The sequence below is a fragment of the Amblyomma maculatum genome, chromosome 5 (genome assembly GCF_055883805.1).
Source record: "Amblyomma maculatum isolate TAMU_Amacu chromosome 5, ASM5588380v1, whole genome shotgun sequence".
In the NCBI taxonomy this organism is placed as follows: domain Eukaryota; kingdom Metazoa; phylum Arthropoda; class Arachnida; order Ixodida; family Ixodidae; genus Amblyomma; species Amblyomma maculatum.
Genome location: NC_139348.1, coordinates 8,199,915 through 8,272,003, shown reverse-complemented (window position 1 = coordinate 8,272,003; position 72,089 = coordinate 8,199,915). Strand labels below are relative to the sequence as shown.

General features: G+C 47.5%; 1 protein-coding gene, 1 long non-coding RNA gene and 1 pseudogene across 2 annotated transcripts; 1 reads left to right on the top strand and 2 right to left on the bottom strand.

Moving 5' to 3' along the window:
- Window positions 1-32,773: 32,773 nt before the first annotated feature.
- LOC146187724 (uncharacterized) lies at window positions 32,774-37,112 on the bottom strand (annotated as a pseudogene).
- Window positions 37,113-38,472: 1,360 nt separating this feature from the next.
- On the top strand, window positions 38,473-41,957 carry LOC146187723 (uncharacterized). The gene is made up of 2 exons (XM_084603440.1): window positions 38,473-40,428; window positions 41,872-41,957. The coding sequence occupies exons 1-2, from the start codon at window positions 38,697-38,699 to the stop codon at window positions 41,955-41,957; spliced, it is 1,818 nt and encodes a 605-aa protein (XP_084459566.1). The 5' UTR covers window positions 38,473-38,696.
- Window positions 41,958-47,486: 5,529 nt separating this feature from the next.
- Window positions 47,487-63,756, bottom strand: LOC146187722 (uncharacterized). The gene is made up of 4 exons (XR_014707143.1): window positions 63,729-63,756; window positions 60,621-60,743; window positions 56,448-56,544; window positions 47,487-47,529 (listed from the first exon to the last, which is right to left on the bottom strand). It is a non-coding gene; the product is annotated as an uncharacterized LOC146187722 (long non-coding RNA).
- Window positions 63,757-72,089: the final 8,333 nt, after the last annotated feature.

The following is a 72,089-nucleotide window of genomic DNA, read 5'->3' as shown; positions in this document are numbered from 1 at the left end:
ACGCAGAACTATGGTTGCTGTGCAGCCACTATATATTGTCACGCTAATGACGACGATGAAGGATGGTGATGGTGTGGCAGAAGAGGAAGAAGAAGCGTTGGTTTCTGGGCGCTAGTAGTCTTCATCTTGTTCCGCTACATCAGCACTGTAAATAAACACCCCTTCTTATTTCATCGTAACAACCTGATGGAAGGTGCTCCGTACGATCCCCTCGATCCCTACCTACAGCGCTGCAAGACCAACTGGAGCTTCGACGTAGTCGCCGCATCGCTGGACTGCCACCGCTCACGACCATTATGGACCACACCGACACAAACCATGCAAGCCGCGACGCTGCAAGCCAGGCTGGCGGCATGCCTGCCCACTCTAACCCAATTCCGTCCCAGCCTTACCGGGAACCGCGACCTTTTGCCGGAGAAGAAGGTGAGGACGTTGAGAAGTGGCTACTTCATTATCAACGAGTTAGTCGGTACAACCGGTGGGACCCTCTTACCATGCTAACAAACGTCGTTTTCTTTCTCACTCACACGGCTATGATCTGGTTTGAGAATAACGAGGATAACTTAACGACTTGGGAACGGTTCGCCACCGAGTTAAAACTGCGTTTTGGCGACTCTGTTCCCAGCAAAAAGCGGGCTGAGCAGACCCTTGCACAAAGAGCTCAATTGCCCGATGAAACTTGTACGACTTACACAGAAGAGATCCTCAAGTTATGCAAATGTGTCAATTCCAACATGCCCGAGGAAGACAGAGTCGGTCACATTTTGAAGGGTATCGCGGCGGACGTGTACAACTTCTTAATCGCCAAAGACAGCCTTGACACTGTCTCCGATGTCATTAGACACATCCGCGCGTTTCAAGCTTTTAAAACACGTCGTATTGCGCCAAAATTTGGGCGGCTGGCCAACGTGCCTACCGAGGCCAGTCTTGATGACCATGCCCAACTAGATCTTCCGTCAACTATCCGGCAAATCGTGCGCGAAGAACTTCTACGGGTGAACACGCTTGCCCTGCATGAATCTGCTGAGGTTTCTGTCCAGAGGGCCTCTGGACGGCCGGCTTCACCACCACAAGGGATTCAAGTGCAGCATTTCTCTCAAGCTCCTGAAATTGCAGCTTCTATTGACTACCCGCCAATGCATTTTGCCAACCCGACTGCGTCGATGCTTGAAGCCCCAAGGTATGATGTCACCTCAAGTGCACCTAGATATTCTATTCGATATACAAGGATTCCTGTGCAGTGTGAGCATTCAGCCAGACCTACGATGCGCCCTGCTGTGCCTGGCTCGTATCCACAACAGCATTTTATACCTTCCCCACCGATATGCTACCGCTGCGGCGTCGAAGGTCACATCGCCAGATACTGCCGCAGTAGGTTCCCACCTCACTATAACCGTCCGGCGCTTCCAACAGTACCCAACAATCGGCAATGCAGTCCCGTTTTTCAACAATCAAATACTCAGCGTAGGTATTACCGCAACATCCATAACGAGAATCTCCGCGACCACTCCCCTGCATCTGATAGAAGTGTTACTCCTCCACCCGCCTTCCGTGCGCGTCGTTCTCCATCAGCGCGGTGGCGCTCCGTGTCGCCTCAGCAGGAAAACTAACCAGCGCGACCGATGGGGGTGAGGCCGCTGGAAATGTGCTGTGTGCCAACATCCCTCCAACTGCAATGCTCAAAAACAAAATTCGTGTGTTCATTGATGGTGTGTGTACATTAGCTTTGGTAGATACGGGTGCGACTGTGTCTGTGATGAGTAATCAGTTTAGGCGCTTGTTAGGACGCAAAGTGATGTTTGAATATGACCGTGCTTCAACGTTTTGTGGTGTGAGGGGAGAGGCGTTGCGACCACTGGGTGTGTGTAGTGCGCAAGTGTCTGTGGGTGGTGCAAGTCTTCAAGCCGAATTCGTAGCCTTACCCCACTCTGCGCATGACATCATTTTAGGAATGGACTTCTTGAAGTTTTGTGGCGCTACCATGGACTGCCGAAGTCAAGAGGTTCATTTTGATGGCTCGCATCTGCCGACACTTTTTGAAAGTGGCCGTGATGAAGAAACAGTTTTTAGTATTACGGAAGACACCGTAGTTCCACCCTTGTCTGCCATGTTCCTCCCCGTATCCGTTCCACTTCTTGAGAAGGTTTCATTCCAGGCCGTGGTGCACCCAGTTCACTCAGCATGCCTGAAGAAAAATGTAATTATCCCTCACTGTATGATCTCCGTGCATCACGGTAGTGCCTCGTTACGGACCATCAATCCATCGTCCGAGCCCGCAGTTTTACCAACGGGATTGAAGCTTGCCTCCTGTGGACCCGATGCGCCCCACGTCGTTTCTTTGGTCACAGATGCTACGAGTGCCACCGTACCTCTGCCTGCTGATAAAACTTCGATCTTCCGCATGATAAGCGCCGATCTCAGCTCACCTCAACGCCGTACTCTTGTGGATATTCTTCTACCTTTTTCGCCTATGTTTGACTTTTCTCAAACAGATGGACCAACCTCTCGCCCTGCACATCGGACCCATCATAGCATCGACACTGGTTCGACTCGTCCCATTCGTCAAAAGCCATATCGCGTGTCCCCATCCTTGCGCAAAGTCATTCATGAGCAAGTGGAGGACATGCTACGGAAGAAGGTGATACAAGAGCCATCTAGCCCCTGGGCTGCCCCTGTTATTCTTGTACGTAAGAAAGACGGTTCGTGACAATTCTGCGTCGATTATCGGCGTCTAAATTCTGTTACGAAAAAGGATGTCTATCCTCTTCCTCGCATAGACGATGCCCTCGACTGCCTCTCTTGTGCGTCCTATTTTTCTTGTCTTGATCTCAGATCTGGCTACTGGCAAATTCCAATGGACCCTGCGGATAAGAAAAAAACAGCCTTTGTAACGCCAGATGGCCTTTATGAGTTTAATGTTATGCCATTCGGGCTGTGTAATGCGCCAGCCACATTTGAACGCTTTATGGACACAGTTTTCCGCGGCTTAAAATGGGACATTTGTCTTTGCTATCTGGACAATGTCGTCATATTTGGGAAATCCTTCCAAGAACACAATGATCGTCTAGTACGTGTCTTGAATTGTCTGCACAACGCCGCCCTAATTCTGAACTCTAAAAAGTGCCGCTTTGGAGAGCGCCAAGCGCTGGTGCTAGGACACCTTGTCAATGGTGATGGTATAATGCCGGATCCCCAGAAAACTGCCGCTGTTGAGTCTTTTAACCCCCCGCAGACAGTGAAGGAGTTGCGCAGTTTTCTAGGGTTGTGTTCCTATTTTAGACGCTTTATACATCGCTTTGCTGACGTTGCTTACCCATTGACGTGCCTTCTCAACAAAACTTCACTTTTGACTGGACATCAGACTGCGACGCGTCATTCCATCAACTGAAGTTTCTTTTAATATCGGAACCCATCCTATGTCACTTCGATCATGCTGCAGTGACAGAAGTTCAGACGGACGCTAGTGGAATCGGTCTCGGGGCAGTCCTTGTCCAACGGCAACGGCACGATAACGAGAGCATGTTATCGCGTACGCAAGTCGTACCCTGAGCAAGCCGGAGCAAAACTACACAGTCACCGAACAGGAATGTCTGACTGTAGTTTTCGCTGTGCAGCGTTTCCGTTCATATTTGTACGGACGTTCGTTTGCTATCGTAACTGACCATCATTCACTCTGTTGGCTGCGGAACCTTCGAGACCCATATGGTCGCCTCGCACGCTGGGCCCTCCGGTTACAGGAATGACTTTGCCGTGGTGTACAAAAGCGGGAGGCGTCATGCAGACGCAGATTGTCTTTCTAGGATGCCAATGGCCACGACTGGACCTGAAAGCGACGATTTCGACAATTATATATCGACCCTCGAGCCAGCGTTCCCCGACACGAATGTTTTCAAAACGGAACAGCAAAATGATAGCAGTCTGCAGCCTCTCTTTGCCCAAGCCAACGTACCTACAAGCCGTTTTTGTGTGCATGATGGCCTCCTATGAAAAGAGTTATTCGCCTGTCGACCAGCGATACCTACTCGTAGTTCCCAAGACGTTGTGCACAGACGTATTGCGTGTTATGCATGATCCAACTTCTGAGCATTTGGGATCGGTTCGAACACTCCACCGTGCTCAAGAAAGATTTTACTGGCCCAGAATGCGCTCGACGATGGAACAATACGTTGCCAGTTGCAAGCAATGTCAGCACCACAAACGTCGAACTGCAACTCCGTCTGGCTTGCTGCACCCTGTGAAGACCCCGACAGCTCCGTTTGATCAAGTAGGAATTGACCTCGTAGGTCCGTTTCCGAAATCCGTGGAGGGAAATCGCTGGATTGTAATCTGCGTGGACTATCTCACACGCTACTGTGAAACCGCCGCTCTTCCATCTGCTACGGCGCATCAGGTGTCGCTTTTCTTGCTGCACTCAGTCATCGTACGACACGGGCCGCCACGAATTGTCATCCCTGATCGGGGCCGACAATTCACTGCTGATGTTGTTGAAGAACTCATGCGTTTATGCGCCGTAACTTTCCGACACTCGACGCCATACCATCCCCAGACAAATGGCTTGACTGAACGCGTCAAAAGAACGCTTATCAACATGCTAGCCATACTGCCCTTCATCACATATGCGTTTAATACCGCCACGCATGAGACGACTGGGTAGAGTACATTTTTTCTGCTCTATCCCAGACCGCCACGCTACTCTCTGGATACTATCCTGCCCTTCACAAGCCGTGAAGACCACTGCCTGGCTGAGACCCTCTGTCTCGCCGAAGAAGCTCGGAAAATCGCCCGATTACGGTCTGGTGCTTCACAAGAGCATTCTAAAGTACGATACGATGCCAGTCACCGGCGGGTCACGTTTTCTGTAGGTGATTTAGTCTGGCTATGGCGTCCAATTCGGCGCCGTGGCCTACATCAAAAACTCTTGGCCCACTATGACGGCCCATATGTGGTTGTCAAACGCATTAGTGATTTAACTTATGGAATAGCCCGCCTGACAGCATCGGGTCGTCGGTCTGCCAAAACCGAACTATGCTATGTTGCCCGCTTGAAGCCGTGTCAGCCTCGCACGACTCACGAACACGCCCAGAGGGCTTCGTCTGAGTAAGGGGAAAATGTCACGCTAATGACGACGATGAAGGATGGTGATGCTGTGGCAGAAGAGGAAGAAGAAGCGTTGCTTTCTGGGCGCTAGTAGGCTTCATCTTGTTCCGCTACATCAGCACTGTAAATAAACACCCCTTCTTATTTAATCGTAACAATATTGTTACGGCGCGCGCCGAGGAGCGCTGCTCCAGAAAAAGAAGAGGCGCGGGACGAGCGCGAGACGAGCGCGCGGCGCCAGCGCGAGGGTTAGAGAACAAAAGAAGAGCGCCGGGTCAAGTGGTGTTTGCCTGGTGTCCTCCGTTCTTCTGTGTGTATCTCTAGGCAAGCACAGCGTCCCACAACATTTTGGTGTCAAAAGATGGATCATGCCGCTCACCCGCTCCCAAAGTCAAGGACCCGACGTGCCAGATGACAGGACTCTGCCACCAGGTGATGGCGCCGACGACGCAGCGGCTGGCGCAGCTAGACCTAGACGCTCGGAGGGGCTCGGTCCTTCGCAGCAGCTGAATGGCGGTATTGAGCGCCTCCTGGATAGGGTTACTGGCGTATGCCCAGGCTGTGGAGATGGAAGCTCTCTGGCGCGGCTTCCGTCGCCTTATGCCAGCCGAGCTGAACACAGGTCATGAATCTTTAGGCGTCACCGCCACCGCTACCTCCAGGCCTGCCGTCGCTGGGCCTGCTTCCGTAGCCGCCAATAACGTGCTCGGCGCGGGTACATCATTGGACGTAGTGGAATTACCCACGTTTGACGGCACTATCTCGTGGGATGCTTACCGCATCCAACTGGAAGGTATTGCGACGGCGAGAGGCTGGGACGAGCAAATGAAGGCATGGATGCTCGTCTCCAAACTGAGAGGCCGCGCAACTGAGCTGCTGCAGAACGTGCTGCCCGACCACCTGGGCTCTTGCACCGTCCTGGTGGGCCTCCTATCCGGCCACTACAGTGCTTCAGGTCAGCCCCGTGCGCTGTACCACCGCCTGCGAGCCCGCCGTCAAGAGCCCGGGGAGACATACCAGGACCTCACCGCCGCCATTGAGCGCCTGGCTCTGCAGTCGCTGCCGGGGGCACCTCAGAACGTCGTGGCCCTGGTCGGCACCGAGGCGTTTGTCGATGCCATCCGACTCCCTGAGGTGCAGCGCTTGGTCCGTTTTTGGCGTCTTGAGTCCGTCCGCGCCGCCATGGCGCTCGCCATCGAGGCAGAATTGACTTTGTTGGCCAAGCGGGGGTCGCCACCATCTGCCGCGCGCACCGTCTCGGTGCAGAATCCTCAACTGGCAGTCCTTACTGTAGCCTCTAACCGACGCGGGCGTAACGACACCCGCACGACCTGCTTCCGCTGCGGCCTGAGGGGGCACTACGCGAGGGACTGTGCTAGCCTTCCGACGTCGGAAAACGATTTGGCGGAACTCAGGGGGCACCGTTCCGCCAAATAAAGTCCGTCCCCACACTTCTTTGTTCTCCTTGTCCCCTCCTTTCGTCGGCTTCCATAACAACTAAAGCTCCCTACGTACTCGTCGACGTCGCTCTGCTTGACCGGCACGTAGAGGCCTTGGTCGACACCGGAGCGGCTGTCAATGTGCTGGACAAACCGGCTTCTTCCAGCCGCCAAAACCCGGCTCTTAGCTTTTAACGGCGCCCCGGTGGAGCAAGTCGGACGTGTCATCGTCAATCTGATAGTGCTCGGAAAAACCCTCTCCACTGAGTGTGTTGTAACAGACAGCGCTATTTGGCCAGTGGTCCACGGGTGTGGGTGGTGCCAGCAAGCCGGAGTCGTCCTTAATTTTACCACAACAGACCCACGGGCGAGCCGAACTCTGCGTGGGCCGGGTTGGCTTAGCCGGATTTCCAGTCTCGGTGTCGCCCTGCGGCAGTCCCTGGTGTCGGCGACCAAGCGTGCCTCAGAATATGTGCGTTACCTCGCAACGAAGTGGCTACGTCGAGTCAAGCCGATCGACGTCACTACCGTGATTCTAGCGTCCGCCGTGACTCTGCCACCGGGTGCGGCAATGTGGGTGAATGCCAAGCTTGACAGTGCGATCACAGCGAACGTGCTTTTCGAACCCATCCGGTGTTCAGCTCCAGCCCGTGAGATGACCTCCCTTCGAAGCCTTCTGCCTGTGCTCAAAGGAGAGGCCCACGTATTTATGCTTAACATCAGCCGCGCACCTCTCGTGCTGACTCCTGGCACTCAATTGGGTACAGCCTCAATCCTAAACTCCAGATCACCAGTTGCGTCTCTGCAACCTGAAGCACCGCCTCAGCACCCTCCAGCGCCGGCGGTCCTACCATGGGAAACATTTAACTTTAGCCCCACCCTCACCGACGCGGAGCTTGCCTCTTTCAGGGCCTTGCTGCTCGAACATCGCAGTTGCTTTGCTCTAAGCGCCGGTGAACTCGGGTGCACTTCCTGGGCCCAACACCGGCTCAACACCGAAAACCGCGGGCCCATTCATCACCAACCTCGCCGTGTAGCGCCAGCCGAACGGAGAGTCATCCAGCAGCACGTATGCGACATGCTTGACCAGGGAATCACTGCCCCATCTTGTAACCCTTGGTCCTCCCCTGTAGTCCTTGTGCGCAAGAAGGATCCGCTTCTGCGTTGATTATCGCAACTTAAATGCTATTACTCACCTCGACGTGTACCCTCTTCCCCGCCTCGACAATGCACTTGATCGCCTGAAGGGGGCCCGTTATTTTTCCACCCTAGATCTGCTCTCGGGCTACTGGCAGGTGCCTGTGTTTTCGTCGGGAGTCACGAAAGACGGCTTTCGTGACTCACGACGGCATTTACCAGTTCAACCATATGCCCTTCGGTCTCTCGAATGCTCCAGCTACCTTTCAGCGCCTCATGGACCGCGTCTTAGTCAATATGAAGTGGACTGTGGCGTTGGTCTACCTGGACGACGTAATTGTCTACGCGGATACATTTGAAGAACACCAAACGCGACTCAAACTCGTCCTCGAAGCCCTTACCTCTGCTGGGCTTTACTTAAAACCAAAGAAATGTTTATTCGGTTTTTCAGAGGTGACATACTTGGGTCACGTTGTGAGCCGGCATGGCATTCGTCCCGACCCTGAAAAACAAAGCGCTTAGGGCTTACGAAGCTCCCACCACCGCCAAGGAGCTCAAACGTTTCCTTAGATTTGCTTCGTATTTCCGTCGTTTCATTCCGGACTTTGCCAAGCGAAGCGCTCCGTTGACCGCCCGGCTGAAGAAGAATGCAGCGTGGAGTTGGACGCCGGTCCAACAGCTCGCGTTCCTTGACGTCGCCGGGTCTATCGAAACTGCGCCGGGCCTATCGAATTAAAAATAATCTCTTGTGTCATGTGAGGCGGCTCCGTGGTCGACCACGCGTATGGTTACCAGTGGTGCCAGCAACACTGCGGTCGCAAGTCTTGCGCGGCCTACACAACGCTCCCACAGCTGGTTACCTTGGTCGCGGCAAGACCTACGCACGAGTGTCGGAGCGCTTTTGGTGGCCTACTATGTCCAGAGACGTCAAGGAACACGTTGCGTCCTGCCAGACGTGCCAATACCGGAAATCGTCCACACGAATAACCAAGCCACCCCCGCAGGTTTTTCGCCGCCGAGTTCACCTTTCGAACTGGTTGGACTGCACCATTTGGGCCCATTCCCGAAGACGCCGGCCGGAAACAGGTATATTCTGGTTGCGATCGACTACTTTTCCAAGTAGGTCGAAGCACTGCCCGTTCCAGGCACCTCTTCCGCTCATGCCGTTTTGTTTGTCGAACAGCATCTCGTTCTTCGGCATGGTGTGCCCCGACGCCTCATCACGGACCGTGGGAGCTGCTTTATATCCCATGAATTTGAGCGAGCCCTCCGCTCCTTCGGCATTGCGCATTCCACTACATCCGTCAATCATCCCCAGTGCAATGGCCTCGTGGAGCGTGTTAACCGCACCCTCACGGATATACTCGCCTCCTAAGCGGCTCCGTCCCAAAGAAACTGGGATCATTTTGTTTCTGCGGCAGCTTTTGCACTCAACACTGCGAGGCAAGAAACAATGCATGTCATGCCGTTCTCAATCGTCTATGTCAGAACACCCTCCATCCCTCTCGACTCGCAGTTGGGCCTTCCCCATCAGACTGCGTCACCAACTGACTCCGCCCAACGACTTCGTTACGCCCTCCTTGACGTTCAACGCAACCTTCCCACGGCTCGTGCGCGTGTGCAAGTGGCCAATGCGGCAGCACCACCACTTCCCTCCTTCCGGTCCGGTGACTTGGTCCTCGTTCGCCGCAACATCCGCGCGACTGGCCGTACCACGAAGCTCAAGCCCCAATACCGCGGCCCTTACCGTGTCGTTGAATGGCTCGGCCCCGTGACATACCGCCTCGAAGACCTCCCCGAGCATCGACCATGCGGTGTGCACCACATTTTCCCGGAGCATGTGTCAAGCATGAAGCGATATGTCAACGGCGCCAGCATTGACTCCGACTTAGATACCGGGTCATCACCACTACTGTCGTCGCCTGCTGCCTCATTGCCTTCCCCACGAAATGCCGCCCCACATGTGGAGCGCCTGCAGCAGCTCACCTAATGCAGCAGGTTGCCTAATGTTAAACCTATTCCACTACGGAACATTCCCAGATATTTCGTGCCTACAGTGCGAACTCATTTTGGTATGTCTGTGAGGTCATATTATATCCCATGTATATTCAATGAGCTGCCTGATGACGTTTTTAACTTGAACACTCGCAGGCAGTTGCGGGGTGCTATTGCCGAGCTTGAGCAGCTCTAGTTCATGCTGGTTTCGTCCACAAAAAAAAATAATTCTGTGATTTGGTAACAGAGGTTGTTGCTGCTGCCGGACGGCGCCCTACAAGCCCAATAGCGGCTTTGGCGCGTCCGCGTCCTGTATTGTTTCATTGAAGTGAATAAAGTATTATTATTATTATTATTATTATTATTATTATTATTATTATTATTATTATTATTATTATTATTATTATTATTATTATTATTATTATTATTATTATTATTATTATTATTATTATCATTATTATGAAGGGTGGATGACGAGTAAAGAACTTCGGCAACGACTGTCGATAAGAAGGCCGTCCCGCGATCACTTAGGAGCACCCGAGGAGCGCCATGATGCAATACAATTGATCGCAAAAAGAAATTTGCTACTTCTTGAGCGGAACCGGTCGGTACAGATGCTGTCTCAGCGTAGCGTGTAAGGTGGTCGACAGCTGTTATAATCCAATGGTTACCCCCATCGGAGAGAGGTAGGGGACCATATAAGTCTATGCCGACTACGTCGAATGGCGTGGCGGGACAGGGAACAGGCTGTAGAAGGCCAGCGGGCGAAGACGTCGGCCGTTTGCGACGTTGGCACAGAGGGAAGGATGCGACGTATTTGGCAACGCAGGAAGATAGGCCAGGCCAAAAGAATCGTTTTTTCACGCGGTCGTAGGTTTTGTCAACACCAAGGTGACCTGCAGTAGCGTCATCGTGGAGAGCCGCCAGTATACGTGGGCGAAGCACACGCGGCACGACTGGGATCCAGCGAGTTCCATCAGGGCAGTACACGAAGCGGAGTAGGATGCCATCTTCGAGCTTAAAATTGCGAAGTTGTCGGCGAAGCCGAGCATTGGGTGGGTCCGAAGCGCCAATAAGGCGGTCGATGATGGGACAGCAGTAGGCATCGGCTTAGTGAGTTAACTTTATTAATTGCTCGGAGATCTTTTTCTTCGCCTCTTCAACCGAGGCTGACGAGCGGTTGGCGCCCCCAGTCCAGGGCACCACTGGCTTTCGCCAGTTTGCGAGCTCTTGTGACCAGGTAGAGCTGAGCCTCCGGGTCAGAGCTGGCCAGCAAAGCCTCCCACTGTCTTTCATTTGGGTTTTCAATTTTTTGCAGTTGATGTGAGCTGCATTCCCATGTTATGTGGTACAGGGTAGGGGTCTTCCCGCACCACGGGCACTCGTCTCTGAATGTCGTGGGATGCATCATGTGTAATATGTGTAAATTAATGAAGGTGCCCGTCTGTAGCCGCCTCAGATCTATGGCCTCCTCGTTGCTGAGCTTTTTATGCGGCTCCGGATATACTTTCCGCAAGCCTCTGTAGTGTTGTAGTATTGTGGTGTAGTCAGGGTCAAGCGGAATCAGTTCCTCTGTCCCGAGACTGTTGGGCGCACGGTAGGTTGCATGTCCTCGTGCTACCCTGTCTGCGTACAAATTCCCCGTGATCCCTGCATGCCCCGGAATCCACACTAGTGTTTGAGTGTATTGTTTTGTTGGCTCGCTTGTGGAAGAAAGGATTTGGTGCGCTACCTTAGATAATTTACCCCGTTGAAAATTTCTGCATGCGGATTGAGAGTCTGACAGTATCGTCAGACTCTCTCCCGTTTCTCTTCCTTGCCTAATGGCCAGTGCGATAGCCACTTCTTCTGCCTCCGTGACTGTACAGTTTTGGATCGAGGCACTAACTACCTCCCGGCCTTCGCAGTCTGTGACCGTGGCTATCGCCCTCTTTGCGTTGGTTTCGTATAAGGCTGCGTCGGTGAACCTTGACGTGTCTTGTTGGCCGAATGTTTTTTCATAATACTCTGCCCTTGCCTGCCTTCTTCCCGGGTGTAGGCGGGGGTCCATGTTTCTTGATATGGGCCGAACTCGGTACCAATCTCTGACTTCCCGCGATACCTCTCTTGTCTTGTTATAAGCCTGTAGGTGTGTGCTATATTCCAGTCTTTCCAACACCCGTCTTCCCGTCCTCGTTTGTAGAAGTCTGTTTAGCTGTGACTTGATTTGGGCTTCTGCTAATTCTTGTATTGTATTGTGCAGACCCAGAGCTGCTAGTTTGTGGTTCGGTGTATTCTTGGGGAGCTTGAGTGCGGTCTTGATAGCCATTTTGATGATGGCGTCCGCTCTGTCTTCCTCTCCTTTGGTCATATTGAAGTAGGGTAGAGCATACGCTACTCTGCTAATAACGAGGCTCCGGACCAGTTTAAGTGTGTCGGGCTCCTCCATCCCCATCTTTTTGCTGGTCACCCGTGCTATCATTCGGGCGACCTGCTGGGTCGAGGTCTTGAGCAGATTAAGTGTGTGTTGACACCTTTGATCCGATTGGAGCCACATCCCCAGGATCCTCACGGTTGTCTTTTCGGGTACTGTCTCCCCTTGCAGCCGGATCTCGAGCTTGTGGCCTTGATCTGTGGGAGCAGAGCGGTTGCCCTTCTCTCGCCAGAATCTGATCACTTCTGATTTTCTTGATGAGCACTCCAAGCCCCTTTGCTTTAGATATTCTTCGATGACAGATGCTGCTTCTTGCAATTTCGCTTCCTTCTCCCCGAGTGATCCTGTGGTCGTCCAGATGGTGACGTCATCAGCATACATAGCGTGCTGTATGCCCTCTACCTTCTCGAGGCGCCTGGCCAGGCCAATCATTGCCACGTTGAACAGCGTGGGCGAAATGACTGCTCCTTGAGGTGTCCCTTTGTTGGGCGGGGAGGTCTCTGTTTCTATATTGCCAATATTGATTTCGGCCGTCCGGTTACTCAGAAAGCTCCTAACGTACTCGTAGACTCTGGTTCCACAATTCGTGCCTGCCAGACCATCTAAGATCGCCTTGTGACTAACATTATCAAATGCACCTTTAATGTCCATTGCCAAAACTACGTGTTCTGCCGAGCGTGGGATACCTGTCACGACCTCTTCTTTGATCTGCAGGAGAACGTCCTGGGCTGATAGCTTTTCTCTGAAGCCAAACATGGTGTCCGGCATCTGAGCGCTATCCTCTAAGTAATTTTTCAGTCTATTATTGACAACCCTCTCGAAAATCTTTCCCAGGCACGAAGTTAAAGAAATGGGCCGCAAATTCTCTATTGCCAATTTTTTCCCGGGTTTCTGGATCATGATGACCACCGAGTGTTTCCACTGCGCTGGCACCGTTCCTGCTTCTCAATGCTTGTTCATGAAATGCGCCAGTGCCTTGATATTGCTGTTGCTCATGTTCCGAATTCTGCCATTAGTGATCTTGTCGTCACCAGCCGCTGTGTTTCGAGTGGCACTTGCTATTGCCGTCCGGACTTCTTCCTCCGTGATCGGCTCGTCCAATTTCGGATTTGGGTCTCCTTTGTAATCTTCTGCGTATGGATATGGATCCTCTAGGTCTACTCCGTAGCATTTGTCGTGGACGGCCTTGATCACATCTTCCTTCGTGCCTGGGAATGTGTGTAGCAACCGCTCCAGCGACTTCTGCCCCTCTCGCTTGGTTTTGGTGGGGTCCATGATGGCTTTTAGAATTCGCCATGTCTTGGAAGTGCTGAGTGTCCCCTGCAGAGAGTCGCAGAATTTGCCCCAGTTGGCTCTAGTCAGTTGTTCAGCGTACTCCGCCGCCTTCTTTGTGATCTCCACGATTTTCATCCTAAGCTTTCGATTGCGCCTCTGTTTCTTCCATCTTCTTAACAGTCCCCTCCTCGCTTCCCACAGGTGGAGTAGATGGGCGTCTATTTCTGGTGTCTCATTTGTGCGTGTCAGTTCTTGCGTAAATATCTGCTTGTTTTTCCGCAGCGCCCCGCACCAGCTATCAAGATCCTCAATCTCGCCTTGGTCCTCCTCCTGCGCTTCTCTGAACTTGTGCCAGTTGGTAATCCTGGCTGCGCCAACCTGACGCCTGATCTTGTAGGTGTGGATGATCGTGCTCACTATATAGTGATCACTGCCCAGATCGTTAAGCGTGTTTATCCACTCAACATCGCCACAGTTCTTGACCATCGTAAGGTCCGGGGTAGTGTCCTTGCTCACACTGTTGCCCGTTCTCGTGGGCACTCCCGGGTCCGTTACCAGTGTTAATTCATGTCTGTCTATTAGCTCTCTAATAATGCGGCCTCTCTTGTCCTATCGCGCGTATCCCCAGGCCAGGTCTTTTGCATTAGTCGCCTAATATAATTAGCTGATTTCCTCTTACAAAGTTTAATGTTTCTCCGAGAAACCTGTCGAAGTCGATCTTTCGTTGGGAGGGGGGGTTGTATACATTTAGGATAAAAGTGCCCTGTTTTTTGTCACTCTTTTGGACCACCTCCACAAGGATATGGGGTGTTTCAATCCCTTTAAATTGGTCATGCCGAATTGTTGTAATGGTCTTCTCCACCATTGTCGCCACCTTCCAGCTCTCGTCATCGGCAGCAAAGACCTCGTACCCGCTAATTGAAGGGGAACTGCCAACAACCTCCTGTAGGGCTATCACAGCCGGTGGTTCCGCTTGTGAGGCCAGCAGCTGTGACAGCATCCCTTTCTTGCGTCTGATGCTTCTACAATTCCACTGCCAAATCTCTAGGCGGTCTTGCTTCGCCTTCTGGTGTCTAGTCATGATCGGTCTCAGATTGCAAGCTGGTCAGTCCGGGCCTCTGATATGGCTTCTCAGCCCTTTCTCTTACTGTGGTGGCTGTTTGCTTCCTAATCAGTTTGGTCATCTCGATTTGCATCGCCTGAAACTTGCTCTATATAGCCTGTGACTTGTTCCATGGCTTTCTTTGTGATTTGCTCAATAATGTGTGGGAGCAGCTGTGCTAGCTTTTCCTCTACTATTCTTCCTACGTCTTCGGCGGTCAAAGGGGGTGTCTGATTTACCGATGGTGTGGATTTTTCGAACTTGTTTTGTGTAATGTTAATTTGGTTCTGCATCTGATCTAATCGTTGCTTAATCATTGCGTTCTCCTTTCTTATTCCTTTTAGCTCGGCTAGAATTTCTGTTCTTTCCTCATCTAGCTGTTTTTGGGAGGGCAATGCTGGCCAGCTCACCTGATCAAGGTCTTTTTTCTTCTCTTCTTTCTTCTTCTCCAGGCGCCTGGCTTGCTTTTCTTCGCTGGCTTCTTGGGTTCCGCGTTGGCCTCCGACCTGGACTGGGACCTGGACCGCTCACGCGATGTTTCCTCCTCCCCGTCCGAACTGAACCACCTCTGATGCTTCTTCATGATGTCACTCGTTTCTGGGCGGCTCTGACGTGACTTTGGATGTCCCTTTGTCTTCTTTGTGATCTCCTTGAGCTTGCTTCGGCAGCCGGTGGCTCCAGTCTCATGTGCTCCTCCACAGAGAGCGCATTGGGGTTCGCACTCGTGACTTTCCTCCGGATCTTGCTTGTTGCATTTTCTGCATGCCCTGATAGACGGGTTCGGGCATACGTCTGTTCGGTGTCCTGGCTTTCGGCAGGTGTAGCAAAATTGCCTCGTTGGCTTGTACGGATCGCATGGGATCTCTCCCCCATAGTAGTACACCCACTTCGGTACGATTGGCCCCTCAAAGACAATGAGGGCCGACTTGGACTTGCCCATTGCTCTGGCCGCGATAATTTTCACGCCCTGGGTCCTGACGAACAGGTTCTCCATTAATTCCTTCTCCGTTGCCCCGGGGTTGATGCCGTGGGCCACCCCTTTGAGGTACTCTTCCGGTGTAGTCATAAAAGCGTTGACCGGATGGTCTTTTCCCTCGAAATTCAAGCTTCGGATGCTCATCATGCGCTCCGCCATCTGTATGTCTGGGGTGCTGGTGACGATGATGTTGGATCCCGGTCGGAGGCGGACCAACAAGTCTTTCAGACGAAAATTCTGTGGATCTCCGCAGGCTTGCGCTATAGCCTTGGCTGCTTGGGGTGTTGTCAAGTTCTTCACCACCAGACCCTGATGGGGTCTGAAGATCACCCTATAGCGTCATTCATCGGCAGTGGTTTCGCGCGAATGAGTCGCCACTCCGCCTTTAAAACGGTTCGAATTTCGCGCTCCCTCCTCCGCGCCGGGCCGGCGTCCTCTCGGAACAGGCGCGTCAGCTACGTCGTGACGTTGGCTAGAATCTTGCACGGTGGTGCTGCCTCCGCGGCCTCCCCGGCTGCTCTCCGCGCCGCTCGCCATCTTGGATTCATGTACCGCCGCAGCGGCCATCTTGGCCGGTGGCGCCGTCGTCGCCGTCTCGCCCACTTGAGTGTTTGCTGTCGTATTCTCGGTAATCTTGGCCTGACGCTCCCGTTTTTTCGCTTTTTTCTGCCATAGTCTCGAAACTACGGTTGTCCACTCGCCTTGAAAGGTGTTGTCCGTGGTATTCGTATCGATGGTCTCGATGGTGTTGGCAGCCGGCGTTCCGCCTGTTTCCCCGTCGGGTGGAGGCAGGTTCGGGCACGGTATGGTGTCCATCGATAGATCTTGGCCTTGGGTGCCGTTCATTCTCGAGCGAAATGTTGGCCCGGGTGGACCTCCTTTGTCTAGATCCTCGCCCCCGCGGTGGCTGCCGCCAGCCGCAGGGCGCTCTCGGTCCCACTCGCTCCTCCGCTGCCGCGCTAAGCCTAACGCCGGCGTAGTCGATGGAAGTGCTGCAATAATGGGAAAATCGGTGGTCCGCTCACCAAAAAAATGGTACTGTCAGACTCCTGTCATCTTCCGATCTACGATTGATAATTTGAAGGTGGTCTGGTGGAAGTTGGCACCGCAATAGGCTCTTTTGTCGGGAGCCGAAGTGGACGCGTCCGCCCTGTCCGGCGTCAGTCCTTCTGCACCAGGCATCGGCTCATTGCTGTGAGCGGAGAGCGTGTTTGTTCTCAGAGTCGTCAAATGAAACTGTTGTGATATACGTCGGAGAAAGAGATGGTCGGCTGTGGTCATAGGTGCAAATGCACTGGGAAGAAAAACAGCAAGCCGATTCCGAAAGTGGACCGCGAGAAAGAGCGTCGGCGTCTTGGTGTTGGCGGCCCGATTTATAAGTGACGTCGAAATTTTATTCTTGCAGGCGTAGAGTCCAACGGCCAAGTCGGCCTGTCAAATTTTTGAGCGAAGACAACCAGCAAAGAGCATGGTGATCGGTCACAACTGTGAAGTGTCAACCGTATACGTAAGGGCGAAACTTTTGGACAGCCCAGACGACGGCAAGGCACTCCTGCTCGGTAATGGTATAGTTTTTCTCAGCTGGAGTCATAGTCCGACTGGCGAAGGCAATCACTTTCTCACGCGAAGTTGCATCGCGCTGCAGAAGTACAGCGACAAGACCGAGACCACTGGCATCAGTGTGCAGGATGGTTGGAGCGCTGTCACTGAGATGGCCAAGAACAGAGTTTGATGTGAATGCGTGCTTCAGGTTATTAAAAGCGGCTTCGCACTGTTCAGTCCACACGAAAGGGCTGCGTGCTTTAAGTAGTTCATGAAGGGGAGCAGCAATACTAGCAAAATGTCTTATATAAAACGCCGGAAATAAGACGCCAGGCCGAGAAAACTGCACAATTCTGTTATCCGTTGTGCACGAGCAAAGTTCAAGACCGCAAGGATTTTTTCAGGGTCTGGACGAATGCCGTCATGGCTGACTAGATGTCCCAATATTTTAATTTCCTTCTGTGCAAAGTGGCACTTCTTGGCGTTGAGCTGAAGGCCCGCTGAAGCGAGACACGTGAGGACCTCATTCGGGCGCGTGAGATGGTCGTTAAAAGTTGACGAAAAGATGACAATGTCATCCACGTAACACAAACAGGTTCTCATTTTAGGCCACGAAGCACAGTATCGACCATTCTTTCAAATGTCGCTGGTGCGTTACAAAGTCCGAAAGGCATAACATTAAATTCGTATAGGCCATCGGGAGTTGCGAAAGCGGTTTTTTCTTTATCGCCCTCGTACATAGGTATTTGCCAATAACCTGAGCGGAAGTCCAAAGTCGAGAAATATTCGGAGACTTGGAGAGAGTCAAGGGCGTCATCAATTCTTGGCATTGGGTATACATCTTTGCGGGTAATTTTGTTGACTGCGCGGTAATCAACACAAAAACGTACCGAGCCGTCCCTTTTTTTAACTAACACTACTGGGGAGGACCATGGGCTTGTTGAGGCACGAATAATATTGCAATGGAGCATATCATTCACATTTTCTTCAATTATTTTCGTTCAGAGAGGGAAACCCGATAAGGCCGTCGGCGAACGATAGAGTTACCTTCAGTAATGATGCGATGGTGCGCAACACTAGTCCGTCCCAGTGGTGGGGAAGTGGCATCAAAAATGGCTTGGTGGTGTCGAAGCAATGTCAGCAGTTCTTGGCGTTGGTTCGGCGTAAGGTTAGGATTAATAGTCTTTGTGAGAACAGAAAGAGACACGTCTGGCGAAACACGGTGCTGAGGTAGAGGGGCGGTGAGCACCATCAAGGACAAAGGTTGAACATCCACCATACAGGGGAGAGAAATTCCTTTTGGGAGCACGAGGGATTCACGTGAAGTGTTAGTGGCCACTACTGCAGCTGAGCCGTTGGAGAACCTCACAAGACTAGACGGGAAGGCGATACCGCGTGCAAGATGACGATAAGATGGTGCGATGAGTACGTCCCCGTCAGTGATGTGGTCAGAAACAACGGTAAGCAGTTTTTCGCACTGAGGAGGCAAAACAGTATCAGCGGCGGCAACGAGGGGATGATGTCGTTCAGAAATTTCAGATGAAAAATCGCTGTCTGTCATATGAATAACACGGTCGCCACAAGAAATTAACGCCGAAGCGGTTGACAAAAAAATCCCATCCAAAAATCATCAGATGCGCACATGGAGAGAGCACAGCAAACTGCACATGATGGCGGACGCTGTCAATAACTACTCGTACGGTGCACTTTGCTAAAGGGCGCAAAGGGACGTCATTGGCTCCACGAAGTTCAGGCCCATCATATGGTGTCGTCACTTTTGGTAAACGGTAGCACAAATCAGCTTGAATGACAGAAATTGCAGCTCCTGTATCAATCAATGCTTCGACCGGTAATCCTTCAGCGAAAACAGAAATCACATTATACGGACGATCTGGAGCACTTTTGGTAAGTTCGCAGAGTGCAGTTTGACCTCCGGAAACTGCAACGCTTAGTTTTCCGGATGGCGGACAGGGAGAGTGGTTGCGGGTCGGAGAGGGGAAAGTGAGCGGCGGTATGGGGATAGGGACCGGCGTCGGGATGCATGGGTTCCACGAGGCTCAGACGAGGATTCTGGAGGCGGGGATGATCTTCGAAGTGGGCTTGGAATAAACCGGCGTTAATAATATGGCGTTGAAGGCATGTCACTTTCGAAGGTATCGCAACTACGGCGCTCGTCCTGGAGGCGGCGACGACAGAAGCGGGATATATGTCCTCTAATGCCAGAGTAGTAGCAAACTGGTCGGGAGGGGCGCCAAGGTGCGTAATAGGATGGCGAATGTTGAGCCGTCGCTATTGCATTGACGTCATTGTAGGTTGGTACCGGTCGGGGCGGGGAAATCAAAGGAGGAGGGGATGCTGCGACGTGCGCGTAAGTCGGTACTGGGCGGGGTCCGGAGGGTCAGATGCCATAGGTTGGGTGATTGTTGCCAGCTCTTCTTTGATGATGCTGTGGAGACCGGCGTCATTAGATGTTGCGGAAGAGTGGTCGCACCCGTGTCGACAGACAGGCTTGAGGGCCTGGAGCTCCTCGCGGATGATGGCTCGAATAAGTGCCCGCAGATCTAGATCAGCATAGGTCGGACCAGTTGCGTTGGCGGGCTGCAATCGGAAGGACTGTAGCTGGTCGATGCGTTGGCAGGTCGTAATAATGGAATCAATAATTGAAGGATTCTGAGCAACTAGGATGTTATACGCCATAGAATTGATTCCTTTCAAGACGTGGTGAACTCGTTCAGGTTCCGCAATGGTGGGAATAACACGCCGGCAGAGTGCAAGTATGGCCTGTATGTAAGACGCATATGACTCATCTGGACCTTGAAGGCATGAAGTGAGCTTTGTCTTCGCGATCTTAGTCCGAACTGCCGGGTCGGCGAAGTACTGTCGGAACTGCTGTTTGAAGGTGGGCCAGTTAGTTGTGTGGGGCTCGCGGTTGATGAACCAATTCCTGGCGACCTCAATAAGGTAGAAAGAGACGTTGAGAAATTTCAGAGCATCGTCCCACCGGTTGTAGGCACTGCAGCGTTCATAGGTGTCAAGCCAGTCATCGACGTCTTCATCGGGACGACCAGCGAACAGCGGCGGGTCGCGCTGTCGTGTGGGCACAGTCGGAGGGGGTGGTGCAGCCGAGGTAGAGGGTCCGGCCTGTTCGTGGGTACTGTCGGTAGACATAGCGATGCTGGCAGTTGCTAAACGGCGACCGGAACGTAGCTCCTGCGAGAGGCAGGGCCCAAGGCAGCGAGGTGATCAAGTTTCACCTCCACCACCTGTAAAAGAAGGCTAGGTCGAGACAGCGAGGTCGTGACGGAAAGGACAGCCTAGCCTTGTCTAGCGTTTTAATCCGATCACGAACCCAGGCGCACGCCGGAGCCGGCGCCGCGGGACGATGATGATGGTATGTACAAATGAAAGAAGATCATGGCATGTACAAATGAAAGAAGGTCCACAGAAGGCTCACAATATGAGCATAACGACGAAGGAAGGAATGTTATCTGGTCCTCCAGCCGATTTTTCTTTCAGATTTTGTACTTGTGACAAGACACCTTCAAACGTTGCAAAGTCTGGATGGTAAAAACATGTTGGCTGTGTAATTCCTGGGAGAGAGCACAGAGTTGAAGTAACAGTTCATAACATCAGCAACTTTGATTAGTTCTGTAGCAATTTCAGAATTTTTTAAAGTTCCATCAATGCCTGCGCTTTCAGTGCCAAGATATCGCCAAAACCGATCTGGATTTGCTTTCATAAAATTTGGCAGCGTTGTGCAGAAGTACTTTTTCCGAGAGGATGTTAGCTCAATCGAGACCTCAGCTTGCAGTTCGTGGATTATTTCAAAGTTTCTAGATTTCCGCTTTTTCGCCCGCTTTAACCTGCGCTTTAAGTGGATAACGCTTCATTTATTCCATGAATGTTTTCGCTTAGGTTCAGATTTTCGCTCCGGAATAAATTCGTCCATGCAGTGTTTGACTAACAATGACCATAATGACATTGCATCCGTATCTGGAAGACTATCAGTCAATTTCCAAAGCTCGTCAAAGATAGATCAGCGTGGGAAAAGTCTTTTACAATTGTATTCTCTTTCTTCAGGCACTCGACAAGTAAACAAGACAACAAGTTAGTGATTAATATCATTGCTCACAAATATGAGATCTAAAATTGAATTTTCAGTAACGCGGCTGTTCTACAGTACGACCTGGCGCAAGTCGCATCTAATCATTATATCAGCTGTCAAGTAAGTGAAGCTCTGGTTTATTTCTCTAAATAATAAATGGCAGATTAAAATCGCCTGCCATTATTAAATCTTGGTGTTTCAGTTCAGACATATAATCGTAGAACTACACAAGGAACTGAGGAGAGGCAGAAAGGGACCGGTATACCGCACACACTACAATTGCCCCAACAGTCGACCTTCAAAAACAAACATTCGTGAGCATGAATTTGCGGAAGGAGACTTGCAGCAAATGTGTTCTTCATGGATGAAATATAGGAGCATCCCCTTTGAAACGGGGTGGTAGCAGTAGCTATCATGCTCATTTTTCTCCACATATCTTAATTATTGATTTAGAATTGTTAACTAAACCATTATTCTATTTCCTAAATTTTTTGTTTCTACATTACTAACATTATGTCACTTCTCTGCTTTTAAGCCACCAATCTTCCAGTCGTTTTTTGCTAGTTTCCACCGCCGGTTTATTCACCCGGCCACTGTTATCTCTAAACCCCAGAGCTTCAGGAAGAGTGATTGCGCCTGCACCAACTTCCGGATGGGTACTATTACATTCGAGTATAATATGGGCAATTGTTTCACTGGAGTTTCCACATACAGCACATACGTCATCTCCATTGTTAAATATCTTTTTGTAGCTGCGTGTTCTAAGGCACCCTGATCTAGCTTCAAAAAGTAGGGCACTGCCTCTTGAGTTATCAAAGAAATCTTCCTTCCTGATCTGCATTTTCCACTTTCGGTGTAATTCAACATTCTGTTTCTTTTTCCATCGAATTTATCCAATTTTTACCTTCTGTGTTTTTCACCTGTTGCTTAATGCTCTTTATTTCTCCGTCCTTGTGACTAGCATACTTACTAGTTAGTTTCCTAGTTCTTTTCCTCCATTGTAAGTCAACGCTTTTTAGGTACAGGTATTTAAATACCTTAGCTGCCCATCTGTTACTGTCCAATTTCCTCAGGCGTTCGTCATATAATATTTTACTCCGAGCTTCCCGTACTTCGAAAGATGCCCAGCCCATATCTCCCTGTACCGCCTCGTTTGTAATTTTGCCGTGGGCACCTAGTGCTAATCGTCCAACGGATCTCCGATTTGTTTCTAATGTCGACTGTACCTCTGATTTTAGGCACAAAACCGCATTTCCGAAAGTAAGTCCGGGCACCATAATTCCTTTCCAAATACCCCTCAATACCTCATCCCTATTGTATCCCCACAATGCCTTATGCTTCATTATCCCGGCATTCCTTCGCCCTTTGGCCTTAAGTGATTGCTCATGCTTTCCAATGTATACCAATCCTTCGTTTACCCATACCCCCAAATATTTATATTCTGCTACTCTAGGTATTTCAAGGCCTTGAATTTTAAGAATCTGATCAGTTGAGCCGTTGAAAATCATCAGACCCGACTTAACTGCGCTGAAACTGAAGCCTAGAGCGTCCCCTTCGTCTCCGCAATACTTAACTAGAGTTTGCAATTCTTCCAGACTCTCAGCTAGCAGCACAATATCGTCTGCATACATCAAACCGGGAAGGCGCTGCTCTACCGCCTTTCCACCTAATCTGTATGACAGGTTAAAACCTAGGTTACTGTCTTGTATCCTCCGTTCCAGGTTTATCATATAAAGCATGAACAGCACCGGTGATAGAGGACAGCCTTGTCTTAATCCTTTGCATACTTTGACATCCTCCGTACGTCTTATCCCTTCCCACGTAATTTCTACTTTGTTATCCCGGTATATTTCCAGTAGGAACTCTATTATCTCATAACCGATACCTTCTTCTTTTAATATGTTCCACAGGAGTTCCCTGCTTACGTTGTCGTACGCCCCGTTTATGTCCAGGAAGGCCAAATACAAAGGTCTATTTTCCACTCTAGATATTTCGATGCATTGGGTAAGCGTCGATGCATCGTTCAGCCCTCTCGCGGCGTATCTCCGCTGGCGGTTCTCTCGTTTTTTGCGCGTGTACATTGACGAAAAATTTGTTACGAGCGTGTCACGTCGCCTTTCATTTTTAGCTGGTTTTCCAGCAAAGACTGACCGCAAGGTGTGTCCGAAATGTTTCAGAATTTAAGTGTTGTGTTTACTACTAAAGATGAGTGTTGATGTTCTTGCTGCGTTCACATAATACGTTCCGTTCTACTTATAATTTCCGCATTGTGCTCTTGTAGATAGTTTTCTTTGCTTGTGAAACAGCTACTCGTCAAGACTACCTCGTGTAGGCGGTAGTCTTTGAGTGCCTAACGGTAACTCGTGAAGCCGGCAGTCAACGTTACGAGCGTATGCTCGAGTGGTCAAAGGCAGGCATGTTTCTCAGCTGCAAGGTCTTGTTGCAGTTTGGTGAACTGATGAGACATTCGTTTTCCTCCCCATTTTTAATCCTAAGGCTTCTGCGCTTGCTTGCAAACATAACAAATTCCAGTGGAGCGTACATCGCTACATTCCATGTGTAGCGTACATGTCGATAGCTTATGTTGCTTAATTCGAGAGGTGCTCACTTCTAGCTTTGCGCAGCAAGAAAGGACCACGCCACTGAAACAACGAAGATAATCATAGAAAAGTTGCTTAGGCCACAGCTTATCAATTAACGCAGGAAAGATAGTAATTGATCAACCAGCTTACAGGAAAAAAAAAACTGCTGAGCGAGATAGGAGCTGCGTGTTTAGTCTGGCAAGTTTTATCAAGGAACAATAATTTCAGAGATATCTTTACTGAGTGCGCGGTAGAAGTAGGCGGTAGGATAGTTAGAGAGGATACCGGTAAGCTGTCTAAGGAGACGAAAGATTTGATTAAGATACGCCAGAGTATGAAAGCTTCCAATCCAACAGACCAGATCGAATTGGCCGAGATATCAAAGCTAATCAATAAGCGCAAGGTGGCCGATATTAGGAAGTATAACATGGCGAAAATTGAGCATGCTGTAAAGAACGGGGGAAGCCTTAAAGCGGTAAAGAAGAAATTGGGCATAGGCAAAAACCAGATGTATGCGATAAGGGACAAGGCGGGCAACGTCATCACTAATATGGAAAAGATAGTCAAAGTAGCCGAGGAGTTCTATACAGATATCTACAGTAGCCAAAGTAGTCAGGACCGCAATGAGATTGGCGGTAGGGAAAAACAGTCAGACGTTCCACCAGTGACGAAGGACGAGGTCAAGAAAGCACTAGAAACTGTGAAAAGGGGGAAATCAGTTGGAGAGGATCAGATAACTACAGATTTGCTGAAGGACGGGGGGGATATCGTGCTAGAAAACCTGGCCACCCTGTATACGCAGTGCCTGGTGTCATCGACGGTACCGGAACCATGGAAGAATGCAAACATTATCCTCATTCACAAGAAAGGGGACTCTAAGGACCTTAAAAATTACAGACCAATCAGCTTACTGTCTGTTACGTATAAGGTATTTACTAAGGTAATCGCTAATAGAATCAGGACAACCTTAGACTGCAATCAAGCAAAGGATCAAGCAGGGTTTCGGAAACGGTACTCTACTATCGATCATATCCATACCATCAATCAGGTGATAGAAAAATGCTCGGAATATAACCAGCCCTTATACATAGCATTCATTGATTACGAAAAAGCATTTGACTCAGTTGGAACCTCGGCGGTGGTGCAGGCATTGCGAAATCAGGGGGTAGACGAGCCATACGTGAAAGTGCTGGAAGATATATATAGCGGCTGCACAGCAACCATAGTTCTGCATAAAGAAAGTAACAAAATTCCCATAAAGAGAGGTGTTAGGCAAGGAGACACAATCTCCCCAGTACTATTCACAGCTTGTTTAGAGGAAGTATTCAGAGACTTGGAATGGGAGCAGTTAGGGATAAGGGTAGATGGAGAATACCTCAGTAATCTGCGATTTGCTGATGACATTGCCTTGCTAAGCAACTCGGGGGATGAACTGCAAATAATGATTGATGACCTAGACAGGAAAAGTAGAAAGGTAGGCTTGAAAATCAATATGCAGAAGACTAAGGTAATGTTCAACAGCCTCGGGAAGGAACAGCAGTTTCCATTAGGTAGCGAAATACTGGAAGTAGTAGGCGAATATGTCTACTTAGGACAGGTAGTAACCGCAGACCCGGACCACGAAAACGAAATAACAAGAAGAATACGATTGGGATGGAGCGCATTTGGCAAGCACTCGCAGATTATGACTAGCAGCTTACCGGTATCGCTCAAGAGGAAAGTATACAACAGTTGCATCTTGCCTGTACTCACCTATGGGGCTGAAACGTGGAGGCTAACCAAGAGAGTTCTACTTAAGTTGAGGACAACCCAGAGGGCTATGGAACGAAAAATGGTAGGGGTAACATTAAGAGATAGAAAGCGTGCAGAGTGGGTCAGAGAAGTAACTCAAGTTACCGACATTCTAGTAGAAATTAAGAAGAAGAAATGGACATGGGCAGGACATGTAGTGCGAAGAGAGGATAACCGATGGTCGCTGAGGGTAACAAACTGGATTCCAAGGGAAGAAAAGCGTAGCAGAGGGCGGCAGAAAGTTAGGTGGGCCGATGAGATTAAGAAGTTCGCAGGGGTCAAGTGGATGCAGCTAGCACAGAACCGGGTTAAGTGGAGAAATATGGGAGAGGCCTTCGCCCTGCAGTGGGTATAATCAGGCTGATGATGATGATGATGATGATGATGATGATGATGATGATGATGATGATGATGATGATGTCTTATCTTTGCGAATAGAAAACTACGCAAGTATTCATCATGTGGTGATTAAACTTTGCAAAAAACGAAATGTTTGTGTGTACTTCTTTATTTTGCTTGCCCATATTGTTTTTCTGTTTGTCCACCTCATGAGTTTTGTAAATAAAGAACCATGTCTTTTTTAAATTGCTCACATTGTTTGCCTCGTAATTTTGTTCAGAAAGTGGCTAGTATTATTACAACCGGCGGATGTTTAGTGCAAAAAATGTTCCGATAAGTTTCGTATATCATTGAAAGTTAATGAAGAGTTGCTAACTAGTGTGGCAGGCGTGTATGATAGTGCCATTTTATAGTCTGATCATAATTCGTTTGAATTAACCCATTTGCTCGGCTTGGCCCTATGCGTGTACAGGCATAGGAGTAAAAATTAAAAATAAAAGCACTGCACCCAGTCTGTAGCATATGCAAACAAGTGAAAACAAGAAATAAGCTGAAACTCGCGTGATAATTGCGCACATTTATGCTATGGCGGGCTGCGTAGTTTACAAACTAGGTAATAGCTTCTCCTCACTTTCGATCGTATAAGCTGATCCGTTTTTAACGGGATCACTTCCGAAAACCTCGCATATACTCGCATATGACGGCAGGGGTGCCTGAATATGCCCCGATTATCCTTCACCTTTCTCGAACTTTTTTTTATTACGCAAGCTTGCCATAAGGCATATTATAAAAACCCATGTTGGATTGGAAAACATTTATTGTCAGTAATAAGCGATTTGCGGGCGCTACACTTAGATGGCCTCAAGTCCGTTTCTCTCGGCGACCTTTTGAGTAAAAAGACTAGATTTCCATCGCAGCCATAGATGACATCGGGCCACACGTGCCCAGTTCGTAACGTGGCGGAACCCAGGATAACAACGTAGAAGAGCGTCCTCGTAAGCAACACGTTGGGCCCAGGTCCGCCGTGCCCACCAGACATAGGAGATCCTCAGTTGATGTTTAGCTCTCGTCCTCCTATGGCTGTGTTATTTGCGCTAGTCTTTTTACTTATGACGACAAACCAACCAGCCCAGCTTTCTGCTTTGACCTTTTGAGCCCACTGAGTAGGCCGAGAGCGAACACTGGCGCCGCTGCGATCGCCGCAGTCTGACGTCACGGCAAGGACTCCGCCAGCCGGGCTGCTGCTCCTCCCGGCCGATGCCGGCTCCTTTCGTTCGTTTTCGCTCGCGAATAATCATGGTGACTTATTGCTCAGTGCACAGTGAAAATCACTGAAGAAAGCCGGTGTAAGCTTCCACTTTACCCAAAGTTGTTCAAAATGAAGGAGGTTAGATAAAGTTAAGAATGGGGAAGCAACCGTCGGCATTGCCACTAATGAGCAGTAAGCACTTCAAAAAGGAAGACTGTGTAGCCGGTGTACAAGATACTAGGTGAGCCGTACGTGTAGCGATGCTTTTGCGGGCTGTTTGTCAACTAGTCTATTTTTTTTTTTTAAATTATAGTGTACAAGAACAAAGCTATTGCCAGACGCTGTTCCATCCGTCAACCTTCCCGTGCGTCCTAGCGATGCAAGGCGATCGCTCCTGGGATCTACGAAGCGGCGGCGTAAGTAAATCAGCCATTGCTCAAACTTGTCTTTGTGTCAGTGAGTGCTCAGACATTTTGCTCAGTAGCGGAATGTCCAAGCTGAATCAACTGGGACCCTGCTTAAGTTTTTGTTTAAAATGTGTCTCACGGCAGTGGTGTTCTCGTGTTCATTCATGCCGCGAAATTTGACACAGTCCGCACAGCTGTGCTGGTCTTTTTGTTTGAATGCTGATATTTTCCAAATTTTTCAAGAAATGGGGAGCAGATTCAATGCAACGCGTCCCAACGGTTGTGATAGGGAATTTTTTTTTTTTTTCGGGCTCCGTGAAGCCCTGCCTTAGCTACGTCTCAGATTTGTGTGCTATGCAACAAGCGTGGCTTTAAAGTGCACGTGATGTGCAGCTGCTCTGCGCTTTTCTAAGGCAGTGCCCTAACTTCGTTAAGGCCTTGTTTCAGCGTTTTTTGAGGTTGTAGCCTGAATCACTCTGATTCGAGGTGAAAGAGGCGTTCCCGCAAAGTCGTACCAGTTCTGCGCACACGTAGAGGCTTTGACAACACACAAGAATGGGGACAGTAGTGAAAATTCGAGCGCCGTTCCCATGGACGGTGCTCCACAACTAGAAGAGGAGGTGGAAGTTATAGATTGAGACGGTATGTTTACCCATGGATACGCTATGCGGCCATTATTTATTTGTGATGATTCACATTGACGTGAATGATTTTTATCAAGCATTCAGGAAAAAGAAAAACATTTATATATCCCGCATTGTATTTAGTTCTGACCATGAAACTGAAATACATGAGTAAGCTAGAATCGTGATAAATTATCGGCTTTTACTTCCTGACCACTACTGTTGATACAAACAATTAATACCTTAAACAATGTCTATATTACTGCAGTAAATTCGAGTGGAGAGCTTGTTACAACATAAAAATGAAGTGATGAAACCACAAGTCATCCCTAGATACACGAGGAATATTCTTTTATCTAGCCACGTCGCCAAATGCACATGAAAATACTGCATTTCAACCTTATCACTCTAAGCATAATGTTACCCTAAGAACAGAGAAGGACTGGCCTGTTTAAACAAGACCCATTTTTCATCCTCTTCACATATGGATTCAATGAGCTGTTTGTAATATTTAGCAAAACGAAAAAGTTTTCACTGCGTGACGGAAATTTAGTGATATCTCTGTATCTGTAAAGAGTGGTTTAGATGGCATAATAATTCTGTCGTTCTTTTTTTTCTCAAGGACCAACACACAGCGCTAACCAACGCATAGGAAGTTCTGAAGGTATGTAATACAGTTTTATACACTGTTTGCCTGTTTCACCTGCAGCTGTTTTTGTTTTGTTTTTTTGACAGAGCTTGCGCTTTTTTCTTTTCAGGAGTTACCGTGAAGGTTCAGAAGCTTTTCAAGGACGCTGGGATTCAGCTCAGCGCGAATGAAGTCTTCAAGCAAAAACAGCTAATAACGGTTGCAAAAATCATTGATGAAAGTGGTTTCTCTGCTTCACTAAGGCAGCGACTGTTTCGCACGCTTTGTCCACATAGGAATCTATGCTCCTCAGTGAAAGGGAGACTCGAAAGAAATTTGAAAATTAGCAGTGCCCCCAAGACATCCCATGCGCGCACGGCTGCGGTGCAATAGGCAGAGGCGAGCGGAATGACGGAAATGTTTACTACACGGTTAATAACTCATATTTCTGGCCATCAAAATGCACGTTGCTCTTGGCAAATCATGCTTAATCGCTTCTCAAAAATGCTCGACAAGTATGATGATTCTAATAAAGTTTTAATCAGTATCCTCTTTTAAATAAAAATCCGTGCACAAATTTCACAGCGCGCAGTTCATAATGCACGCTCTAAGCAACGGTACAAATTTATCGCGTCGCAGGCATATAGACCTATCTTCATGGTTGTATTACATTCGTAATACAATCATGAAGATAGTGACTCTACGCACATCATCAGTTTCAAGGGACGACGCACGAAAGGCTCCTGCCGCGGCGACGGCACCAGCTGCGCCCGTCGCGGCGAGCGCTCGGGCACACGCGAGACTTGCGCTCACCGTGACGAGCCCATGTTTCGTGTTTTGAAAGCAAGATGAATCATGATTAAATACTTTTTTTTTCCTGACACTCAATCGGTGCTGTCTGCGTTGTTCATAACGCTGTTGTTATGAGAACAACCGAGGCCGCAGACTCGAAACTACGCGGCAACCCGGAGAAGCCAGAGCGATCGGCGCAGGCAGTCCTTGCCGTGACGTCACGTCGGGCTGACCGCCAGAGGGCGCCACTCAAACTTCTCGGTGCTAATAGCCTCCCACCGCTGGTAGTAGGTCCGCTGGTGGCGGCGCTTTTTTGCAGCTCCATAATATATGATCGTATCCTGCTATTTCGCCGCAGTGTTTACAATTTGGATTGTATTGTGCTGGGTGCATGTGCGCTAATTTAGAAGGGCTGAAGAAGGCACGCATCTGGAGCCGACGCCATATTACTTCCTGCCTTTTGTCTAGTTTCTTGTCTGGTGGAGGATATATCCGCCTTTATAGTTTAAAGTGATTAGTGTAGTCATGAAATGAGATTAGTGCATCTCTCGAGAAATTGGGGGAATCAACCTGGCTCACTGCTCGGCTGACATAACCTCGAGATATACTTTGAGCCAACTCGTTTCCTTTGTTTCCCGAGTGTGCCGGCACCCATATTAATTCCGCCTCTTTTTGGTTCCAGTCTTTATATCTTAAAATTCGCTCTGTCTCTTTGGAGATCATGCCCCTCGCAAAATTGTTTATAGCAGATTTGGAGTCGCTAATTATAGTAACCGCATTGGTGCTGACCATCGCCATGGCGATAGCCGCCTCCTCCACTGTGCCTGAGTAGTTTGTTTTTATTGAACCTGCCATTAATGTTTTACCCGAGTCGTTCACGTCCACGATAGCAAAAGAGTTGCCTCCTTTGTATTCCGCCGCGTCTACATAAACAGTGTATTTAGAGCCTTCTAACTTGGCCTCAAGGACCTTTGCTCTTGCTTTTCTCCTGCCTTCATGAAAAGCAGGGTGCATGTTTTTTGGTAGCGGTTTAATAGTAAGTGCCTTCCTTACTTCAGTCGGCAGTTTTACTTGTGCATTTTTTTCCGGGATTCTATCTTGTAGTCCTAATTTACCCAGGATTTTCCATCCCGTGGACGCGGTGGCGAGCCTCTTAAGCTGTGTTATTATATGTGACTCACATAGTTCCATGGTGTTATTGTAGACCCCCAGTTTAAGAAGTCTTTCCGTAGGGGTGCAGTGGGGTAGCCCCAGTGCTGCTTTATATGCCTGCCTTATGATCGTTTCAATTTTGTTATGTTCTGCCACCCCTAGCTTGAGGTGTGGGACGGTGTACACTAATCTGCTTATCACAAAAGCCTGAACAATTCGGCACAAATATTTCTCTTTGACCCCGCGTCTTTTGTTGGCTATTCGCCTTATCAACCTGGTTGTCATATTAACTGTTGACTTAAGTCGATTTATTATGTCTCTATTCTTTCCATTGTCTTGGACTATCAGTCCCAACACCCTGATTTTGTCCACTCTGGTTATTGGTGTGCTATTTAATTCCACCAAAATGTCTTCAGCGTTGATATTGCGTTTTTTTGTTCCTCGGATTACCAGAAGTTCCGATTTGCTTGATGAGCATTTCAGCCCTGCCCATTCTATTCTTCAACAATGTCGATTGCCTGTTGAAGATTTTCTTCTATTTACCCATCGTTGCCTGTGCATGTCCATAACGTGACATCATCAGCATATAGCGTATGTTTCGCCCCTTTCACGGCTTTCAGTAATGGTGGGAGGTTCTTTAACGCTAGAGTAGAATTTATGTCGTTCGTTCCGTTTTGGAAGGTTCTTTAAACCCTTCCTGTTATGTAGTTCGGCGTAGAGAAGACCAGGAGGCGTACTTGAAGGTGATGATGGTAGAGCATATATTTACAGCATGACATATATATATATATATATATATATATATATATATATATATATATATATATATATATATATATATATATATATACAGAGTAAAACTGGAACATGAAATGAATTTACAAAAACAACACTCTGCGCTACTTTACTCTTCGACCTAACTGGTTAGAGCCTAAGCAGAACAGCCGCGTTTCATGCCTACGCATGGAGCCCCAGCTCAGACTGGACTGAACTTTCTTGGATCACGTCTCATTTTACATATTCATAAAACAAAGAAATAGGGGCGGTCATTTTCAGAGGCCAGCCCCACACATCAACTGTCCAATAAGAAAATATGCTAGATGGGCCCAGCCCCATGGGTTGGCCTTAGCCTCTAACCCACTAGCAATACAAATTACAACAAACAAAGCACAGCGAAACCCTTTCCCCAGTGAGGGTGTCGAACCTTCTCCTCTCGGGAGACTTTCTTCCCACTTGTCTCCCGCACACCACCGCCTCATCCACGCTGTCGCTGCTGGCTGAATCCTTTCCACAGTGCACTGCCCCGCGCCACCTGTGTTTACTACTACGAGCAACGACATGGAAAGGGAAAGATCAACCAGCCGCCATTCCGCAGGTGGCGCCGGAATAAAGGGGAGCTTCTGGCTTGCCCGCTCTGAGCACAATACCCGAGTCAACTCCTGAATGCTTTTTCGGGCGCTCTTTTGTCGCATCTGCAGACAGGATAAAATTCCTTTCGCACTGCAAAGTTGCAGTGTAAAAAAAAGGGCCGAAGGGTCATTTGGGTGCTCGCTACCGGCCAGTACGAAGGGTGGCAAGATGCGTGCACCTGGCGTGCACCTGGCAGCACGTTCAGACGCGCACCTGCAAGTGATTATCCTTGGGCGCGGCCCTACGATTGTCACTAGACGCGCACCTGCAAGTGATTATCCTTTGGGCGCGGCCCTACACGCCCCTTCTAAGAGTATAACCGAGCTTGCTATCAGCTCGTTCATACTAACTCTTCACAAGGGCCGCACTACCTTCACGGCAGCAATGTCATTCCTGCTGGGGCGCCAATGTCTATACGTCACCACGACACTCGGAGAAAAACATATACACCGAAGTAAGCAAATCACAAAACACAACATTGGTGTATGCTGTTGTCCAGGCCTGCTAAGCAGTCAGCAATATCACTCTGCAGGGAGTCCACATTCATGTACACAGGCGTACACACAAAGTCCCATTTTTCATTGCGGCTCGCAAGTCCGCGCACACAACACTGACGACACTAGCTGAATATCAGCGAGAACTCTCTTCCAACTGTCCGGTATATCACATACACGGCTCGCCGCACGCAGCGTCGGCTGAGTAGGAACGTTCACGCTTGTCTAGGTTGACATGGTGGTATCGCTAGTTCCCAACTCCCATGACAGATTGGGGAGCCTGGATAGCGCATCCGCATTTCCATTCTTGATACCTATTCGATGTGTAACCGTTATGTTAAATGCTGGAGTGCCAGCGCCCACCTAGCCAATTTCGCCCCGTGTGGAGTGCACGTCTTCAGGTATGACAGCGGATTGTGGTCAGACAACATTGACCTCAGCGCCAAAGAACCAGTAGTCGAACTTCTTTAGAGCCCAAATAATAGCAAACGCTTCGCGCTCTATGGTCGACCATCTCGCCTGGGTCGCATCGAAGCGATGGCTTGCGAATGCTATAGGCCTCTCATCGCCATTTTCAGTCATCTGTGCCAAGCAAGCCTGGCAGTCGTCGCTGATGCGTCAGTGAACAGCCAATATGGCTCATGAGGTTGCGGAGTGCTGAACGCCACTGCTCTGCAGAGCGAGTCCTTGAGCTGTTCTAACGCGCGTTGCGCATCTTGCGGCCACGGGATTAAGTTTGGTACTCCTCGCTTTGTCAATGCCGTTAGTGGGCTAGCTATTTTAACATACCCAAATACATAATCCCTGTAATATCCGCATAGACCCAGCAAACTTCGCAGCTCTTTCTTTGTTCTAGGCTGCACTAGGCCTTCTATTGCGAATACTTTCTCGGGGTCGGGTGCATGTGTCCCTGAGCCCACTATGTGCCCTAGATAACGAATGTGAGACTGTCCCACTTAACTTTTCTCAGGGCTAGCCTTTAGTCCTGCTTCCCTAAGTAACCAAATATGGTATCGACGTGCTCTACATGTTCTTGCCATGTTTGCGAGAAAATAGCTATATCATCTAGATATGCCGTAGCGTAGGCTTGGTGCTTAGCGAGGAGCGTATTAATCATTCTTTGGAAGGTCGCTGCCGAGTTTTTTAGCCCAAAAGGCATCACCTTCCATGCATATTGACCCTCATGGGTTACAAATGCGGTGAGTACCTGGCTCTGCGGGTCCATCGGTACCTGCCAGTAGCCACGCCTCAGATCAACCAAAGTGATGAACTGCGCGCGACCGACTCTAAAAATTAGCTCCTGTGAGTTAGTCATTGGAAACGCGTCTGCACGGGTTCCTGCATTCAAAGTTCGGTAGTCAATACACATTCGCACTGACCCGTCTTTCTTCCCCACACACACAACCGGGTGCGCAAATTCACTCTCTACAGGATAGATTAATCCTAAATCAAGTAGCTCATCCACTTGGCGGCTTACTTCTTTCTTGAGCAGTTCAGGCACTCGGTAAGGAAAAGCTTTCTTCGGTTTAAACCCTTCTTCTAGCTCAATTCGGTGCCTTCCTATTTTCGCCAATCCCGGCCTGCCATCAAACAGTGCACGATGGTTTCGGAACAACCGTCGTATTTCATTCTGCTCCATCTCACTGAGGTGGGCTAATTTCTCTAACGGTATTAGCTCCTGATCTTGTAGAGGGGGTGCGACTTGTGGTGCACACTCTACTTCTCCAAACTCATGATCGTCATCAAACACTACACCAACCTGGCTTACCCTTGCGTAGTACGGTCTCATTCGGTGTGCGTGGACCACAGATCTTTTTCCCTGTTGCGTTTCTACTCTGTACTAATGTTGCCTCTCACAACCAATTACTGTGAAAGGACCGAGCCACTTAGGAGCCATCTTGGTGGTGCGGTCTGTGTCGAAAACGAGAACCTGATGCCCCACATTAAAGACTTTATTTCGCGTCCTTCTATTGTGTGCTTCTGCGTAGCTAGCTTGTCGCGCCGTGCTTGTGAGTCCTGCCCCATTGGCCGCTAGCTCAAACTTCTCCCGTAGCTGTGTCAAGTACCTCGCAGGTTCCTCCCTAAGCGTCGCTGGTACACTAACTTCTCCTGCCCACATCTGGCGAAGAATTGTAAGTGGACCTGTCGGATTTCTGCCGTACAAAAGCCTAAAGGGTGCTACCCCGGTAGTGTCGTGGGGAACTTCGCGGTAAGCCCACAACACAAATGGGATCAACTTATCCCAATTTTTAGGGCCTCTTTCTATTACATGAAAGAGCATGTTCTTTAGTACCCGATTCCATCTTTCCACGGCCCCGTTGCTTTCAGGGTGTTCCGGAGTGGAAAATCTAGGGGAACAACCTAATTTCTCTAGCATCAGCTCAGTGAGCTGTGCCTTGAAATTTGTTCCCTGATCCGAACAGATAGTCTGTGGGACCCCTGTTCGACTGAAGATTTCTAATAGAGCATCACAGGTAGCCCTTGCCGTTAAGGAACGAAGACATACTACTTCCGGCCATCTCGTGCATAAGTCAACAAGGCACAAGGCATATTTGTGACTCCTACCAGATGGCGTATCAAGAGGCCTTATAACATCTACATTAACAACCTGAAAGGCATGTTCAGGCCTTGTTATTGGCGTGATGGGTATATTGTCAGTTTGGCGTCGGTCTGAGCGGATCTGGCACCCATGGCAAGACTGGCAGTACTCTGAAATTTCTTTTTCCATGCCAGGCCAATAGAGGTCGTACTTTATGCGGGCTTTGGTCTTTCTTGGACCCAGGTGTCCACCCCACAGTGATTCATGCGCCAAGGACAGAACTTCCTTTCGTTTTTCTCGGGGAAGCACCAGCTTTCGCACTTTAGTACCTGCTATTGAGTCCCAGTGGTGAAGCAAACGCTCGCTAACGAACATACCCGCCTTTCCGTGCTTAGAGTCCTCCCATGCCTTTCTCAAGTTCTCATCAGCGAGCTGTGCTGCTCGAAATATTTCCCGCTGGCTAGACAGCGAAACTGCCTCTTCTTTCTCGTCTGACTCTGCTTCCTCTTGTGAATATTCGGCATTCAGTGCCGTGTTCACCTCGCATGTCAGTGCCTCATAGTGCCGATTTTCTGCGTTTTCTAGTTCCTTGTTAGAAACCCTGACTGCACCCATACTTGTGTGCTCAAAATCACTGTGATCTTTATGCAGCTGCCAGTCCTCTAATGAAAGCAAACAGTTCACACCTTCGGCCAGCTCATTGGTGAGGGCACATACTATGCCTATCTTTTGATCTTCTGCAACAGTTCCCGGCCTAGATATTTTTACAGGGATCGTCGCCAACTTCACCTGAATGGAGCTGCCGAAAGCTGACACTAATTTCACTGCCCCAGATGGTTCCGTCAGCGCTTGCGGTAGTATGCTTTCTCGTATTACTGTAATTTCACTACCAGTATCAAGCACTGCCTCTGTGCAAACATCTCCGCACACAAGATCTACAAAGTGGAGCTTCGATGTGGCTGCCCTCGAACTTTGCATCGGTACCTTAACTTTAGCAGTTAAACCCGTACTTTGGTTTAAAACTGGTTCCTTTGCTTCCGTCTCATCGACCCGCGCGACCTTATGCACCCTCTTTTGGTACCCATTTCCTTGTTTCAGGCGCGGTTCATTTCCTGTTGCTTGCGGGCAATTCCTGGCAATGTGCCCCTGCCCATGGCATAGATGGCACTTTACTATGGGCTTTTCGGAATTTATCTGTTTTTGGCCCATTTGCTGCACTGGCGCCGTAAGCTGCATTGTAGCTCGGCCTTTACCTTTTGCTTGCTCAAAGATCTATAGAGCCTTTGATAGCTCTTTAGGCTTCAGCCAACTCTCTTTTTCCCGCAGGCGCACATATTCGATGCCCTCTGAGCTGAGACCTGCCTTAATGCGATCAGACACCATTAGGTCGGTCAGCGCCCCTACTGAGTCCACCTCTCTAGCCTGGATGTAGTATGCTAGGTACGTTTTCACGCGTGATGCAAATTGAACCCATGTCTCCTCCTTCCTTTTTGCTGCTTTTTCAAATCTTTCCAGGTACTCAGTTGGGGTGAGTTTTAGCTCCGTTAGAACCGCTGCTTTCACAGCCTCATAGTCCGTGCATTCCGCTCCATCGAGGTTACGAAGCAAGTATTGGACTCGCTCTGTCAGTGCCGGCATAATTAAATGCACTCGGTCGCTGTACGGCACACTGAAAGTGACGAGCAACTTCTCCACCTCATCGAACCACAGTGGCACATCAGCATCGCATGGCATTTTGTAGCCTTTTAGGACTCTTGCACACTGTGTTATTGAATCTGAGCCTATACTTCGCTCATCACTCCGTCCCGACAAAAGCGGTGACAGTCGACCACTCGACAGCCCAAGCTCCATCTGCTTTAAGGCTAGTCGCTCTCGAGATTCAATTTCACGCACTCGTAGCTCCATTTCCAACTCCATACGGCGAATAGCCATCTTCTCTGTCTCGGCTCCTGTCGCGTCTAGTGACAATGTTGGTCTCTGGTCGCCGGCCTGTAACCTGCTCTCCACATTGTAATCACCTTCCATAGTCACTACCTCACTCTGATCAGTAACCATTTCTACTCCGCCCCCTAGCGATTGCTGCTCCTGTTGAGGATTTGACCTCCATTCACTCTCAGGATTAGATTCGCTCTCTTTAGCGGCTAGCATTCTCCTCGTCTCAACCATAAGCGTCACAAACCAACCACCATGCCAACTTCAACAAACGCAAGAAATCCCACTCACCCGGCGCAGATCTTTTGTTGTCTGCCGCCCAGAGCCCGGACGATGCGTCCGCTCCAACGGCGTCGGTGGCAGCCGAGGTAGAATCGTCCCTTGACGGTTCCTCGCTGCTCCGTGTCGAATAGCCTGTGGTTGCCGGTGCGATGCTTGTCCTTGTAGATGAGACGTGCCGAATCCTGTCGACTGCGCCAGTAGAATTTATGTCGTTCGTTCCGTTTTAGAAGGTTCTTTAAACCCTTCCTCTTATGTAGTTCGGCGTAGAGGAGACCAGGAGGCGTACTTGAAGGTGATGATGGTAGAGCATATATTTACAGCATGACATATATATATATATATATATATATATATATATATATATATATATATATATATATATATATATATATATATATATTGTTACGTTTCGAACTTTCCGAGTAACGAGACGGTGCACGTGTCGAGATGGGCGTCCGTTTTTCTAAGACTGCACGCGATCACCTCGGAGTTCGTGGACCAGAACCACCCAGGACGCAGCAACACGGTGTCGCATATCGGCAGCGACGGCAGCAGTTGCCCCAGTTTGTGTCCGGAGGACTGTGCGCAGAGGCGCTAACGAATTCGCCGAAGAGCGGGCGCGCCTGTGTTTGGAAACAGAGAGCCGCGGCGCCTGCGTGTTAGCACCGAGGAGAGAGAGCGGGTCATCTTCCCCCCCGTGGAGAAGAGCGGTCACCGCATTCCTTTCCCGCGGGGTGCTCCCGCGCGAGGGGCCCGCGTGGGTGGCGCGCGGTTCCGACCTTGGACAGCCAGCAAGTCTCCTTGGGACCCCCAGGCCTGACTTCCCCCGGCGGAGTCGCCATCGTGCCGCTAAAGTGGAAAGAGTGCGCTGGGAGGACGCTTCTAGTGGGCGGTTCCCGAATGTCAGCATATCAGGAACTCAAATGTGATTGGACTTTGACAAACTAGAAAATTCCCCAACTAGGTACTTGGGGACAAAAAAGTTGTTAAAAACGAGAGCACGAGTGCTCTCTGTGTGTACCTTCTCAGATTCACCATGTAAATAAACCTTCGTTAAGTTCTCTCTAACTCTCGGCCAGTCTCTGCTTGGGTGACCACCGCCCAATATTGAAGTGCATGCAGCCCGACGTCTGACTCGGCTTTTCGCTATCCGTTGGTCCGCTACCGGAGCAGTACCAACGCAACAGCTGGTTGGCAGCGTCGGGATGGACTCCGCTGGAATCATGGTTGCAAGGTTCGGTGAGTGCTTGGCTTTTCTTCACTGAGGTTTTACCAGGCTTTGTAGTAAGTAAGTTTACAAAGGTGGTGGGAATTGTTTATCGTTAGCACGGGACTTGAAAGTACGTGACGATAAGAGATTTCTAAAAGGAAGAAATTGCAGCACTCGGGATAACCATGAATTTGAAAGTGTTGAAAAAGCCACTTTTGCTGGAGTTGGCCAAAAGTCTGGGTTTGGATCTTCAGGACCAAACGAGAAAGCCAGATATCATTGAGGCTATTGAGGCACTTGAGGCAGACGACGATGAGCTCTCGGAATGCCTGGAGCTGATTGCTGAGAGAGAGAAATCAAAGAGGGAAGCAGAAGAAAAAAATGAGAAACGCATGGCTGAAGAGAGTAAGCGCTTAGAGCAGGAACTTGAGCTGAAGCGTCTCGAACTGCAGGTGCTAAAAGCTCGAAATGAAAGTGATGAGAGCGTAGCATCGGGCACAGTAGAACGCAAGTCGTTCCGCATGAAAGACCTTATGCAACCTTATAGGAAAGGAGAGGACATAGGTCTGTTCTTGGTAAACTTTGAGCGCACGTGCGAGAAGGCAGGGTTTAGCAAAGCAACTTGGCCACAGTGCTTGCTGACACTGTTGCCTTGTGAGGCGGCAGATGTGATAGCCCGCTTGACTAAAGAAGAGGCAGATGATTACGATAAGGTTAAATCTAGTCTGCTCAAAAAGTATAGAATGTCAGCGGAAGCTTTCCGGCAAAAATTTCGCAAAGCTAAAAAGGAGAATGATGAGTCGTACCCGGAGTTCGCGTATAAGCTCATGGCTAACTTGGGGGAATGGCTCAAAGAAGCTAAAGCTTATGACGAAAGCCAAAGAATGTTGCAGTGCTTCGGACTCGAGCAGTTCTACTCTTGCTTGCCGGATGAAGTAAGGCATTGGGTGCAAGACAGGCCGGAAGTTGCGACTGTTTCGAAGGCAGCAGAAATGGCAGAAGAGTTCGTCTCGCGCCGTGCGCTGGACAGGACGGAAAGCCCTAAATACCAGAATAGGAAAGCAGCTGGATGGAGAGGGCAGCCTGTAGAAGAGAGACAGCAAGCACGAGGCGTAGACGTCTCAGAAAGAAGCGTGATCGTAAGAGAGGAAGCACTTGAAGCAGAAAACTGTCAGAAGAATGCTTTTGAAAAGAGACGGCCATTGGTATGCTATAATTGCCAAAAGCCCGGACATGTAGCGGCGGTCTGCAAAAGCCCAAAGATTGTTTGCTTGTCAGTGAACAGCAACAATGAAAGTATGCGGCTTCTAGAGCCATACTTACGAGATCTCGTCGTGAACGGAAAACCGTGTCGCGTGCTTCGAGATTCGGCGGCTACAATGGATGTAGTTCATCCCTCGTATGTAGAGCCAGAAAATTTCACTGGAGAGTGCACATGGATTAAACAAGCGGTGGAAGCAAACAGCGTGTGCCTTCCAATCGCCAATGTCAGCATTGAAGGTCCATTTGGCGTACTTCGCACAGAGGCTGCCGTGTCAGCCAGTCTGTCGAAGCAGTACCCCTATCTTTTCTCGAACAGATCTGACCAACTGTTACAGCAGAAGGGACTAGTGTTCGGAGAGGGGGCTGCCCAAGGGTTGACTCGCTCGAAAGCAAGAAACCGGGCTGCTAAAGCCAGCATACTGGAAGCGTCAGGTGGCGTTGATGCGGCAGAACATGAGCCGTTAGACACGACAGAGGCAATCCACGCGTCGACTAACGAGGATGGTATGGAGTTTAAAGAGGCCTGTCGGGAGCTTCTCATAACGCCGCCATCTGACAGCTTGCAAAGACTGCTGGGGGTGGACCGATCGTCCCTGATAGTCGAGCAAAGAGCCGATTCCACACTGCAGAATCTTTGGCACATGAAGAGTAAAGGTATCGCGAAGAAAAACGTGATATTCTTAGAAAGGTCCGGAATACTTTATCGAAAGTATCGTGATCGCAGAGGAGTGCAGGTCGACCAATTGGTCGTACCAAAACGCTACCGCGGTGATCTTTTGCACTTGGTTCACAAGAGCTCGCAATCAGGTCATTCAGGGCTCAAGAAAACAAAGAATCGGTTGTTGCAGGAATATTACTGGCCGGGATGTTTTCGGGAGGTGGAAAATTTTGTAAGGACCTGCGAAACATGTCAACGGGTGGGCTAGCCGGGAGATAAGGCGAGAGCCCCAATGAAGCTAGTGCCTGCGATCACGGAGCCATTTCGACGACTCGTGATCGACACTGTTGGTCCCTTTCCAAAGACTAAGACTGGTTACAGCCACATTTTGACAGTGATCTGTCCTGCCACCAAGTTTGCTGAGGCAGTGGCCCTGAAGGAGTTAAATGGAAATTGTGAACGCACTCATGTCCATTTTCGCACGGGTTGGGTTTCCCGCTGAAATACAGTCAGATCTGGGGACTGTTTTTACCAGCGCACTGAATACAACTTTCCTGGAGAAGTGTGGGATTAAATTAATCCATAGTTCAGTGTACCACCAGCAGTCCAACCCGGTAGAAAAGATGCACTCGGTAATGAAACGCATACTGAGAGCCCTGTGTTTTGATCGCAAAACCGACTGGGATGCCTGTTTGCATGCAACAATGTTTGCGCTGAGAACCGTGCCTCATGAGGCCACGGGGTTCTTGCCGGCCGAAATGGTCAACGGCCGCTCCCTGCGATCGCTACTACGCTTTCTTCGGGAATCGCGTGAGGGCAGGGAAGAGAACCCTACGATGGTCGAATACGTGCTCGCGCTGCTTGAAAGCTTGCACAAGGGGCAGGAGCTCGCGGGAGGCGAACTGAGTAAAGCGCAGGTGAGGGCCAAACAGTGCAATGACCGAACAGCGAGATTACGCTGTCTTGAAGCTAGAGACGCGGTAATGGTGCTAAAACCGTCCCAGAAAAATAAATTGGAAGTTCAATGGGAGAGCCCAGCGGAAGTCATTCAGAGACTGTCCGACACGCGCTGTCTAGCTAGCTTGCCCGGAAAGCGAAAGATAGAGCCACGGTAAACCTAACGGCAATGCCGATGACTTAAGTCAATGCTTTTGGTGTTATTGATAGCATCGATGAGTCTGGCTTGGGTATGTTTTTTTTCCTGGCATAGGTTTGCATAATTACCATTTTTCTTTTAATCTTGAACATTGTGTTTGTGTGAATGAATAATGTTCTGGTTGTATCAAGTGCTGAAGTAGTAGTAAAAGGATTAAAGTAATATTGGTATGAGAGCCTGGTGGATCTCGTGGAGAGAGTCCTGGCGCTTGCCGTCTTTGCGGCTGTGATTTTCGTGTTGTTCAAACTGATGCTGTCTTTCCTGTGAATGAGCTGGTCTGCAGAGATCAAGAAGCCCTCCATAGTCTTGACAAGAAGCAACGAGGAGCTGCAGAGTCCGTTGGAGGCAGCAGAACATCAGCAACAGTGAACCGAACCAGAACGACATCGTGTATCCCTCTGGACAATGGTTGCTGACCTTTGTGCATCGGGATCTTCAACCGCCGCCGGAGAAGCTGTTACGTTTCGAACTTCCCGAGTAACGAGACGGTGCACGTGTCGAGATGGGCGTCCGTTTTTCTAAGACTGCACGCGACCACCTCGGAGTTCGTGGACCAGAACCACCCAGGACGCAGCAACACGGTGTCGCATATCGGCAGCGACGGCAGCAGTTGCCCCAGTTTGTGTCCGGAGGACTGTGCGTAGAGGCGCTAACGAATTCGCCGAAGAGCGGGCGCGCCTGTGTTTGGAAACAGAGAGCCGCGGCGCCTGCGTGTTAGCACCGAGGAGAGAGAGCGGGTCATCTTCCCCCCCGTGGAGAAGAGCGGTCACCGCATTCCTTTCCCGCGGAGTGCTCCCGCGCGAGGGGCCCGCGTGGGTGGCGCGCGGTTCCGACCTTGGACAGCCAGCAAGTCTCCTTGGGACCCCCAGGCCTGACTTCCCCCGGCGGAGTCGCCATCGTGCCGCTAAAGTGGAAAGAGTGCGCTGGGAGGACGCTTCTAGTGGGCGGTTCCCGAATGTCAGCATATCAGGAACTCAAATGTGATTGGACTTTGACAAACTAGAAAATTCCCCAACTAGGTACTTGGGGACAAAAAAGTTGTTAAAAACGAGAGCACGAGTGCTCTCTTTGTGTACCTTCTCAGATTCACCATGTAAATAAACCTTCGTTAAGTTCTCTCTAACTCTCGGCCAGTCTCTGCTTGGGTGACCACCGCCCAATATTGAAGTGCATGCAGCCCGACGTCTGACTCGGCTTTTCGCTACCCGTTGGTCCGCTACCGGAGCAGTACCAACGCAACAATATATATATATATATATATATATATATATATATATATATATATATATATATATATATATATATATATATATATATATATATATATATATACAGAGTAAAACTGGAACATGAAATGAATGTACAAAAACAACGCTCTGCGCTACTTTACTCTTCGACCTAACTGGTTAGAGCCTAAGCAGAACAGCCGCGTTTCATGCCTACGCATGGAGCCCCAGCTAAGACTGGACTGAACTTTCTTGGATCACGTCTCATGTTACATATTCATAAAACAAAGAAATAGGGGCGGTCATTTTCAGAGGCCAGCCCCACACATCAACTGTCCAATAAGAAAATATGCTAGATGGGCCCAGCCCCATGGGTTGGCCTTAGCCTCTAACCCACTAGCAATACAAATTACAACAAACAAAGCACAGCGAAACCCTTTCCCCAGTGAGGGTGTCGAACCTTCTCCTCTCGGGAGACTTTCTTCCCACTTGTCTCCCGCACACCACCGCCTCATCCACGCTGTCGCTGCTGGCTGAATCCTTTCCACAGTGCACTGCCCCGCGCCACCTGTGTTTACTACTACGAGCAACGACATGGAAAGGGAAAGATCAACCAGCCGCCATTCCGCAGGTGGCGCCGGAATAAAGGGGAGCTTCTGGCTTGCCCGCTCTGAGCACAATACCCGAGTCAACTCCTGAATGCTTTTTCGGGCGCTCTTTTGTCGCATCTGCAGACAGGATAAAATTCCTTTCGCACTGCAAAGTTGCAGTGTAAAAAAAAGGGCCGAAGGGTCATTTGGGTGCTCGCTACCGGCCAGTACGAAGGGTGCCAAGATGCGTGCACCTGGCGTGCATCTGGCAGCACGTTCAGACGCGCACCTGCAAGTGATAATCCTTGGGCGCGGCCCTACGATTGTCACTAGACGCGCACCTGCAAGTGATTATCCTTTGGGCGCGGCCCTACAGCTAGGTTTAAGAAGAAAGGGGAAAGAACTGAGCCCTGTGGGGTGCCCTTGTCTCCTAGCTTGTTTCAGACCTGATGTCTCCAATGCTTATTTCTGCTGTTCTTTAAGTTAGAAAATCCCTAACGTAATCGTAAATCCTCTTGCCAGGGGCAATTTCCTCCAGATAAATTAATATGGCTTTGTGTTTGACATTATCAAAGGCTTTCTGTAGATCAAGGCCAAGTACAGTTTTTGTGCCCCCTTTATTGGGAGCGTCAATTATGTCTGCTTTGAGATGAATCATTACGTCCTGCGTGGACAGTTTACTCCTGAAACCTAACATTGTTTCGGAAAATACCTCCCTTTCCTTTGCATACTCCTGAAGTCGGTTTAGTATTACATGCTCCATCAGCTTCCCTCGGCACGATGTTAGGAATATAGGCCTGAGGTTGCCTACTTCAAGTTTCTGCCCAGGCTTCGGAATGAAGACAACGTTAGCATGTTTTCATTCTGAAGGCATTCTACCTCGTTTCCATACCCCATTAAGAAAGTCTGTGAGTGCCGTGACTGATACTAAATCTAGGTTTCTCAGCATTTTATTGCTGACCCCATCTGCTCCCGCTGCTGATGTTGTTCTTAGCTGACTCATTGCTCTCCATACCTCCGCTATTGATATGTCTCTATCTAGCTCTGTGTTCTCTGGTCCTCGATATGGTGCAGATGAACCCCCTTTGCACGTATTAAGGTATCTGCTCTTCAGTTCCTCTATGAGATCTTCAGCCGTGCCCTGGTATCTATGAACCAATATTTTCAGCTGTCCTTGAGCGGCGGTCCTAGTTTTTCCTAGATCTAGCAAGTGGCGAAGAAGTTGCCACGTGTTTTTACACCGAAGTTTTACATTCAAATCATCGCAAATCTGCCCCCAGTGTAGACTATGAAGTTCGTTCGCGTATTCTTCTATCTGTCGTTCAAGTGTAGATATTCTCTTCTTTAGCCTTCTATTGCGCCTCTGCTTTTTCCATCTTTTCGTAAGGCCCTAGTGTGCTTCCCGTATGGGGGCCAACCTCGAATCTGTAATATCATTTCCGGTGGTTGGGATCTCTTTAGTGTGTGTGTGTTTACATCAATTTTGAGTCGTTCAACCCATTGATTTAGATCCACGATCTCCCTCGGAGCAGTTCTGTCCCTGACTTTTCTAAGAGTATCCCAATCTGTCAGCTTCTTTTTGTGCAGCATCCCCTTCCGCGGTCTGGTAGTATTTCAATCTCTATGATATAGTGATCACTACCTAAGGTGTGTCCTGTGCTTGACCGCTTCTCGCCCTCAAGGTCTCTGCCCAGCGTCAAGTCTGGGGACGTGTCTACGCTGATGCTGTTGCCTATCCTTGTGGGGTCTTGTGGGTTGTTTAGTATTGTTAGTCTTAAGTGCTGAATTTCTATCCATAGTTTTTTACCTTTGGGGGAGGTAATCCTATATCCCCAAGCCGGGCGCGGGGCATTGAAGTCCCCAGTGATTATTAGCCCTTTCCTGTCAGCTAGTCTTATGGCTTTCCGTAAAAGATCTGCCAGCCCTGCCCCTCAGTTTTTGGGTGAGTTGTACGTATGCAGTATAAAGAGACAGTTCCCTACTGGAAAAATTGTACGAGATTTGTACAAGACTGCTGTACGCAATTATTGCTGCGTACAGCCTAGGTGAACGTACAGCCTAGGTGAACGTACAGCCTAGGAGAACGTACAGCCTAGGAGAACGTACAGCCTAGGAGAACGTACAACCTAGGTGAACGTACACCCAACGTGGCCGTACAGCTTACGTGAAGTGTACGACATACATGGCATGCATGACTGCGTAATCCCATCACAAAACTAAACGCGTATATATGCAGAGCTGTATGTTAAGAGCTGCCACTGGTCTGTGGGCCAGATGTTTCATGTCCGATTTTCTTCTGCTCCTTGAGGTCTGCTGCATGCCAAAATTTAATCAGTTTATCACCACCTGATTTGCCCGTCCCCTTCGCAGGTTGAATTGGCAGCCGCAATTCACCGCGAAGCCGCAGACGTGGCCTAGTGGTTAGAGCGCCCGTCTCAGCTGCGGGAGGTGGTTAGTTCGAAACCCACCGCCGGACACCCACCGGCAAAAATGGGTACAAGCGTCCCCCGGCCTGGCGCTCGGCTTTTCCAGGGGTGTGCGTTTGGGAGAAGCTCCGTAAACCCCGCTGCGCGCCCCTCCTCCGCAGTGGGCCCAAACCCAGTTTCGAACCTCGCAGCCTGCAAAGGTGGTTCTGTTTGTCTTTCAAAGGTACTCCCTTTGACCCTCACCTGAAGTGCTCCCCAAGAGCCTCAGCTGCAGCAGTCCTAAAAAAAAAAAAAAGGGCCACATAATGGGCTGTTGCCGCGCAAGGCGGACTTATTGTTGTCCGATGGCGGAACGAATCACTGCCACATCGGCGCAACCACCTGGAATTGTAACGCAGACTCGTCAGTCTGCGTTGCAATTCTTGTATTTGCATCAATATGTTTTGAAAATATGTATCATAGTACTGTTGCATGACAGGTGTGTAAAAAATTAGAGCAGTGCAGAATCTGCATTGGAGTAATATGAAAGCACGGATGCTACTGTTGGTTGCTTAATTCATTTCTTGTTTACCCATTTTAGTCTTTGGTACTTTCAAATTGCGTGCCAACACCCTCCTATGCCCCTTTCCGGCTCTACTTCCGGTTGCGTGTCACATCCTTGACGTCACCCTAATTGACTGATTTGACTATTTTAGTCTTTGGTACTTTCAAATTGCACGCCCAATCCCTTCCTATGCCCTTTATTTGGCTCAACTTCAGGTAGCGTGGCGTCAGCTTGACTGGTTTAATTAACATGCATTTGATACATCTCGGCCGCACCCTAACTGACTGACTTAACTATATTTTAGTATTTGATACATTCAAATGTGTCGCCAAGCCATTGCATCACGGTAGACAAGCGGAGTTGTGAACAGCGCTTAACGATCTGGGGGTGGCACAGTGGTAAAGCGCTTGGCTGGGGATCCAAGGGATGGAGGTTAGATTCCCGGTGGAGACAAAATTTTTTTTTTTTTTGAGGAGGAGTCGCACACCTCTTAAGCGTTGCTAGGCAATGCTGGCAGAACATGGCGAGGAGGCTGCACAGCTGGCCTTGGCTGTGACGTCACACGTATGCGCAGAACTAGGCTATGTGAAGCCACGCGAAGCTGCAGTCTGATACGCGTAGACAAGCTTTCGCTTCAAAAGGTACGGCATGCAAAAACCTGTGCCTGGTTACCGACCCGCACACAGCGTGAGGATTGTTCGAGACTCAGGATTCAAAAGATGCAAAACAGCAGTGTGATCTTAGAGGACGAGAGACATTGACATAGGAATGCTACCATGCTATAGTGATACTCTGCATGGTTGCAAGGCTCCTACACCACTCCTCATGTTTGTGTTGCGCATAATACTAATATCCCAGCTTTAGGCCTTGTGCAAGGCCTCAATCAGTGTTTGCTGCAGTTGTGACAAAACGTTTTGCCGAAATGATGCCCTCCATGAGATATGCCTCATGTGCAAAGCATGCATGCTTGGAAAAGACACATGTGGTCACCTGGATTGGCTTTATTCATGCCATGTCTCAGCATGGCTGACACACTGCGGTCACAAAACATCTGCTTTCGGTCCACCAGTTTGGAGCTTGGATATAGGTTCCCTTGTTCTGCTGCTGTTGACCTGCTGGGTTCGGGCTTGGATACAGGTTTTCACTGTGCGACGTCTGCAAAATGCAAAAAAAGCAGGACTATATCCCAGATCCAAAAATTCAGCTCATGTTTTTCCAAACATTTTGGGAAAGGGACAAGTAGGTGCTATACTATTATTTGACAACAATTCAATTCAAAAAGTTTCGATTCTGAACTACAGAAATCTGAGGAACTGACACGAGCATACAGACTGTTCAGCATCAGACCCCCCACAAAATTTGATACCTCAGTCGAACAGATATTTCAAGGGCCTTCGAACCATGTCCTATCGACCAATCAGATAAATGAAGGGGAAATGAGGGTATTCGTTATAATACATGAAGAAAAGAAGCCAACAGTCGGCGAGGCCAAGGAAAGCACTGGGGATTGTACTTTTTTTTTTTTCAATTTTTGCTTCGGTAATAACACAAATTAGTAATGTAATCTGTTTAGGGGAAAGATAAACACAAAGTAGAAGCAAAAACAATGTGCCGATGGTGGAGACCGAAGCCACGACCTTCGAATATCGCGTCCGGTGCTCTTCCAACTGAGCTACATCGGCCACTGTTCCACCTGCTACTTTCTTACGTATTAATGTTGTCTCTATACGAACCTTGAGAGTGTTCACCAGCGCCGCCCTCAACCATAGCGGTGGACGTGGAATGTCCTGTGTTACCGCCAGCGTCACATAGAATGTGATCAAGAGCGAGGGCGAAAGCTGTGCTTTATGCTACCTATGGCTTCAAGACTTCCAGAACCGAGACCCCCGTAGGCGACAAGCAGATAAATTAAGGGGAATTGAGGGTACTCATTATAATACATGAAGAAAAGAAGCCAACAGTCGGCGAGGCCAAGGAAAGCACTGGAGATTGTACTTTATGGGTTTGGTCCCCACCATCGTCACATTGTTTTTCCTTCTACTTTGTGTTTATCTTTCCCCTAAACAGATTACATTACTAATTTGTGTAATTACCAAAGTAAAAATTAAAAAAAAAAAAAAGACGAGTACCCTCATCTCCACGTCCACCGCTATGGTTGAGGGTGGCGCTGGTGAACACTCTCAAGGTTCATATAGAGACAACATTAATACCCAAGAAAGTAGCAGGTAGAACAGCGACCGATGTAGCTCAGTTGGAAGAGCACCGGACGCGATATTCGGAGGTCGTGGGTTCGGTCCCCACCATCGGCACGTTGTTTTTCCTTCTACTTTGCATTTATCTTTCCCCTAAACAGATTACATTACTAATTTGTGTGATTACCAAAGTAAAAATTAAAAAAAAACACACAAAGTACAATCCCCAGTGCTTTCCTTGGCCTCGCCGACTGCTGGCTTCTTTTCTTCACCTATCGATCAATGACATTTGTACACCGCTTCATGAAAAGCTACAATAACTACAAAGTCAAGAGAGCAGTGCAAAACTGGAGATTTAAACGGCCTTCGAGAAGTAGAAGTGTGCACTCTTGGATATGGCTCAGCATACACGGCTAAAGAATAAAAATAAACCTGAAAGATTATGCAATCCTACATATATGATCATATGAAGATGCACCTCGACTCAACCTTCTGCCTCTGCTCCAGAGTGAAGGAAACAGCTGTTCCTCTACTCAAGGCTTGGTTAGAATTCATGACGGCCTCCGAGCGTTCCTTCCAACAAAGTCTTCTTGAGAAATACCATGCGGAAAGAATGCATGGAGACCTTGACTGAAACCTTTAGCCCCAGCGATCCTCGAGGCATTTTTTTTTAGAAATGAAGCTTTACTTTAATCGCTCCTCGAGTGCAGGAGAAAACTCAAGTTTTCTCATGAATTTCAAAGTTGCAATGACGCTAATATAGGGCCACTTCGACCTCCACTTGCAAACATGAGGCATTGTAGCGTTCACACGCTGTGCGGACTTCATTCTACTGCATACACAGCCTTTCATTAAAGCGGATATAATAAGATTCACAGACCCACTTTTTGAAGCATTGGCTCTGTGGGAACCTATCTGACTCGAAAATACTGAAACATTGTTTCAAGTATGACCAAGACAAGTCTCCCGAAGTCCATGCAGCTAACGATGAGTATGTATAGCTGTTGTCAGGTGCAGCTTTTAATGCTGTAGTTGATCACCGCATTATACTGCTGTGGTATAGGCATATTTCAAGTTGTCACCGGATGCCTCAGCAACATTTCAGAGCGTGCCGAGTGCCAAATTGCAGCAAGCATTTGACGGCTAACAGCAAACAAAGCATGTGCAGGGGTTTCTATGAACCACTGTGAACAGTGGTGCAATTGTAGGGAATGGCATATTGTAAATAGGAAGAGGGAGGTACCGGAGGTGCTTGGTTAGAATTCATGACGGCCTCCGAGCGTTCCTTCCAACAAAGTCTTCTTGAGAAATACCATGCGGAAAGAATGCATGGAGACCTTGACTGAAACCTTTAGCCCCAGCGATCCTCGAGGCATTTTTTTTTTAGAAATGAAGCTTTACTTTAATCGCTCCTCGAGTGCAGGAGAAAACTCAAGTTTTCTCACGAATTTCAAAGTTGCAATGACGCTAATATAGGGCCACTTCGACCTCCACTTGCAAACATGAGGCATTGTAGCGTTCACACGCTGTGCGGACTTCATTCTACTGCATACACAGCCTTTCATTAAAGCGGATACAATAAGATTCACAGACCCACTTTTTGAAGCATTGGCTCTGTGGGAACCTATCTGACTCGAAAATACTGAAACATTGTTTCAAGTATGACCAAGACAAGTCTCCCGAAGTCCATGCAGCTAACGATGAGTATGTATAGCTGTTGTCAGGTGCAGCTTTTAATGCTGTAGTTGATCACCGCATTATACTGCTGTGGTATAGGCATATTTCAAGTTGTCACCGGATGCCTCAGCAACATTTCAGAGCGTGCCGAGTGCCAAATTGCAGCAAGCATTTGACGGCTAACAGCAAACAAAGCATGTGCAGGGGTTTCTATGAACCACTGTGAACAGTGGTGCAATTGTAGGGAATGGCATATTGTAAATAGGAAGAGGGAGGTACCGGAGGTGCAGTTGTGCCATGGAACACCTGTGCTGCACACATCGATGGCTTGCAGATTGCCTCAGTGCATAATGTTTTAGACGCACGGTGCTGTGGGGAGGGGGGTCAATTCTGTCTTCAGAGTGGCTCAGGGATATTCGCAGTCAAGTACATTTACAATTACAGATCCTAGCTTGCTTGGAAACAAGCGGCATTTGATTCTGGAAAGCCAAATTTCTTGGCTGGGCTGCATGCGCTGCAATATGCTTCTTTGCACTTTACATGTGCTCAACGCTCACCGCCGAGCACTTCGAGTGCAAACACGCAACTAGGTCACTAGATTTCACAGCAATTCTAGCACTTCTCAATGCCTAAATCCTGTTCTACACAAGCTTTATGTCAATGACAGAAAATGTTGCCAGACGTGAATTGTTTTCAGCCATTTTTCACAGCTGCCTTGTTCATGCAGTTTGCAAAACATATTTTTGTTCTGTTGTGGCCAAAGAAAGACACAAACGCAGGCAGCCAGGAACGTGAGTTTTATTCACGAATGCCTTTGCTTATATAGCCCTTGTCTTGCGCATGCGCCTAAACTGACATCTGATATTGCGCAAAACAAGGGCTATATAGGCCGAGGCGTTGGTGAATAAAACTCACTTCCATTCCCAGCTGCCTGCGTTCGTGTCTTTCATCGGCCACAACAGAGCAGTTTTACTAGGCTGGGACTTTTTTTTATGCAATAAAGCAACTCAGGCTATGAGTAGTGAACTTAGACAGCACCGCGAGTCTGAAGACGTCTGTACTACCCTGATATGACAACTAAGCCATTGATGCCTCTAGCACAAATGTTCATTGTTCCAAAGGCTCAACTGCGCTGCTGTGGGCCCCCAGCTTCCTTTATACGTATGTGCTAAGACCAAAAATGGGAAGACTGCCCAATAGGGGGTGATGAAGAGGCCATGTTTGATGTTTCAATGTCCGAAAGGGGGGGGCTGCCACTTTCAGGCAGTGTCTGATGAGTCCTAATCTAAACATCCTGAGCATACACACACGCAGCAGCAAGCGTGCAATACATGTCTAAAGGTGTACGCCGAGATATCTACAGGCCGTCACAGAGTGTTCTCGCTATGTCTCCATAGCTAAAGCAAAACTGATCTGCGTGCCCACCACCGCAGTTTTCTCTCAGCACCATCGGAGTGCTGTAAGTCTTCAATGCAAAACCATTACTAGCCCTTTTACACGTAATGTCGTCTTCGACCGTTGTTGGCTGTGATGGTTCTGAAAGAAGAGCAATCACGCCATTGTTGTGCATAGAGCAGCTTGGTAAGATGAGGCATGCGGCTGAGCTCAATACAGGAGGATCAGATGGCGTGACATTTGGAAAAACCCTTTAACGTGAAGTGCACTGAGCAGCTGCCCTTAGTTCAGATTGAAAGCGAAGCCAGCAAAGCATCTATATCTACTGTGGCTGCATTAGCTGTGCACCGCTGCCTACAAGAAACGAAGTACATCAACTGTGTGTGCAGCCAGCCACACCTACTCTCGCTCAGCTAAAGTCTGCTTTGATTGATTTCCTGCTTAGCCAATGATGCCAATGGTGCTAGTGGGGCCTTTGATGGAGATGCTGGCAATTAAGACGTGGCTGCTGATTCCGCAGTGCCGGTTTTGCAAAAGCCATTCTTTGCAGGCAGAAGCCCCTTATCGAAACATTTAGGCAGTGATCGTGCAATCAGAAAGTTCGGTCAAAAATCTGGTTTTCTGGTAAATCAAAGGGTTGGAAGGTATGTACGCAACATGCCTTTCCCCACAAGTGTGTCCCTGTCTCTGGAAGTCACCATGCAGAGCAAACTTGCTCTTAGTCCTCAAATGTGTATCATAGCTCTGCATTAAGTAGGTTCTGAAACATTGCTCCCATATAGTGACAATTTGAAATGTGCAGCACCACAGAAGTATGTGATGATCAATTACAGCATTGCAGTTTGTGATAGGCCATGGTTATGCATACTTGGTGTCAAAAGCTGGGATGTCAGGAGGGTAGCCAAAGCTGTATCCACGAAACAATATGCCAGAAGTTCTGGGTTGAACAGGGTTGACCTGGGCCGTCACTCAGCCAATGCTTCACAAAACAGATCTGTGCATACTCACTGCATCCACTTTTGTGAAAAGCTGGATAAACTCGCAGAACAAAGCACAAATAGCGAGCAAATGATATAATGTCCCGTGTTTACAAGTTGAGTGGCAGTCGATGAGCCCTCAAGGTCACCTAACTGCCAACAAATGAAAAGCAGGCATTGAGGGCTGCATGGAGTTGAAGTTCAAGTGAAAGTATTTTTTGTGAAGTGCCAATTTCCTGTCACGATACTCAATCTCACAAGCTGTATGCTGCCCTGCGAATGGCACAAGAGCCCTGGCCCATTCAGGATCATACAGATTATAATAGGTAATTGTGCTCCAACGTGCCTCTTGCTCCTTGAACTGACCAGGGTGAAAATGGGGGCACAATTATCTACAAAGGCTCTTTGCAAAACTCAAGAGTATCAGCTATCCTGCATAGCGCAATTCCTGTGGGAAAATATTTTTGCAGGTCCTGGGTGCACAGTCACGTCACACATGGATGACGTAGCCTATACGACACATATATGTATCTCCTAGATTTTTTTTAACAGATGCGCGCTGCTCAGTCAAGACGAGATGCGCGGGAATGTAGTGAGCACTGATTCTGTGCGTTTGCAATTTTTTGCTTTTGTTCTGTTTCTTTCGATAGTTTAGTGTACAGCTTGTATGGGTATGCAAAGCGACGCGGGGACTCTGGAGTTGAGTCGGCTTTTTCGCATCATGTCACCGGGATGGTGCGTTTGCTCTCCGCAGTGTAATGAATATGTGCAAGAGTACTTGCCGTATGTGGGGCTGCATATATTCAGTACCAGAGCTTGAGTTATTTGCGTTATACACATGCAGTTTTGTAGTGGCGCAAAAAATTATTCTGTCAAGACAGAGTATCTTCTGAACGGTGCATAAACATTGATGTTTGGATTAAGCCATGAAATAGTATACAAGATGTTTCACATAAGGTTTGGTTTGGGGTTTAATGCCCCAAAGTGATTCAGGCTTGTATCACATAGCGGGCTTAACTTAAGGTACAAAACCTGCCCCAGTGCACGGGCACAGAAGCAGCCAAATCTTCAGTGCTCCCTCCACTGCCACTCAGGCTATCGCAGCGCACACCTCACTGCTACGGGAAAAAAGGAGCAAGCGTGCATACTGCTCTGTGCTTTGCCAAGGGCAGCTCCAGGCGGTCACTCGTTTGAAACAGCACCACCTGCGCTGGCCAAACCCCCCCGCCCCCATTTTTTTATCCTCTCCGCACTACTAAGTAAAAAAAAAAAGGAAGAAGCATACATGCTGCTGTGCGCTTAGCTCGGAGAACAGCTAGACCCCCCTCCCACTACCTCCACTCCCCCTTCCCATCCACCCACAATTTATCAAGCGCCCCGGGCAGCTTGAAGCAGTCACTCGTTTTAAAGCACTTTGACAGCCAACCTCCCAGTACCCTTTCGTCCTTCCCGCATAGACGAGAAAGACCTTGCAGCCCTTTTCTCACTCCCTCCCAGTAGAATGAAAAAGGAAAAAAAACCGCCACGCAGGATATGCAGGAATAATACAGACACGTCACTTTTGTGTCAACAAGGTATGAGTTGCTTTGGCCTGAGCAGAAGATAGGGAGGACTAAAGATTTGACTGCTTCTGTGCACAGTGTGTTAGAGCACAGGGCTCAATCGGCCACCTTTGTACCTTAAGTTAAACCCGTTACATGAAACAACTATAGTGCTAAAAAATTGTTAGTTCAATAACTAAGCCACATCTTGTATAAATTCACAGCTTAATTTCAAACATCAACATTTATGTGCCCTTAGAAGATGCTCTGTCTTGACAGCTACTTCTTTTCACCACTACAAAACTGCAAGTGTGTGGTGTGCATGTGTGCAAATAACTCATGCGCTATAAATATGTTCGCAGCCCCACATAGGGTCAGTACCCTTGCACATTTTCATTACAATGAGGAAAACAAACGCACGATCCTACTGCGAAGAAGCAGACTCATGACTCAGTTCTTGTGTCGCTCGAATATCAGCAACCCTGCCAAACCACCAGAAGAAAAAGAACGAAAGCTAAGCAAAAATTGCGAACACACAGAATCAGTGCTCACTCCACATTCCCCCGCATCGTGCCTTTTGACTGAACAACGCTTTTCTCTCAAGAAAAAAAAGAATACAAACTCCACGAGTAATGTGTAGGTGACATATAGTAGGCTATGTCAATGAAGTATTATGTGATTGTGCACTGAGGACCTGCAAAAATATTCTCCCAATCCCCGTTGCGGCAGAAGTTGGGTGCCATGCTGAATATTTCTGTATTAAGTCTCATGTTATGCACGAATCTTGGGAGGAGCATGCCTTCTCTATTGAAAACCAGAAGGGAAGGGAGGGGGGTTATGAATGGTACCTGTAAGGTTAAGGTGCTCTTAAGAGCTTAATCCCTTTAATAGAGAGAGCAAACCAAGGCAGAGTGAAGCAGGTAATGGATGTGGTCATTGTCACAAGAGATGTCTCCCGGCAGCACCCTATTTCTGCCCCAAAACAGGTTTTACCGCCACAGTGAAGGGGTTTTCGCTGAGGAGAGAAGCACTGCAGAAGTATTCTGCCAGAACAACCCCATACCGCCATTTACATTTGCTGAAACTTGTGAGTTCTCCCTCCTCACTCACAAATCATGAGGATGTGCTTTGGTCTACTCTCCATGGAAGGGGTATGGTATCGGTTACCTTTAAGCCTCAAAACAATGCTTTTCACAAACACGCACATATTTCAAGGTGGAAGCAAGGCCACCTGTTTCTTGCCACATTTGTTATCATCAGCAGCTGCATTTCAATGAGGACAGAAGCCAGCAACACTTTCCTCAGTAGTTTGTAGTACCTCCGCCGCCAATACAGCTAGCCGAGAAGTAATAACTGCTTGACATGATTCCACATGCACAAATTACATCAGCTTAACACTTAAAAGTACAGATAAGACTGAATTTTCCCATCCAATTAAATGCTCAACCACTTCCTTCTCAGTTGCTGCAGTGCTACTGGCATCCCGGTACATGGCATCCCAGCCATGGCGGTATGGTGAAAATCTGCAACCAGTATGCACTCAAGAACTCTGATCACATGTGGCCGGCCTGCCACTACTCAGAATACTGTCAATCATATTCAAATGAAAGATGGTAGTACTTATATGAAAGCAGTGCAATGTCAAGACTACTGAAACCTATATCGACTGCATTGCCCCTACTGTACTCTGCTAATTTAATTTGCAGTCAGAGGAATATAACTAGCCCAACAACTGCAGCAACCACAGTGAAGGTGCATGAGCTTCACTTCAAGGTGTACTATCCTCACATCTTATAAAATCAGCTGGTAATGAGATTTGTTTCAAAACTTCTGGCTTTTCCTACCTTAAAAAGAAACTTGCATTTTCTGTAAAATAGCATTTTAGTGAATAGAATGCAGAAATGTATAACACAAGCTAGCTTCAGCTTGTCCTCAATGTCCTTTTATTACCCTAAAGCTGAACATTAGCTATGAGAGACATCATGAAAGAGGGCTTCTGGGCTAATTTCCAGAGCCCTCCCTCTTCCACAAAAAGTTCTTTAAACTGTGCACTGGCACTGCCCAACATGTAGGCAAATTTGCATTTTGCCTGTATCGACAGGCCCCAGGCACCATTCCATTCCATATTCTCAGGCTCAGCAGCCAAATGCCATAGCCAGTAAGCAATGGCAGCAATCAAAGAAAACACTGAAGAAACCTGAACCTCAAAATAAACATAAGGAGCCACAAATGCAATAGCAGGTTAGGCAGATAAGAAACTACACATGCTGAAAAATGTCTTCAGCACTTACATCAATGTCCTACTTGCCCATCATAGCACTGTGCGATTCTGGCAAAGGGTATTGTAGAGCTTGAAGAAGCCATTGCTTTGAAGCCACATGGAGCTTGCTGTAAGGTAAAAAGTACCATGAACCAACAAATCAAAGCGTAATATAGTGCAAGACCTACATGCAGAGTCTTTGTGAGCAAGAAATAAAGGCATAGAATAGGAACACCACAATACTCTTGAAATGATGCGTGGCATGCTGGTGTAAGTCACTGTATGAATTCGCCTCTGCCTGCTAAGTAATCCTAGATTAATATTTTTTTGGATTCAAACTTTCACTTTAGGATTGAATTCGTTGAAGGGCGACTGCCTATAAAGCCAGAGAAGAAACAATGTTGACATCACCCGAGACATACCAACACTGAAATAAATCCTTTCACTCCATCTCGTCGCCAGCCTGGCAAAAGAACAGGTCAGGCATCACAGTGGCCCTAGTTACAAATAAAGCATTTACTTGATTTTAACTGCAAGTACATTTTAACATCAACCTATCCATAATCCACTAATGCCCACTAGGCCCAAGATCAGACAAGCTCTCCCTTTATGCTTTATATCGAGCGAGCCTCTTAATTTGTAGTGCAGGGCCTTAATACATGCCTGTAACTACAATACTACTTTTCTAAGAGATGTGGAACTTCATTAGAATTCATTTTATGACCTAAGTAGCAGAAATTGTATTTTATCTTGAACAAAGCAGCCCGAAAAAACAAGGCTGTGAAAGGAGACAAGACAGGCGCTAACTTGCAACATATAAAGGAGTCAAGCGACAATGCAAACCACTCAATCACTTATAAGCAGAAAGCAAAACATGAGTCACTAAAATTTAAGAGCACTTCCCTAATCTAGATATCCCAACTCACTGCATGTTAACACGATGGATGGCTCACTAGCACATTCATTACCTAGTCGTGAAATGCCTTCAGCTTCAATGATTTTCCAGCTGATTTGAAATGGATGACAGCCAGAATGTGCGCAGCTGAAAGAAACTGAAAGCAAAAAGTGCATTCTTTACAATGCACAGCCAAGTTGGTACCTCTACCTATATCTACATAAATGGAACCGCTCGGATATTTTAGTGATTGATGTTTTGCTGTCTGCTTATCAGTGACTGAGCAGTTTGCGGCGTTGCTTGGCTTTATATATTTCATGTTTGCATCAATAAAATTTAGTTGCGAGTTACTGCCTGCTTGCCTCCTTTCACATCCTTGTTTTTTCGTGCTGCTACTTTCAAGATGACGCCTTACCAACTCATGCAAATTGCCATCCTTCTCAAAGTATGTTAGTCAAAGAAATTTACTTCATTTGGTACTGACCAACACACATGACCAGGTTTGATGCAACTTAAAGGCGATCAAAGAGAGTACCATCATAAAGCATGAAAGTTGGCTCAGAAATGCACCTTTCCATGCCAGTGTAGCTTGCACAGACATGAATTTCTGTGGTAAACAAAACACTGGGCTGCTGCAAGGGTGGTACAGCAGAAGCAGAGGGTGCTCCGACAGTAAGAGGAAATATGGCATTGAATCTTGCTATACACGGAGACATGTTGTGGGCTATGCAGCCAAGGTACGAAAGGAAAGGAGACAAGTTTTAGTCTCTTTGCCGAGGAGAGTGGTTTGCTCACTATTTGGGCTAGGCATGTGCAGGCTTGAAGTGAAGGGAGAAAGTTGGAGAGTTAATGCAAGGTCACTAGCGCTGAAGTAACCCACTCTACATGGCAAGGGAAGAGAGGTATGTTGCCTTCACTTTCTTGCCTAGCTTCAGCTGCATAGCCAGACATTTAACCCTGAGTATAGTGATGTGCTACCGTGTAGAATTGAACACTGAAAGTAGCACAGGAGTACAGCATCATTATTCTATCCATGATAAACAGGTAATACAGGTAAAGAGCATGCTGCGCTCTAAGGTTGCTGACGACGTATTTACTTATCTTACATTAAAAAAAAAAGTTAGTGACCCATAAATATGATACTTCTGCTATTATGAGAACTCCACAGCTATGTAAATTGCATGAAGAAAGTGAACCTATGGATAGCTTGCACTGACGACTCACTAGGCACCCACTGGTGAACCAAAAGTAGAGCAAAAATCTGTCTAATTTGCATTCACCATCTTCATCATGCAGGTATTGCAGACACTAAGCACAGTTCACCATCATAGCACTTATGATATCATCCAAGCCATCTATAAAAGCTACCCAGATTATTACATGAACATTTCAGTAGAGATATGACTTTCCAAGGGTCATATTATGACACTGACCAAATTCTCATGAAAAAAAAAAATTATGACCAAATCAGCACCTTTCTCGGAGTTCAGTGCATGGGCGTGAGATATGCTTTTACACTTCTTTTCGTCAACTGCTACTGTTTCAGGAAAAGGGGTCATCAAACTAAGTAACCTGAGTAGAGTTGCAAACAACGAAATTTAGGAGTGTGGTGAGGGGCAGACTTTGTGGCATTGCGAAGGTACTCTACTAATGCTAACAGTAGGCAGCCTTGATTTGATCATGGTGTTCCACATTGTAGATAGCTCTGGATAATTTCGACCATCTACGCTTCTTTAGTGTGCACTGACACTATAAAGCACATGGGCACCTAGCATTTTTCCACCATCGAAATGCAACCACCCCAGCTAAGACCGAGCCCGCGTCACCCAGCTCACTAGTCAAATGTCCTAAACGCTGAAGCTGCCACAGTAGGGTGTAGGCAGCCTTGAGGCAGGGTTGCATTTGCAGGCATGTTTTGTACAAGTCAAGCTTATATAAGCTAGGTATGGCCAAACTGTGGCTCATGAGTAGCATGAGGCTCCTTGCAAAGTCCAGGTGCAGTTCACGACTGCTTGGTACCTGTCCACCTCTCACCATTCACAGTATTTCTGCATCTACAGCCAGCTTCTTTTTTTTTTAGGAAAAAACAAAACAAAAATACAGCCAGCTTCTCTGTTCTTTCCCCTTTAAGTTCCAAACCACCTTTTGTTTAGTATTCTTTTGAACAATGAAACAATGTGCCACCCTATGGACACACATCGAACAGAGCTGCTCACGACTGTAAACATGCTCATTCGAGAACTTCAATCTGCTTGCTTTACAAATGGGGCAGTAGAGGCATATTAACAGTCGTGGCATGAGTTCTTCACTCTGACCACCTGCTTTGTTAAATAAAAAAAAAAGTCATTATCATCATTTACTTTGCTCTTTGTAAAATTGCCTTTTTAGTCGAGAGTTCTCATTAAAGGTATGGCAGCTGTTGCTGTAGGCCCATAGTTAACGAGCTGTCTGACATATGCCCGCACTGCACTCGCTTGCTCATACATGGAGCTGAGCCTTAGCAACCTTCGTGGTGATGCAAAGAGATGTTTGCCCATGCTAACATCTTGGCATTTCCATAATGGCGCAGATCAGTGTCTCCACTCCCACTTGTGCTGTGAGCATTCCCGTCACTAGCACATATTGAAACCAAAAGCGATGGCAGCAGGCAATGTGACATATGCCAGCAGAGAGATGTTCACTTGCTTTTCCTCCACATATAGTGAATTACAATCCCAGAACTTAAGTGGATTGCCCGCTCCACAACAGAGCACCTGCATCCAGCACAAATTGTGTCCCGACTGTGTTTGGAACTCATGCTAGCGCAAGTAGGTAGTGCCCATGGACTGACAGAGGAATTGCCAGTCATTCTGTGCGCTAGCCTGTGCTTCGTGTACACATGTCGTCTGTTTTAAACCTGTAATAGGTCTTAGAATGGTGTTGACCTCAACAGTTTATGCCATTCTTTCAGATAGTCTAGTGCGGGCAAGCACGGTAAGATTTCTTTGGCACTATTCTCAAATAAAACAAAGGCTCAGATCACTGTTTTCACTGTTTCAGAGTTGAGGAATGGCTTCGAGTTCACAAATAGCACACAAAGATTGTTTCTGCACATAGTTTTCCAGTCGCACTCTGAGCTGAGGTCTTTAAAAAAGATTATTGCAGAATACTGCTGCTCTCAGACTTGCTGTCCTCAAAAGTGAGCACTAGTTCATGACAGCAATTTGCATTCGTAGCAGCGGCAAGTACCAATAGTCGATTATTGCAGAGGGCACAGCAAGCGCAGCAGAGACAATCTACTGGAAATGGTAGGTGCAGCTGAACACATACTCAAGTAAATTTCCAGCTGGTCCTGTTGATTTCGGCAGAGCAATCCAGACTGCTCCATGGAGCGATCTTGGCTCAGCAATCGCTCCTCATCTGCATTTGGAAGATGAAACCTGTGTTCCGGATCTGCATTTGGAATACAGTTGGTCCAAAATGAGCAGAAAAGAATGTTCTGTAAGCGACCACAGTCTGTTATTGGAATTCACCATTAACAGAGTTTTACTATCTACCACCTCGATCTGCTCATAATTTAAGTAGCATTATAAGTCTGTGATCCTGCAGGGACCTCCGATCTCACACAAAGGATTCAGTGGCGTAGCAGGCACAACACACATCAAGAGGTGCCAGATAGTGTAACTTGTAAGAAATGTTATGCTAACTCTTCGTTACTTGCTAGCAGAGCAAACAGTATGTCCGTCATCAAACCTTCTTTTAAACCCTACTTCATGGCAATGGAAAAAGGCATTTCGAGTCCACTTGAGGTCTAACTTAGTACAGTAGCGATGAACAAGCCCCTGAGCCTGCCATGTGCCAAGGCGTAAATGCGCTTCACTGTATTGCACGAGTGAACAACCGGAAGGCTGGAAGCTTGAACAATCTGTTTCCAGAAAATGGTGACGTTGTTTGAGCAGTTAGGTTGGAATAATAAGCAAGCACTCTGCCCGTACCTTCATTTACTGGATTTCCTCTCAAAGGTATGTATGCCCAGCAAACAATGTCTGCAACTTAATCCAGGAGTAAAATCACAGCATGTTCTGAGGACTTCGATCATAACATTGAGTTTTTGATCATTCCAGTCACCTCAACATCAAATCCAAGACATATGTGGCAGCTTATGGAACATTCGCACATACAAAACACACCGAGAAATGCAAGCCAGTCAGTCTAAAGGCAGCCTATCATCCTCATATTGTTCATAGCCTTCCTAGTGCCACCAAGTTTGCTTCCCTACCACCCTCTGAACATGCAATGTTCCACCCCAACTCGGGTTACACACAAGCAGTGCACCAAGAAAGGCAAAAGTTCATCCCTAGCTCCCACTACGTCAACTCGGAAGAATGTGCAGAGTCGGACCAGATATATAAATTTTCACAAGAGAATTCAGTCAAGTGCCATGTTTCCATCTTTCAACTTTACTTGCTCTCTAGCAGATCTAGCTTGGATTCATTTTGCACTCAAAGCTCAAGTTATGTTTCAACAACTTCAACATATTTATCAGGACTGCAGTGCAACTGCCTCTATTATCCAACCTTTTTTTTTTTTTTTTTTTTGCTGAAGTTGACATGGTGAGTGAGCAGTCTAGTTATACAATAACTTTTTTCCAGTTTTAACAGACAATTAGAGAAATAATTTTTGTGAGCTTTCCTTTTTAAAGCTGCTTTGCTGACAAGTTCCTGCCTGCAAGCCAGTGAAGAAAATGTGGGATTATAGCTATCTGCACACTTCCATTAAATGATCTCAACACTGACATGATGATCAAGTGATATCTAGGAAGATATTGGCACCAGCGCAGCAAGCAGTCTGCTGCTTGTGCATCATGACGGGCCAATGCTATCGAACTGCCAAACCTTTTATCATGTCAAAACACGCTCACCCGATCAATTATGAATTGTGAAAGGCTACGCACTCAAAAGTGGAAACACATCCATCCAAAAAGTAAAAAGAAGTAAATTGCAGAATGTAACGTGACTGTTCAAACCATGTATGGAAGTGCATGCGGCCACCAAACGATTCATAAATGTGGTAGCCATTCATGAGCTAGATCCAGACACACCACCACTTGTTGTTGCGACTAAAGGAAGAAGATAACGAAAATGCACGGGCCTACTACTGGCTCTGTAGCTGAGCCACCTCCACTGCCTCGTGCGGACAGAAGAGAAAATAGAGAAGAAAAAAGTGGGAGAGAGAGAGGCACGTCGCAACAGCCGTCGTCCACCACTGAAACGGTAGTAGGTACAAAGACTGCCTACAACAGATAGAAATCCAGTGGCAGGCTAGCCCCCGCCGCAAGCTGCGGTGACCTACCAATCGCAGCACCGTAGGGCCAGGAGCAGCCACCCCCGAAACCAGTTCCTTATCAACATCTACAGTTGTTTCTACAAAACATGCATAAATTAAAAAAACACCACACTGGAATGATACCTTGAGCAAAGGCTTGTTTTGCTTGGAATCCTGCATGCACTCCTCAATTTAAAACCTGCATGAATTTCATACACTGCGTACAAAAAAACCTGCACACATTTTGATTCACATTTCATATCAGGGAAGATGTCGATGGGGCATCTCAGCACAATTAGTAGAGTTTTTTGCTTCATTTGTAGATAATTACACAAGAAAATCAATACTATTGGTACTGTTGAATGCATAATTAACTTTACACCTTACTGCTATTTTTGGACTGAAGGCCTGAGTTTGGTGTCTGTCATTTATATGCACTTTGTAGTTTTTGTGGATTACTTCAGTCAAAACAAATTATGCAAAAGAAAATGTGAAGCCAATACAGGTGAAAAAATTCAAAAATAGCTAAAAAAACTTTTTTTTTTTTTACCTTCTACTTGCACCCAAGGCTCGACAATGGTGCTTTAAGTACGATTACAGCTGAATCATACTGCCGTCGCGTGTTCGCCGGCTCCTTATCCCATAATCCGCAATATTTATAGAACATTTGAATAATGAGCTAGCCCTGTCGTAACGCAGGTAGGTTTTACCGCTTTTCAGTCCGTGTAAATTCAATGCACAAGCGCCGGAGCTTCAACTGCAGCACAACGTAAGGACCGGGTCGAGGCACTTACGAAGTTGCCCATACTAAATTCTTGCCGAAGGCTGAATCGCAGTACGGCACCGGCATCATGCACCCCGCAATGAGCTTACGAATGATGATTTGTACGGCATATTTTACTCCAATCGTGCAGCCCACGACACTGTCTCTTTTCCAAGACGCTGCAAAAGCATTAACACCCCCCCCCCCCTTACTTTGTCAAAACCAAACAACCGTTTGTTATGAACGCGTCTTGTTGTTTACGAACTAACAAACTAGCATTGTGTTGGCATGCATGACCAGTTCTGCGCTGTTTTCAGAAGAATGTGCAGGACAGAAGGAAATTTACTTACATCTGAGATGCCAAACGTGTCCCGGGTGCGTATTGACAAACCATATCCCGTAGGAACACTCGAGCAGACGACGCTCTGACGCGCAAGCACGTGACACGACGTCACTTCCTTTAAGTTTTTTTTTTTGCTTGTTTCTATTTTTTTTTTACGCCAAAGAAAGATGGCCAGATAGCGGCGCACACGCGCGCGCCGTTAAACTGGTTAAACGCTTCGCCGACGCGGGCGTTGGTTAGCCAGCCAAGCGCGTATCCTTCTACCATGGCCTAGTGGCATGTGCCTGTGGATTAAGGGGTGCTGCGGCCGCATTTTGAGGCTTTATAAACGCAGTGGCCCAAGCCGTGTCATTTGGATGCTGGATATACTGTGATGCTTGCAGTTCGAAACAAGTGTTGGCCGTCATGTTTGACTCTGACAGCAAGCGATTTTGTGAAGCCACAACTGCTGCTCTTTTGCTGCCTAAGCATGCTGGATGCCGACTGTGCTAGTGCTGGATGTGCAAGTGCGTCGATTCCAAGAAAGCTGCCCAGCGCCGTTGGATGCTCGCCTTGGAGCCACTAGTCGCTGAAAGTGCCGCCTTGGTTAGTAGCACTGCAATGTTTGGATAAGCACCGCTGGAATAGGGGGTTAAAGGGGGGGAGGGGGGGGGGGAAGAGAAAAAAACGTGGTTACGTGGTGTATTTGTGAAACATTTGCTGTGACGCTGCATCGCTGCTCGAGGGGGTCTTCGCTAGGGATGCTAAAGCTACTGGCCTACCCAAGGACGTATGTAGACTACTACCGATGCTAAATTACATCTCAAAGGCCGTCTCTCATTTTATGCTACCTTGTGAGCAGCTGTCTGCACTCAGGATTTTTCTTTTTTTTTTCAGTTTCCGGCATTTAAATACGGAAATGTTTCTATATGGCAGCATGCTGGGACAGCGGAGCCAGTTTTCTGAAATTAGCGGTAATAATCCTTGAAATGAAAACATGTTCTCGTTTTGTGAACGCACGCATGATTACGGCGTCTTGTACATAGCGGCAACCGCCCTTTTCTGAAGCCCATAATCTGGCGACGTCAAACTATTGATTCTGAAAGTAGTGGGATATTAGGTGAATTCGATAACCAAGTACTCACGCTTCTGTGGCTAAAAACAGCGCTGACAAGAGACGAAGCAGAGGGGACACGATGCTGTTTCGTCTGCTTCGTCTCGTGTTAGCGCTGTTTTTAGCCACAGATCATGCACCAACCAGCCAGAATTTCCACCCTCTTAAAGTACTCACGCTTGTTTGAGAGCACTGCGTTGAATAGGCATTTGTTGAGCGCAGTAGCTAACTTAACTGCACCTGTTAAGCAGAGGCAGTGGCATAGCATGCTGCGTAATTTGTTTTTTGTAACTCTTTATGTATATGATCGGTATTCTGCTCAATTGTCATGGCAAGAAACAAGAGTGTTTATTTTTGCAGTCGTGGGCACCTCATAACATGCTTACGCAGGATGGTGCAGCTCAATATTGAGTCAAATAAATAAGTGCTGGCTTTCACAACAACTGTTTATTCCTTGTATACATCTCAAAGTGACCTTGGCTAACTTGAATTCCAAACTATCTTACAGCCGCTTCAAAAGCTTCTGAATTAGGTGACATATTGTACTTGCACCATTATGCCTACTAATTTTTTTGAAGAAGGAAGCATTGCTACAAAATAAAGGATTAAGCTCACAAATTATATCAACACATGAAGAGGGGAGAACCAGAGTATTTTGACATCAGTCCCTTATGGTTTGCACACTGGTCAGCTAGCAATCCAACTTTTCAAGAAATGCTGGTTAATGTCATAATCATGTGTCACAAGTGTGTTTATAGAAAATTAGGTACTACAAGGCTACCCCGATGAAAGTCGTCTAGGAAATAGTATGAAACAACCAGATTTAGGCATTTAAATTTGAGGAACCCGAGTTCGATCCAAGCCATAGCGACCATGTTTTGATAGAGGAAAATGTAAGGCACCCATTTACTGTGTGATGTCAGTGCATGTTAAAAAAAAAAAAATCATTGGTCAGAAATGAGCTGGAGACCTACACTACAGAATCCTGCAGAGCCTAAGCCAAATTAGGACACTATACTAAACAAAACTGAAATGCACTGCTTCTAAATTGAGGTGAAACAATGCCTTTGCTGTTTAGTAAATGCACGGCAAGCAATACATTGTAAACCATTTATGCAGAAGCAGTTTGTTTTACTGGCAAATGCCTTCAACATTTGGCAGGAAAAAGTGGCAGATGTGACTTCAGTTCTACAAATGACACTGGGCAGCCATGAAGCCATCAAAGAAACTACTTTGAATTGCAAATAGCCACATTTGTGTTTGTAAGGAGGCCCAAAGCACAGTGAATAAGCAAGATAGCGATGAAAATAATTCAGTGAAAAGAAAGGTGGAGAGTTCGGCCAGCAGCAATATGACCCTAGCGTGCTGCTCAACACTAGATAAGGGAGAAAAGGGAAATAAAAGGAGAATGATGATACAAATGGTTGATGACAATGTTGTAGTGCAGTGAATTGGTTTGAGTTACAGAGGAGACCACGCACACAGTGGATTGCACTCGTCTCGCATCATGAAGTGCATGTTCTCCACATGGGCCAGTTGTCATTGCACACATACCCCGCGCAGCTACACACTTTCACTCTCATATTCTGGTCCAAATGCATACACAGGCTCGCCACGCACTGATTCTGAAAAAGCTCAAACTAGACAGAAACACAATGGATTGCACTGTAAGCAGCTGTATAGACATGCGAAGCACAGCACTAACAATTTGTGGTGTGTCACATATGGAATGGTTTGACTGTTAAAGTAGTGTGGTGTTGCTAGCATGGTTTTCTGAAAAAATCTTTCTGTGCAGCTAACTTCATTGCAACATCTGATCGAAGCTGGAACACCTGCAGCAGTACCAGGCAGCAAGACAAAAGTGTCCATGCAGATTGCAGAACTTTTGTAGACATGGAAAATAATAAAGTATGATTCATACTTATGAAACCTTTGCCCTTGTCTTCTTTTTGACAGTGCGGCCCTAGGCAGCTGCTGCACCAAGATTTTCATAGGTCAACAGGCCCACCAGAACCAATGCACCCAACCGACCTTCTGCAGGGAAACCCAGCCACTACAGATTCCAGCGGCTATGAGGAATGTGTTAATAAACCAGTACTACTGGAACTAGTAGGATCCTAGCAAGAAACCAGTAGGAAATTTTTACCTTGGATAAACAATTATGTTCTTTGGCATTTTTCAGCAATTGCTCTGATTGCTCTTATAAAGTGCTGTACTCTTACTACACAGCTCACAACCCCTAAAAAGATGTTGGCTACATATCTACAGAATATCATTTAATATCTCATCAAGAGATGTGTGGGCATATGTGGGTATTCGGTACATGTCCACTTTCTACTCTTTTCAACGTGGACATTATAATGTATACTATAATGATATATTATTAACATTTGCGGCAGATATTCACTGGATGTTCACTGAGTATAAGTTCTTTGGCTAAGATTTTTTTTTTTTTGTAAACTGATTTTACGAACGTTTACAAGGGAAAGTTTTCAGATTGATGGCATGTGACTAGCACTTTGTGTCATCATTTCTACAATTAGTCATTTAGCTTCGAGGTGATGACTTCCTTCAAAAGTCTCTTCTCTTGAGCTTGCCAGCTAACTGCATAGGTCTGCATGGAAACTATCGCCTAATATATTGCGTTTGTGTACTTTCGACTCCAGTATAAGCGAGAAGCGTAGCTCCGCTTTTTATTAAACTGACTAAAATCCAACCCACATATAGCACTAGCCGAGTATAAATTATTTGACAATGATTGAAATATACTGCTAAGAGCAATACGGGCTGATCGGCAATGTACGTACCTTTCTCCATCCTTTTGAACCTTTTCCACGTTCCAAGACTTGTTGGTTTCAACGCTGTAGGCTTCCAGCCATTCGTTGACGGCTGCCTCGTTTGCCAGGTTCGCGCGATACACCGATTCGTGCCCTTTTGACGCGAGCTCATCTTTTGCGAGCTCGAGCGGCTCTGGGAGCTCTTCCATCATCTCTAGTTATCCGCAATTGACACACAAGTTCGCCAAGCACAAAATCACCCCGGCTAGCGCAGCGCGCAACGGATGAGCCATGTGCACGGGTGTACAACCCAGAAGCACCGGACGAACTGCGCAGAGCTATGCGGATGGGGAGAAGTGCAAACTTCGTGGTGTAGCCGAGCCGAGCGACGATTCCAGAACCTACCAGAACAAGAACAGCCTCGCAAGTGACCACTGGACTGAAATATACGTGACACGTAACCGGTAACCGACCGACGTTTACAGAACACCAGAGGAAAATGCCCGCACAGTGGTCACTGGACCGAAATTAACGTGATCGCGTGACCGAACTTTTAGCCGACGGCAATTTGCGTGACTTTTACGTGAACTTCAGCTGACAGCCGTGCGGAAATACGAGCCCTGCGCGAAAACGAGACCGAAACATGCGTACCTTTGACAAACACCAGTGGGGAAAAAACGTAAATGCGAGCCCTGCGCGAAACGAAACTGAAACCATGAGGAGTCTCATCACAAGGCGCTAGGGGAAAACAACGTCGCTGCTACTCACGGAAGTGACGTTGTGTCACGTGCTTGCGCGTCAGAGCGTCGTCTGCTCGAGTGCTCCTACGGGATATGGTTTGTCAATACGCGTCCCGGGTGGTGACCGCCCTCCAATAGTCCCGCCGTCAGCGTAGTGTTTCCAGTGAAAGCGCACAAAGGAAGACGCACTATCTGTTGGGCACGCCGGCACACTTTTTGCACAGGTTTACACAGAACCTGACGACGCTTCTGCACATCGCACGAGCTATTTTGCTGCGCGTTGTGCCTCGCAAATCTCGAGAGCATGACGCCGCCAGCAGCACAAAAGAAACCGCGACGCCGCCACCAATGGCTATGACTAGCACTACAGCTTCGGCTGCTTCGGCTGGTTTCGACTTGTTTCGGTTTCGGAAGTTGCCGACTTGAACGGCTTTCGATGTCAAGTGTCTACGCACTAACGCTACATGTTTGTCGTGTATGCGCGCCTGTAGTTTGCGCATTCAGAAATGTGGCGGTGCTAGCGAAAGCTAGCGGTGGCGGAAAAGACCACCGTGAGTTTCGCTTCTTTTTTTGCGATGCTGGAAAAACTATGCGTGCTTGTCATGTACGTCGGGTTGACAGATAAGAAATGCGTTGCGGTGGTTCAGCAAATCGGAGCTTTGGCCCAATGCATCGCCAAGTTCCTTGCGAAAATTCCTGATCATAAACAGCGACAGTGGCCATTGTTTTAGTTGTGTGTTTATATTGGAAGATCAAGTGATTTGTTTGGAAACAGACGCCGAATCCTGCTCGCACACTGTTCCACTGGTCACCCGCGAGCGATACTTTCTTTTGTGATGTGTGCATCACTACTATCAGTGTTCAACTCTTGGATGGTGATGAAATTTTAATGGCTCTAGCTTATAGCAAAAGCAAAAACAGTTGTGTGAAAGCATGGCGCCTGCAGTCAGGCAAGATATGCGACATGCAAAAATAGCTTACCGGTCAAGCTTCAAGCGAAGACAGTGTGGGGTGTTTACGTGGGGATCCGGTAAAAACGTCCCCGGAAAAAATGTCCCTATTGGCGAAGTAGGAAAAAATGTCCCCGAACGGGGCTGGAGTCTTGCGCTATAGGACGTAGACTACGTTTCTCCGTGGCGAACTGCAATGATGAATGATGCATGTAAACTTTATTACAGCGGTTTCACCTGTCGGCTTGGAATTGACCGCGAACATCGAATTGATGCGGGCATTCATGACAAAAAAAAATTATGGCAGCGGTAATACAGTGACAGTGACATGCTTTAAATTACGCAGTTCTTGTAAACATTTCGGGCCCCCAGAGGACGCAGGTAACTTAAAGCCGAGAAAGAATGGCATAACATTTGTTGGTTTTTTTCATGTGTGTTCCAGAATAAATCTTTTTTAGGGCCGATTTTGGCATTGGGGACGTTTTTTCCTAGTTGCCGCTTCTTCAGGGGACGTTTCTTCCGGAGACGTTTTTTCCGGGGACGTTTTTACCTACACCTGTTTGCGTGCACGTTACTTCAATTAAGCACTAATGAAACTGACCATACAAATATTTCAACTTGTCTCTGTGGCCTACAGCATACATGCAGTAAAGAAGCAAAAGCAGCCAAGCTGCTTGTTCCATGCAGCATAAATAATTATGCACTGCTGTTGGAAACTGCACAGCATATATTGGTGGACGATCGTTGAACGTGCAGCTTTCTTCAATAGGTTACGCATCTCGCGTGACGCAGCCTACAGTGACACTGAAAAATATGCCATCTAAAAGACATTTCCTTGCAATATTATGCTGCAGCATATATGTGTATAGTATGCATAGCTTCGAGATGCAACACATATACTGTTGGTATCGCCCCTCATAACGTACTAGGATTTTTGCATCTTTTCATCTGTCTAAGATCACCGACTCAATCGTTTCTTTTTTTTTTTTTTTTCATTTGACAATGAGACTGACAGCATTTGCAAGTGTCATTATGCAGCAGAAAGCTTCAATTCAGAGTAGTTCAGTTCAGCAAGGGTTTGTTATAGTCTCAGGAAACTTAAAAATGGCGTATAGATGTAGATGTGCAAGTCAAAACTCAAAAGGCTGTAGCAACTTTTTTGCTCGGCATATTCTTGCGCTGAAAAAGAGAGTCAGTCCGGTTGTTTATAATCAGCCAAATGAGTGATGTAGAGAAAGAAGCAGAATTGTTGTCATCTTCTCTCCCACCCCATCTGTTAGTGCTGTTCAGTCGTTTGAGAATTGTCTTTCTGTGGTCTTTGCAAGGGATTATGAGTTCGTGAAGTTCAGTACTGGAGTTGGCTTTCACATTTCTGTTATCACACTTACTTTTCCTTCTACAGATGGAACTCCAAGCCAATTCTTCATACAAACTTGTGATGCCTGACGGTGGTAAAGCTGTGCAGTTATAGTGCGTCACCTCCATTCATATGCAAAACACAATATAAGGGTGATTTTGACTGCCAGTTTGACTATCGTATACATGGAAGCGGCAACACATCAACATTGTGCACACAGCATAGTGGCAGATACAATGAACGAAGGGCAGTGCTAGTCAAGGTGTGCAGCAGGAACATCATTTACTAAACTTTAAGTGAACAGTTCTCATTCGACTGAAAAGATTCTGCACAATAAATACCAAAAAAATCCCGATTAGTCGACATATTGGTCATGACATCACAGTTACATGACCTCGTGTGAGAATTTCAAACATCTCACAGTGAAATAAAGCTAACAAAATTGGGAAGGTGCAAATGAAGCCAATTATCAAGGAAGCTCTTCTAATGAGGACATTTCAGAAAATAGTAGTTTAACAAAATAAATACGTTGATACTAAAGCTCAACCTATGTGTGCCCTCTGCATGCAATGTCTATAGCCATGTAGGGTCAAAGGTGTGTTAGTGGGGCATTTAGGGAATGCTGTTACATTGGTAATAATTTTGAAAAGTAGATAACTTTAAACGAGAAAAATTATATAAAAATTTGCAGAATGAAAATGCAGTTCATGTTTAAGATGCTGTCACGTCTATTATTGAGGTAAACTAGCTGAAGCTCCAAAATTATTTTAACTTTGTGTAACTACTTTCTCTTCTTATATTTTGCACTGATCATTATAATTAATCTTTGACCTTCTGCATGTTATGCCACTGATGTGCGTTCAATGAATTAAGTTACAGTGCTCAAATCTTGTCTTAGTTCATCTTATTTCTTCCGCATTTCTTTCATGCCATGATATATATATTGCGGATACATTTTTGTTTTGTGATATGTTCATGCTGAACTCTGTATTTATTAAAGAATATGTATTCTATTGCCTATATTTTACATTCAATGTAAGCAGCACGCCCATGTAGATATACGAAAGCATTAAACTTGAAATATATATGGCATATATATCAATGATTATTCAGGAATTAACATGTAAATACAATATGGTTCACCAACCAGATGAAGGAAATTGGTATCAACTGTCTAACTCGGTGATAAACTGTAAAACTATGACACAAACTTTAATTCTCTTAATTATCTTTTCTATTTAACTGTCAAATATGAGGACATACATGCGGATGATACCACTAAATGGCAGAAAGTGAAGTGGAGCTCAAGAGACTTCTGATGCGCGTACAAGAAGAGAGTGAGAAGTTTGGACTTAAACTGAACATTAAAAAGACAAAGATCATGGCGTCTTGCCCCATCAAGTCCTGGAGCATAGAGGGACAAGAAGTGGAAACCGTGACAGATTTTCTCT

Coding starts and splice junctions, on each gene's coding strand:
- LOC146187723 (XM_084603440.1), top strand. CDS start 38,697: ATGAATTTGAAAGTGTTGAAAAAGCCACTTTTGCTGGAGTTGGCCAAA. Junction 40,429..41,871: donor TTGGCACATGAAGAGTAAAG/GTATCGCGAAGA, acceptor GCTGGTCTGCAG/AGATCAAGAAGCCCTCCATA.